Source organism: Notechis scutatus, chromosome 4 (assembly GCF_049901735.1).
Source record: "Notechis scutatus isolate UNSWTSFEM ecotype Mainland chromosome 4, rNotScu1.2, whole genome shotgun sequence".
Classification (NCBI taxonomy): Eukaryota; Metazoa; Chordata; class Lepidosauria; order Squamata; family Elapidae; genus Notechis; species Notechis scutatus.
The window spans coordinates 2,537,618-2,597,849 of NC_142012.1; the positions used below are offsets into that span (position 1 = coordinate 2,537,618).

General features: G+C 46.6%; 2 protein-coding genes across 3 annotated transcripts; both read left to right on the top strand.

Annotated features, from left to right (window-relative positions):
- The first annotated feature begins 9,447 nt into the window (after positions 1–9,447).
- Positions 9,448–26,482, top strand: MAVS (mitochondrial antiviral signaling protein). Its single transcript, XM_087962670.1, has 6 exons — positions 9,448–9,618; positions 12,176–12,350; positions 15,200–15,414; positions 18,786–19,290; positions 21,263–21,543; positions 23,603–26,482. The coding sequence occupies exons 1-6, from the start codon at positions 9,490–9,492 to the stop codon at positions 24,224–24,226; spliced, it is 1,929 nt and encodes a 642-aa protein (XP_087818796.1). The 5' UTR covers positions 9,448–9,489; the 3' UTR covers positions 24,227–26,482.
- Positions 26,483–32,902: 6,420 nt separating this feature from the next.
- On the top strand, positions 32,903–52,998 carry PANK2 (pantothenate kinase 2). 2 transcript variants are annotated; one of them, XM_087962684.1, is made up of 8 exons: positions 32,903–33,202; positions 33,315–33,393; positions 35,503–35,855; positions 42,273–42,526; positions 44,167–44,343; positions 47,688–47,811; positions 49,867–49,992; positions 52,484–52,998. In XM_087962684.1, exons 1-8 carry the CDS (start codon positions 33,137–33,139, stop codon positions 52,532–52,534), a joined length of 1,230 nt encoding a protein of 409 aa, XP_087818810.1. In that variant the 5' UTR covers positions 32,903–33,136; the 3' UTR covers positions 52,535–52,998. The 2 variants fall into 2 exon arrangements, with proteins under 2 accessions (XP_087818810.1, XP_087818809.1); XM_087962683.1 differs by having other exon boundaries at positions 33,166–33,393.
- The last annotated feature ends 7,234 nt before the right edge of the window (positions 52,999–60,232 follow it).

A 60,232-nucleotide genomic window follows, 5' to 3' on the forward strand; every position in this document is an offset into this window, starting at 1 on the left:
GGAGAGAGAGGGAGAGGGAGAGAGAGGAGAGGAGGGGGAGAAAGAGGGGTGAGGGGGTGAGTGAAAAGGGGAGAGAGGGGATAGAGAGGGAGAGGAGAGAAAGAGGGAGAGGGCATGAGAGAGAGGGAGGGAGAGAGAGAGAGGAGAGGAGTGGGAGAAAAGGGGAGAGAGAGGAAGAAAGAGGGGAGAGAGGAAGAGAGGGGAGGGAGAGAGGGGAGAGAGGAGAGAGGAGAGGGAGAGGGAGAAAGAGAGAGAGAGAGAGAGAGGAGAAAGAGGGAGAGAGGGGATGAGAGGAGGGAGGGGAGAGGAAGAGGGGGAGGGGAGAGAGGGAGGGGGATAGAGAGAGGAGAGAGAGAAGGAGAGAGAGAAAGAGGGAGAGGGCATGAGAGAGAGGGAGAGGAGAGAGGAGAGAGGGGGGAGAGAGATTTGTCTTATTGTGGAGGAAATAGCAGGAAATAGGAGCGTTGGATATGTTTGTTGCTCCTCTCTCCCTCCCTCTCCCCTTCTCTCTCTGTCCATCTTTCCTACCTGCCTCTCCCTTCTTTCTCCCTCTCTCTTTCCTCCCCCTCCCTCTCCCCCTTCTCTTTCTCTCTCCTCCTCCCTCCCTCTTCTCTCTCTCTCTCTCTCTGTCCCTCTTTCCTCCCCTTCCCTCTCCTCCTCCCCCCCTCGCTCCCTCTTTCTCCCCGGCCGGCCTTCTGGCCATGGGCAAAGTCCCGCGTTCCGGAACGGGCCGAGCGGAAATGAGGCAGCCAACGGGGGAGGGAGGGAGGGAGAACCTTCCCCTCGGAAAGGCCGCCTTCGCCGCCGCCGCCGCTTGCAGGAAGGAGCCGCCGGCCTCCCCCGACTTCGCCCAGGGCCCCCTCAAAGCCCAGGTAAAAGCGCCCAGGGAGCGCGGGGAAGGGTCGCGGAGGGAGACGCCACCCCCCACCTTCCTCCGCCGCTTGCCCAAAAGTTTGCAGGCGGTTACCTCAGAATAACGCCGCTTTCCTTCAGCTTCTCCCGCCCCCACCCACCCCGGGCCTCGTGTTCTCTCACGGCGGCGCCTGGAAAAGGCGCGGGTTGCCCTCCCGTGTCGGGCGGTACGTGTGAAGTGTGGAAGAGGGAGAGAAGAAAAGGGAGGTTAACGCGGGGGGAGGTTTCACACGATTGGACGCCCTTAAGGGGCCCCGCGACCCGCTGGGATTTTTTTTTAATGCAGGGGTCTCAACTTGGGCCGCTTTAAGGCTCGCGGACTTCAACTCCCAGAATTCCTCAGCCAGCAAAGCTGGCTGAGGAATTCTGGGAGTTGAGTCCGCGAGCCTAAAAGCGGCCCAAGTTGAGACCTGCTTAGAATAGAAGAGATGACCCTTCTGGTCTCTTCCAACTCTATCATTCATGCTGGCTGAGGAATTCTGGGAGTTGGAGTCCACGAATCTTAAAGCGGCCCAAGTTGGAGACCCCTGGCTTAGAATAGAAGAGATGACCCTTCTGGTCTCTTCCAACTCTATCATTCATGCTGGCTGAGGAATTCTGGGAGTTGGAGTCCGCGAGCCTTAAAGCGGCCCAAGTTGGAGACCCCTGGCTTAGAATAGAAGAGATGACCCTTCTGGTCTCTTCCAACTCTATCATTCATGCTGGCTGAGGAATTCTGGGAGTTGGAGTCCATGAGCCTTAAACCGGCCCAAGTTGGAGACCCCTGGCTTAGAATAGAAGAGATGACCCTTCTGGTCTCTTCCAACTCTATCATTCATGCTGGCTGAGGAATTCTGGGAGTTGGAGTCCATGAGCCTTAAAGCGGCCCAAGTTGGAGACCCCTGGCTTAGAATAGAAGAGATGACCCTTCTGGTCTCTTCCAACTCTATCATTCATGCTGGCTGAGGAATTCTGGGAGTTGGAGTCCACGAATCTTAAAGCGGTGGAGACCCCTGTTTTCAGGCATTGATCAATGCGGGTTCATTACACACGGCCCCACGGACTCTCAAACGCGTGGCTGGAGGCGTCACGTGTGCATACAGGAGCCAAAACAGACTTTAAAAAAAAAAAAAAACTGAACAACCCTGCAGAAATGCAGGATTCGGAGTCGATCCCTTTGCAAAGAGAGGAGCTTTTTTTTTTTTTTTTTGGCATGGGTGACCAACTTCTAACCATCATCTAGAAACCGACCCTGGTTTGCTGGCTTGGAGCTTCACTTCCAGGCTTGGAAAGTCCCCAATCTGAGTTTAAGGCTTCTGATCTTAAATGGAAAACGCTGGGTTTCCTTTATGACCACTTGCACTTAACCAAGATTGTGGCAGGGATCATCCTGGCTAGGGGTTTCTTTGGCCCCTTTGGCTGAAGGACCGAAGGGCAGGAAAGTCCCCGAGCTGAAGAGAAGTTGGCTTCTTTCTTTTCTTTCTTTCTTTCTTTCTTTTCTTTCTTTCTTTCTTTCTTTCTTTCTTTTCTTTCTTTCTTTCTTTCTTTCTTTCTTTCTTTCTTTCTTTCTTTCTTTCCTTCCTTCCTTCCTTCCTTCCTTCCTTCCTTCCTTCCTTCCTTCTTTCCTTCTTTCCTACCTACCTACCTACCTACCTACCTACCTACCTACCTACCTCTGTCTGTTTTTGTCTTTCTTCTTTCTTTCTTTCCTCCCTCCCTCTCTCTTTCCCTTTCTGTCTGCCTGTCTTTTCTTTCTCTTTCCTCCCTATCTCTCTCTTTCTGTCTCTTTCTTTGTGAAGGCCAAAAATAGCCGCCTCAGGTTCGTTCCTTGGCATGCATATTTTCCAATGAGACAAACCATGACAGGAAGATCATTTTATTACAATTTATCAGAATATTCAGACAAAAGGGATTCCTCTCATGCAAAGAGGGAACCAGGATCCTAAACTTACCCCCACTTTTTAAACTTAACATAACAAAGAACACTGAAAGAGGAAAGTTGATTGGACAGCACAAAAGTAACCTCCCCTTTGCACAGGAAATCAGTTATAGGTAGTCAAACATGTCACATATTTGCATCCCATAATACCGTAGCACACGTGTTCATTAAAATGAGGTCTGGTGTCTGAAGGGGCCTAAACTTTAAGGAAAAAGGTGGTTTGGAGTTCTCGAAAGAGAGTGCTAACAACCTTTTTCTTATCTGGAGCTGGCCTCCAGCCAGTTTTATCAATTTAGGGATATTCAAGGCTGATAAACTTGGACATCATTTTAAAAGAGGGAAAAGAAATCAGATTAAAATATAAAGTAACTATGCTTGTTAACAAATTGCAAAAACCCATGTCATTTGCCCTTCACTGTTTTTCTGTCTCTTTCTCATTTCCTTCCTTCCTTTCTTTCTCTTTTCCTTTCTTTCCTATGTAACTTTCTGTCTCTGTTTTTCTCTTCTTCCTTCCTTTCTCTTTTCTCTTTCCTTTCTTTCCTCCCTGTGTATCTTTCTGTCTGTTTTTCTCCTTCCTTTCTCGTTTCCTTTCTTTCCTATGTATCTCTTTCTGCTCTGTTTTTCTGTCTTTCTCTTTTTCTTTCTCTTTTCCTTTCTTCCCTCCCTATCTCTTTCTCTCATTCTCTCATCTCTTTTTCAATCTCCCCCCCATTTTGGGGCCTGCTGCAATTGAGACCCTCCGCCTGGATTACAGCAAGGCCCTTGGCCATGTTTGCTTACCTGCAAAAGAATTTGCTTTTGCCATTTTTCTCTCAAAAGGGAGGAGAATGTTGGGCCAATTCTCCTGGGTGATAACATGGCCAAGGAATTCCCTGTTGTTGTTTTTGTTCCTTTTGCAAATCTTCTCCTTTAGCTTCCTTTAATCCCACAGGAGGATTTTAGGAGAAATTTCCTTTCAGGATGAATTTTCAGATTGCAAAGTGTTGCTCTGTGTGTGTGTGTGTGTGTGCGTGTGTGTGTTGGGGGTGGCTTTCAGAATGAGTGGAAAGGTGCACCCCAAAGATTTGCCACCTCCCAATCACCAGATTGGGCGACAAACGCATCACTGAGAAATTTCAGAGAAATCCTTAAGCATCCCAAGGACAAGGTAGAAAAACGAAGATGAAGGTTGGGATTTTTCAGCTGGCAGATATTAAAAAGAAAATGACCCAAACATCTGATTGGATTTCCAGCAATTCTTAGAGAATTTTAATGCACAGAACTGGAGTAATATATGCACACACAAAAAAGAAAAAACCCACCCAGTTTTCTCTGATTATAATATTCGGAATACAGGTAGTCCTCAAACCACAACAGATCATTTACTGACTGAGAGTTATGACCGTTGGTCACACGTACAACTTTGTAGCATCCCCTTTGGTCATGTAGTCAAAATTCAGGTGCTTGGCAATCGACTCCTACGATGGTTGAGGTGTCCCTGCGAATCCCTTTTGCAACCTTCTGACAAGCAAAGTCAATGGGAAAACCAAATTCATTTAACAACAGTGTTGCTAACTTATCAACTGCAGTGATTTACGTAGTAACTAAGACAAGAAAGGTCGTAAATTGGAGGAAAATTGTTCTGACCCAAACCCTTTTCCAATAAAACAAGCACGAACCAAAGGGAACCTTTTAATGATTCTTACGAATCCCCAGTTAAAAGGCTGCTACAAACTAACTTTGATAAGCACGAGCCTCGCCAAAACTATGCAAGACTGCCAAGAATAACAGATAAGAAATATTTTACAACACAAAAGAGTCTTCAAATACAAACTCAGGATATTGGAATGTCCACGAGGCTGGAGGTTCAAAACGTCTTTGCCTTCTGCAAAGAAGGTCAGTTTCACAGCTGGCTTTTATCTTCTTGAAGGAGGGGCCATTACCTTGCAGCCTTACTCCCGAGTCACCCGTGCAGCTGCAGCTGCTCTTTCCTGCGAGCAATCCTGCACGCATGTGCACTTAGCACAGGCTCCTCGGGAACCTCCTCATCGCTGCTGCCAGCCCCCACAATCTCCCCACAAGGCAGCAGTCCACTCCCCGATGGTCCTGGCCCCTCATCTGAGTCCTCGCTCTCCTCAGCCATCCGCACCTGCTGCCGGCTAACCACAACAAAAATTCACATAGCAACTGTCTCACTTAGCAACATAAACTTTGAGCTCTTTTTTTAAAAATATTTTTTTATTTTATTTTATGCAAACAATCCGTCTTCAGTTTAAAAAGCATGTAGCCTGGATACAAATATATTAAAAAGCATGTAGCCTGGATACAAATATATTGAACGATAACAATTACAATTAGTAAATTTTCATTACTACAATATCAGTACTCTATTCTTACTTTATACTACTATGCACAATGAATCTTATTGTTATAGCAATCCCCTTCTTAGCCTATTTAATTCTTATTCACTTGTTTACTATTTTTCACTAGTCTTCTTTCATTGTCTAATTTCCATTTCTATTCTCCAGCCATTGATAAAATAATTCCCATATCATATAATATTCAGTTTGTTCTTTTTCTTTGATTGCAAGTGTTAACCTATCCATTTCTGCACATTCTAATATTTTCCTGATCACATTCTCGTCTTTCGGAATCTTTTAGCTTTTCCAATTTTGTGCAAATACAATTCTAGCTGCAGTTAATACATGATTAATTAAATATACCTTTTCTTTACTATTTATTTCAGGTATAATCCCCAAAAGATTGGGCTCCATTGTGGTTGTAAATTGAGAACCTGTACAGTACATTTTGGGTTCTTCTTTCAACCGGATTCTTAATTTTTGCATTTTTGTTGCTGTGTCTCAAATCCTGCAAGCTTTGACCTGCTCAGATTCTAAATAGTGCTTCACCAACGTTTTATAAAATGAGACCTTTGAACCTGGATGTTATGAGCTTTTGAAATGCAGTTCGCATCTCTCTGGGAGGTAGCTATAAACCAAAGTAAATAAACCAAGAGTCATAGAGACAGGGCAGATTTTTATCTTTGCCTTGTTACAAAAAAATCTTGCAACCTGAACGAGTTATTAACTTTCCACTGGGAGTAGGGTCTGATGATTTTCTACTTCGTAAAAATAGACATTTAATAACAGGGTGAAGGGAGAGTAATCTGCACTTAATCTTTCTGCCTGGTTGTCCCAAACATTCAGTATATCCATTTATTTATTGAGTTTACCTCTTACCATTATTATTGTTTATATAAACAACTCAAGGCAGCGAACATAACCAATATCCCTCCTTCTTCCTAACTTTCCCAACAATAATAACCTTGTAAGGTGGTTGAGAGAGAGTGATGGTTTTCAGAACTAAGAAAGGACTAGAACTCACCGTCTCCTGGTGATTGGCCCATAGCCACCTAGTGTCATGCCCCTGTTGGAATCAGATTCGGAGGGGGAGGACTGAACAGCTGACAGGGAGTGTGAGTGTGGCTCCGTTGGCTGTGGAGGAAACTGGGGAAGGGCAAAGTCCGGCTGGGCAGAGCAGGGAAGAGGTAAAACAAGGGAGAGGGAGTTCAGAGGAAGACCCAGGCCCACCCCCTCTTCATCCTAGGGCACTCAGGGAGGAATGGAGAAGGGAGCAATGTGGGTTGTGTGGCTTACGGGGAAGGAAAGGGCCCTGATTCCCTTCATTAGCTGCAGCTGGGAACAGGGTTTACAAAGGGAAGTTGCGCACAGCAAGTTGTTGGGAGAAAATCGTGAATTTATCTGGTATCGTGGAGGCTTTTCTGGGTTCCTGGCGTCTTCCCAACTGTGTGTTTTGCTGGCATTTCAAGTCTGCAATTCCTTCTCTTCCCTGTCCAGTTAATCACTGCAGCCTGGTTTGTGTGGATTTTTATTTACAGTTTGTGTGTACTTTGTTTTCGGACTGAATTTCCTCCACTTAAAGGCTGTTCCTGGGAGAGTTTTTCTCCAGCTGAAGGTAACCTGGACATTGGGGTAAAGTTGGAGATAATAAAGGGACTCTTCTTGCTTTTTTTGATTGTGTTGCCTTTGTGCCACGCCCCTTTGTGCCACGCCCCTTTGTGCCACGCCCCTTTGCCACGCCCCAGTAGGCTTTCATATCTGAGGTAGGACTAGAACTTATAACCTCTTAGCGATTGGCTCAGTCACCTAGCTGGCTTTCATGTTTAAGGCAGGACTAGAATTGTCTATCTCTTGGTGATTGGCCAAGGTCACCCAGCCACCGTTCATTCTTAAGTCAGAACTAGAACTCACTATCTCCCGGTTTGCAGCCTGGGGCCTTAACCACGAGTCCAGACTGGCTCTCTTTTATGAGCTCTTACAAATGTTTTTTTTTTTTTTTTGTATCAGATCTTCCTGCAAACCATTTACAAGTCCTGCCCTTTTGATAGAAGTAACTGGGCCATAATGGGATTTACTCTCCTCTTGAGACCCCTATTAAGCACCAACTAATTTGAAATTGGGAGCTGCTGGTCCATCTTGCTATTTGTCGACTCCTGCATAATCTGGAAATAAATCCTTGGTGTTTTATTTGGAAATGCTTACCTACATGGACAGAACCAAAACAATGGGAGATTGTCTCCAACCTTGGCGACTTTAAGACTTGTGGACTTCAACTCCCAGAATTCCTCAGCCAGTATAGGTGGCTGAGGAATTCTGGGAATTGAAGTCCACCAATTTTAAAATTGAAGATGTCTGTGGTTCTGGGCTGCCCATAAACCTGGTTGCACAAGGGGTTTCCAAACTCTGCGACTTTAAGGTTTGTGGACTTGGAACTCCCAGAATTTCTCAGCCAGACATGCTAGCGGGAAGTCCACAAGTCTTTATTTCTGGGCTGCTCGTCAATCTGATTGCACAGAGGTCTCCAGCCTTTGGCCACTTTTAAGAAGTGTGGACTTCAACTCCCACAATTCCTCAGCCAGCAATATAATCTCAAATAATTCCAATCACTGGGATTCCAGCGAAGAGATGAGAAGAGAGGGGCATTTTTTCAGACGGCCCTTTAGCCTTGGAGAAAATGGCCTCTTTGTTGGATGCGCCAGCCAGTTGCTATTTGTGAATTGGCAACACAAGTGTGTAAATAGCCGGCTTCCAAATGCCCTTTGAAGCAGCAATTGAAATGACCTTCAGACTTCTTTCCTAGGAATTCTGGAGTTCCTCATCGGGTTTCTTAAGAGCAGTTTCGCTTTCTCATTACACAGCGAGGATAGTAACATTATTTAATATAAACAATAATATAGTAATATAAATAGATATATAACCAGAGGCACAAAGTGCACCTAGTGTCAGTGTTCAAAAGCATGCCATATTTCAAATGCAGGTAGTCCTTGTCTAAACAAGAATTCATTTGTCAGGATTCCGGCAATTCAGTGGTGGCTTCTTAAGCTCCTGTGCTAAAAATTGTGTGCGCGCTTGCACTCGCAGGCTCACGTGCCAGCACCCAGAAGGCAATGCGCATGCTCCCCCCCATGCTCCCTGCACATGCACGCGCAATCCCCCCCACCGTCACCCCTTACCTGCACTGCACCTCCCTGCTGATTTTCGGCCTGTTTGAGGCCTTTTTCAGCCTCCCCAAGGCTTGAGGAAAGCTTCTGCAGGCTTTGCAGGCTGAAAAATGGGCCCGTTTCATCACTTCCGGTATTTCCGGAAATACAGGAAGTGACGAAACGTCCTGCAAAGCCTCTGGGAGGCTGAAAAAGGCCTCAAACAGGCTGAAAATCAGCTGTGAGGCATGTGCAGTGAGGTAAGTTTGCCTGCGGCTCCCGTGCCACCACAAATGGCTCTGTGTGCCATAGGTTTGCCATCACGGCCCTAATTAAATCATGAGCCTCGAACCAAGCTTCAAAAGAATCCATAAGATTTATTAGGAGCAATATGTCTGGCATTAACCCATATGAAATCAACTCTGAGACACACAATTTACTATCACCTATGACCCTATTTCCCCTTCCACCAGCCCCCTGGGTGTGTCATCAATCACATTCTCCAATGAAGGATTTTCGGGGGCAGAAGATACGGTAGCCTAGCTACAATCTTTGTAAGATAAGCATGGAATGTACTTCTAGTTCTAAACTGCTGTACTGTTTCTTTAGACTTTCCAACCCCCCTCCCCCCCTTGTTTATGGCAACTCAAAAGCAGGCATAGGAACGATTTACGAGTTGACATCATTTAGTTACCATTCCAAGTTACAGCCGCACTGAAAAAGTGACTTACGAACAGTTTTCACACTTACGACCGTTGCAGCGTCCTCCGTGGGTCACCCAATCAAAATTCAGATGCTTGGCAACTGACTCCTATTTATGATGGGGACGGTATTCTCAGGTTACGTGACCCTTTTGCGGCCTTCTGTATGAGCGAAGTCAATGGGGAAGCCAGATTCACTTAACAACTGTGTTAATAATTTAATAGAGGCAGGAATTTCACTTAACAAGAGCTGACACGACATGACTCTGGAACCCTGGGCCAGGGGCTGAGCGTCCGAATGTTGATCCTGTGACCTTGAAGATTTTAACAGTGGTCGTAAGTGTGAAAAATGGTCGTAAGCCACTTTTGTTCGTTGCCTTTATCAGTTTGAACGGCCACTGAATGAACTGTTGTAAGCCGAGGACTGCCTGTCGTGGAGATTAAGCTGTTCCTCTTCTTTTCCTAGTCACTAACTGGATATGTCTGACCGGGGGAAAGGACTGGCTGAAGAGGAGGTGAAGAGATATATCTATCGCAACCTAGCCATGTTCCATCGCGTCCAAGTGAACCAAATGATCCACTTGCAATGTCTCACCGAAACAGACCGGGTAATTACATGGATGTTCCCTTCCCCCCTGGACCCTTTGTGTAAAAATTGGGGCTGCTGGTAAACGTTTTTGAATTGATAGCATTAACACTTCGACTTATATACCGTTTCAGAGTGCTTTACAACCCTCTCTAAGCGGTTTGCAGAGTTGCATCTTGCCCCCCCAACAATCTGGGTCCTCATTTTACCCACCTCGGAAGGACGGAAGGCTGAGAACCTTGAGTTGGTCAGGATCGAACTGCTGGCAGTGAGCAGATTTAGCCTGAAATACTGCTTTCTAACCACTGTGCCATAAGGAAGAAGAATGAGAAAGGGAAATAAGAGAGGAAGGGAGGGAGGGAGGGAGGGAGGGAGGGAGGGAGGGAGGGAGGAAGGAAGGAAGGAAGGAAGGAAGGAAGGAAGGAAGGAAGGAAGGAAGGAAGGAAGGAAGGAAGGAAGGAAGGATAGCAATCGCACTTAGACTTATATATCGCTTCACAGCCCTCTCTAAGCAGTTTACAGAGTCAGCGTATTTCCCCTCAACAATCCAGGTCCTCATTTTACCCACCTTGGAAGGAGGAAAGAACGAGTCAACCTAGAGCCTGGTGACATTCGAACTGCTGGCAGTGGGCAGAATTAACCTACAATACTGCATTCTAACCACTGTATCAGAAGGAAGGAGAAGGAGAAAGGGAAATAAGAGAGGAAGGAAGGAAGGAAGGAAGGAAGGAAGGAAGGAAGGAAGGAAGGAAGGAAGGAATAGCAATAGCACTTAGACTTATATCCCACTTCACGGTGCTTTCCAGACCTCTCTAAGTGGTTTACAGAGTCAGCCTCTTTCCCCCAACAATCAGGATCCTCATTTAACCCACCTTGGAAGGATGGAAGGCTGTGTCAGAATGTTGAGCCAGTCAGGATCGAACTGCTGGCAGTGGCCAGACTTAACCTGCAATACTGCATTCTAATCACTGCATCACCAGGAAGGAGAATGAGAAAAGGAAATGAGGAAGGAAGGAAGGAAGGGAAGGGAAGGGAAGGGAAGGGAAGGGAAGGGAAGGAAGGAAGGAAGGAAGGAAGGAAGGAAGGAATAGCAATAGCAGACTTATATATCGCTTCACAGGGCTTTACAAGCCCTCTAAGTGGTTGCTGAGTGAATCTAGCTTCTCCATTGACCTTAATTATCAGATGGTCACAAAAGGGGATTATATGTCCCTGAGACATTGCAACTGTCATAAATGTGGGTCAGGTGTCAGGTTTCTGAATGCAAATCATGTGAGCAGGGGGGTGCTACAACAAAGGTCCTAAGTTACTTTTTTCAGTGCCGTTGTAACTTCAAATGGTTACTCAACAAACAGAAAGTCGGGGACTTTCTGTGTTTGCCGCAGCTCCTGCCCACCTAGCAGTTTGAAAGCCTGCAGCTGCAAGTAGATAAATAGGTACTACTTCGGTGGGGGAAGTTAACAGTGTTCCGTGAGCCTCGGTGTGGAGTCATCATAAACCCCCAGCAAAGAATATTCTTTCTGTGCCAACTCAGGAAGCTCAAACTGCCCAAGGAGCTGCTGATCCAGTTCTATAGAGGAATGATTGAGTCTGTCATCTGCACCTCTATCACTGTCTGGTTTTGCCCTGCAACCCAACAGGACAGACCCAGACTTCAGAGGATAATTAGGACTGCAGAAAAAACAATGGCTACCCACCTGCCTTCAATGGAGGACCTGTATATCCTGCACGAGTCAAGAAGAGGGCTGTGAAAATATCTACAGACCCCTCACATCCCGGACATAAACTGTTTCAACTCCTTCCCTCAAAACAACACTATGGAGCCCTGCACACCAGAACAACGAGACACAAGAACAGTTTTTTCCCCGAAAACCATCACTCTGCTAAACAAATAGTTCCCTCAACACTGTTCAACTATTTACAAAGTCTGCACTACTATCACTGTTAATCTTCTCATCACTCCTTATCACCCATCCCCTCCCACTTGTGACTGTAGGACTGTGACTTTGTCACTTGTATCCTTACGATTTATATTGACTGTTTCCTAGTACAATCGGATTGCTTATTTGTACCCTACGACTATTATTAAGTGTTGCACCTGATGATTCTTGACTCTTGACAAATGTCTCTTTTATGTACACTGAGAGCATTTGCACCAAGACAAATTCCTTGTGTGTCCAATCACACTTGGTCAATAAAGAATTCTATTCTATTCTATTTTTTATTCTATTCTATTTTTTATTCTAGTCTAGTCTAGTCTAGTCTAGTCTAGTCTAGTCTTTATTCTAATTCTATTTTATTCTTTATTCTATTCTATTCTATTCTATTCTATTCTATTCTATTCTATTCTATTCTATTCCTTATTTTATTCTGTTCTATTTTTATTTCTATTCTATTCTTTATTCTTTTCTATTCTTTATTCTATTCCTACTTGTATTCTATTCTATGCCATTCACATGACCAACGAAGCATCTTTGGACAAACACCATCTCCCTTGGCTAAAGGACAGAGATGGCGGGACGGGGGGGGGGGGAAGCGTTCCCTTTTTACAACTTTTTGTCCCCCCCCCCTTTTCGCAGCAAAAGATCAAAGCCAACTGCGCCAACGAAGGAAACAACGAGACCACGTTCCTTTTCTTCCAACACTTGTGCTGCAGGGAAGGCTGGGTGATGTACTTCATAAAAGCTCTCCGCGAACAGCAGATGGGCGACTTGGCTGACAAGCTGGAACGCATCTATCGCAGCAGACTCCTTCGTAAGATGCTTTTTCTCATCTCGCAGATTGTTTTGGGCTCTTTGGAGCAAACAGCTGCCTGTCAGGACTCCGGCAGTTCCCCCATTTAAATCATGAGTCTCAGGCCAAACTTCCAAAACTTCCAAAGGATTTATTGGGTGTTATCATGTCCGGCACTGCCTGGGTGTAGCTGACTCTGAGCACATCATTCATTGTCACCCCTGCACCCCTCTGGGTGTATCATAATTCATATTCTCCAATGGGACACGTCCATAGCCCAGAGTCATCAATTGTGCTCTCCAGTTAGAATTTTGCACGGCAGAAACTACGGTCACCTAGTTACTATCTCTGAAAACATTTATGGAATGCGCTTTCGGATTGCAAGCTGCCGCGATGCTCCCTTTCTGTTGGCAACTCTAAAAAGACCATAGAAATATTTTATGAGTTGACATTTGGCTTTGCAAGGTTGGCATCTTTGGGACCCCCCCAAAGCCCCCCCTTTCTTCCCCCCAAAAAAAGAAGGTCTGGGAGAACTTTGGAGGTCTCCAATAACTAAACCAAGGCCTTGGGTGAAGTCGAATTTTGTTTGTCCCTAAAGTATTTGTCTTCTCTGGTATCCGGAACTGCGATACAGGTAGTCCTCGACTTATGACCACAATTGGGAGCAGAATTTCAATGGGTAACTGAGGCAGTTGTTAAGTGAGTGGCATCCCATTTGACAATATTTATTTTTTGGCTGTGGTTGTTAAGAATAACAAAGTTGGAAGGGACCTTGGAGGTCTTCTAGTCCAACCCCCCCTACTCAAGAGGAGCCCCTCGGCCATTTCAGACAAGTGGTTGTCCAGTCTCTTCTTGAAAATCTCCAGTGATGGAGCAGCCACCACTTCTGGTGGCAAGGAGTTCCACTGGTTAATGAGTGTCAGTCAATTTCTCCTTAGTTTTAGATTGGTTCTCTCCTTGGAAAGATTTCTCTCTCGAAGAGATGTTTCTCTAACTGGCAGGAATAGCTAACACCCAAGAAGATAGGCTGAAGATCCAGATGGATCTTGACAGACTAGAACCCTGGGCCGTATCTCACAAAATGAAATTCAATGTAGAGAAAAGGAAAGTCCTCCACTTAGGCAAGAAAAACCAAAAGGACACATATACACTGGGTGAAACCAGGCTCAATAGCAGGAACTGGGAGAGGGATCTTGGAGTCTTAGTAGACAACCAGCTAAACATGAGCCAGCCGTGTGCAGCAGCAGCCAAAAAAGCCAATGCAATCCTAAATTGCATTAACAGAGGGATACAATCCAGATCAAGGGAGGTACTAATACCACTCTATGAAGTCTTAGTAAGGCCACACCTAGAGTATTGCATTCAGTTTAAAATCTGAAACTCCGTGTTGAATTTGTGCTCCATTTTGGCCTTGTATAACGAATTGCAAATTTATTCGTTGGCAGCATTTCAAGGGAGATAAAGGTGGGTGCTTATCAGACTTACCCTGAAGGATTTTGGCAGACTTACACGGGACTATTTACAAACTGTTGGAGACTCTTTACAGGCTGAGAATGACTAAAATTCCCAGCCGTTGAAATAAAGAAAAAAGGGGTTTGGAACAAACGTGTTTGTTAGTGTGTCCATAAGCCTTGGTCAAAACATTGTGGGCTCAAGGGATGGTTGTAAGTCGAGGACTGCCTGTATGTGGGGAAGATTTTGGGAGACCCATATAAGGGGTACCTAGGCAAGTGGTGGCTAACCTTTTTGGACTCCTGTGCCAAAAATTGTGCGTGCACTTGTGCTCGCGTGCCAGCACCCAGCAGGCAATGTGTGCGTCCCCCCCACCAATCACCTCTCCCCGCTCCCTTACCTGCATTGTGCCTCCCAGCTGATTTTGGGGCCATTTGAGGCCTTTTTCGGCCTGCCAGAGGCTTGAGGGAAGCCTGTGCAGCCTTTGCAGGCTGAAAAATCGGCCCGTTTCGTCACTTCCGGTATTTCCGGAAATACAGGAAGTGACGAAACGGGCCTATTTTTTGGCCTGCAAAGGCTTTCCTCAAGCCTCTGGGAGGCCGAAAAAGGCTTCAAACAGACCAGAAAATCAGTTGTGATGCGCGCGCATGCGCAGTGAAATAAGTTTGCCTGCGGCTCGCGTGCCGGCACAAATACCTCTGAGTGCCACAGGTTCGCCATCACGGACCCAGGCAATGGTCAGATAAGAGGCAGCATAGCCCTGAGTGGGATAATGGGTGGGGAAGGAGGTTCACGAGAGACTCTCTTGGGTTGTAAACGAGATGGAAGAATTGTACTTTCTGACTTGCAAACTTCTGCTAATGTGGTTTTACAATACAGGTCGTCCTCGACTTATGACCACAATCAAGGCCAATTTATTTCTGTTGCTAAGTGAGATTAGCAACTCTCCCGCTTAGCAACATGGAATTTGAACAGAAATGCTCCATTTCTTTCTTCCCACCCGTGGCTAAGCGAATCACTGCCGTTGTTCAGTGAGGAATGCGGTTGTTAAGAGGACCCGGCTTCCCCCGTGACTCTGCTTGTCTCAGGAGGTCGAGGAGGGCATGGCGTGGCCCCCGGGAAACACTGCGACCGTCTCGCTGTGAGGCGATTGCCAAGCAGCCGAATTCGGATCACGGGATTGTGGGGATGGTGCAACGGTCGTAAGTGCGAAAAACCATCCTAAGCTACTTTGAACGGTCACTAAGCAGACGGCTGTAAAGTCGAGTAAACTATCTGTAAAGTAGAATTAGGTCACCTGGTGGCGTTTCCTGTCTGGTCTGCCTGGTAGGGCTGACACTGCATCCTTTCTCTCTCTCTCTCCCTCTCTCTCCCCCCACATGTAATGCCCACCTGCGTGCAACAATGTCCTCCCCCAGCCCCCAGGACCCCTCCAGCGGCTTCAGCACCCCCAGCTGCCAGTCGGCCTTCGGCTCCGCCTCTCCAGCCTGACGTGAGTGAGCTGAGTCGCCCTGAAAACTTTGTTGAGGAAGCCCTTCCGTGGTCTCCCTCGCGATCGGCCGCTTCATCTGCCAATCTGCCCCCCCAGGATATGGGGGATTACCGGACTCCCGTTCAAGAAAACAGCCATCCGGTAGGTATCCATGTCTGTGTGTATGAAGGCATGCGTGTATGCACGCATGTGTGCAATTTATCTGCTGCTCGTCTTGCTTGAGGTGACTATGGGCCATTTTTTTTATTTTTTTAAATGCCAAGGGGAACACTAGCTCCTTCAGTCAGATTATATTATGTTATGTTATGTTATGTTGTGTTGTGTTGTGTTATGTTATGTTATGTTATGTTATGTTATATATTATTATATTATATTATTATATTATATTATATTATATTATTATATTATATTATATTATATTTATTATATTATATTATATTATATTATATTATATTATATTATATTATATTATATTTATTATATTATTATATTATATTATTATTATATATATTATATATTATGTTATATTATATTATTATATATTATTATATATTGTATTATATATTTTATATATTATATTATATAGTGTATAGTATATTGTATACTGTATATTATATTCTATATTGTATATTGTATATTGTATATTGTATTGTATCATATCTATTAATTATACTATATTATATATTATATTATATTATATTATATTATATTATATTATATTATATTATATTATATTATATTATATTATATTATACTAATTATATTATATTATATTATATTATATTATATTATATTATATTATATTATATTATATTATATTATATTATATTATATTATATTATATTATATTATATTTATTATATTATATTATATTATATTATAATTATTCTATTCTATTCTAATATATATCGTATATATTATATATCTGTGATGGAGAACCTATGGCATGGGTGCCAGAGGTGGCATGCAGAGCCATTTGTGCTGGCACACGAGCCCCAGGCAAACTTAACTGCACTGCGCATACGTGCGCCTCCCAGCTGATTTTCGGGCCGTTTGAGGCCTTTTTCAGCCTCCCAGAGGCCCGAGGGAAGCCTCAGCAGCCTTTGGAGGCCAAAAACTAGGCCTGTTTCATCACTTCCTGTGTTTCTGGAAATACCGGAAGTGATGAAAGGGGCCCATTTTTCAGCCTCCAAAGGCTGCAGAGGCTTCCCTCGACCTTCTGGGAGGCCGAAAAAGGCCTCAAATGGCCCGAAAATCAGCTGGGAGGTGCAGTGCAGGTAAGGGTGGGTGGGGGAATCGCACACCTGCGTAGGGGGTGTGGGATCTCCGCACATTGCACACGCGCAGTTTTTGGCACAGGAGCCCAAAAAGGTTAGCCACCACTGTTATATATCATATATTATATATTTAGTATATGTGATATATAGTGCATTATTATATATCATTATATATTTTATGTTATACATATTGTGTTATACATGTATTATATATCATACACTGCTCAAAAAAATAAAGGGAACACAAAAATAAGACATCCTAGATCTGAATGAATGAAATATTCTTATTAAATACTTTGTTCATTACATAGTTGAATGTGCTGACAACAAAATCACACAAAAATTATCAATGGAAATCAAATGTAGCAACCCATGGAGATCTGGAGTTGGAGTTACACTCAAAATTAAAGTGGAAAAAAACACTACAGGCTGATCCAACTTTGATGTAATGTCCTTAAAACAAGTCAAAATGAGGCTCAGTAGTGCGTGTGGCCTCCACGTGCCTGTATGACCTCCCTACAACGCCTGGACATGCTCCTGATGAGGTGGAGGATGGTCTCCTGAGGGATCTCCTCCCACATCTGGAGTAAAGCATCCCCCAACTCCTGGACAGTCTGTGGTGCAATGTGGCGTTGGTGGATGGAGCGAGACACGATGTCCCAGATGTGCTCAATTGGATTCAGGTCTGGGGAACGGGCAGGCCAGTCCATAGCATCCATGCCTTCGTCTTGCAGGAACTGCTGACACACTCCAGCCACATGAGGTCTAGCATTGTCTTGCATTAGGAGGAACCCAGGGCCAACCGCACCAGCATATGGTCTCACAAGGGGTCTGAGGATCTCATCTCGGTACCTAATGGCAGTCAGGCTACCTCTGGCGAGCACATGGAGGGCTGTGCGGCTCCCTAAAGAAATGCCACCCCACACCATTACTGACCCACTGCCAAACCGGTCATGCTGGAGGATGTTGCAGGCAGCAGAACGTTCTCCACGGCATCTCCAGACCCTGTCACGTCTGTCACATGTGCTCAGTGTGAACCTGCTTTCATCTGTGAAGAGCACAGGGCGCCAGTGGCGAATTTGCCAATCTTGGTGTTCTCTGGCATCGTTCTCTGCACAGTGTTGGGCTGTAAGCACAACCCCCACCTGTGGACGTCAGGCCCTCATACCACCCTCATGGAGTCTGTTTCGGACCATTTGAGCAGCCACATGCACATTTGTGGCCCGCTGGAGGTCATTTTGCAGGACTTTGGCAGTGCTCCTCCTGTCCCTCCTTGCACAAAGGCGGAGGTAGCGGTCCTGATGCTGGGTTGTTGCCCTCCTACGGCCCCCTCCACATCTCCTGATGTACTGGCCTGTCTCCTGGTAGTGCCTCCGTGCTCTGGACACTACGCGGACAGACACAGCAAACCTTCTTGCCACAGCTCGCGTTGATGTGCCATCCTGGATGAGTTGCACTACCTGAGCCACTTGTGTGAGTTGCAGACTCCGTCTCATGCTACCACTAGAGTGAAACCACCGCCAGCCTTCAAAAGTGACCAAACCATCAGCCAGAAAGCATAGGAACTGAGAAGTGGCCTGTGGTCACCACCTGCAGAACCACTCCTTTATTGGGGGTGTCTTGCTACCTGCCTATGCTTTCCACCTGTTGTCTATTCCATTTGCACAACAGCATGTGAAATGGATTGTCAATCAGTGTTGCTACCTAAGTGGACAGTTTGATTTCACAGAAGTGGGATTGACTTGGAGTTACATTGTGTTGTTTAAGTGTTCCCTTTATTTTTTGAGCAGTGTATATATACAGTATTACATCATTAAAAATATTATACTATTATTTTACATTATTATTTTATTTTGTATTGTTTTGATTCTGCCTTTATTATTTTTACAGGCGGCTTTCATGCCTAAGGCAGAACTAGAACTCACCGTCTCCTGGTGATTGGCCCAAAGTCACCCAGCCAGTTTCCATGCCTTAGGCGGGACTAGAACTCCCCGTCTCCTACTTTTGGGCCGGCTGCCATAACCAGTAGATCAAACTGGCTTTCATGGCCAGTTCTGTGCCTCAATCCTGCTAGCGTGAGAGACAGGAGTGCTATCATCCCCAGGCTGGTGGGTTTGCTCCTTTATAGTAGCAGCCCCCAAATCTCTGGGCAGCGTACAATATAATCAATATGTAAACAATGTATCACCTTAACTGAAAATCAGCAATAATTTCCTCCTTTTTTTTTTTTTGCAGACCCCAGACAATGGAGCCAATCCAGGTTTCCCCTCCATTTCTGACGCCAATTCAGCATCTAACATCAGAGTGGCTGTCAGAGGAGACGGAGCGATTGCATCTCCAGATCCGTATCCTGTCGAAGTGTCTGAATCAGTCCGGGGCCCCGTGGAAGAGAGACCGCTTCACTCCCTAAGAATTTCAAACTTGGCTGCAGGTAGCATGGAGCAGAACTGGGACGGACGCCAGCACCACCCAGTGACGGTGAAAAACGGGTGTTTTGGGAACCCGCGTCGCCCAGAGGATAGCGGAACTGGTTCAGCATTGCCCACCGGCGCTTGCGGTAATCAGCCAGAAGAGGATTATTACTCGAGCGATAGTGTCTCGTTCGCTTTGACCAATCCGAGAGAGGATTCGGCGACCGATCGGAGGATCCATGTTCTCCGAGGCGATCGAAAGCAGGAAAATCCGCCTGTTGTGCCCAGTCTACAAAGTCGCTTGGATGCCCCGAGGAAAAATCTCCCAGGTGAACAGCTGGGTGCAGACTCCAAAGAGGAAGTTCACATAAGCCTCCCGCACGAGAGTTGAGGGTGTCCTGTCTTGATTTGAACAACCAGGTTGCCCCAATGTTGTTGGCCTACATCAGTGGTCCCCAACTTTTCTGGCTTGGCGGCCTGCCGGGAGGCGGGGAGCAAGAGAGGATAGTTCCATGTGGGTGGCAGGTGGGCACGGGTGAACGCGCACAACTCCATTTGTGTGAGCGGTAGGCACACGCCATCGCTTGTACAGTCCGGTTGTGGCCCGCTGGCGGCTGATGGAGCTGGCTGTAGAGTTGGGCAGTAGTGAGAAGGTTGGGGGAGAACCCGAGCCCGTCCTGGAGATGGAAGAAGGCTCGGATGAGGGCTCTGCATCGGAGGCAGAGATGGGGCCAGGGCAGGCCTGGCAGTCATCTGCTGCCTTTGGGCTCAGACAGCAGTGAGGCGGGGGAGCTTCTGGATCCGGTTCCCAGCCTGCACATGCGCAGAGCTGCCAAAGGGAAGGCACAATTAAGAACTCAGGGTTGACGTGGGAGTCAGGCCACAGGTGGACGATGAATGGCCCCTCCCATCAGGATTAAAAGAGGAGTAAAAATGGAGGGTTTTTTTTTTTTTTGCAGGAAACAACTCGCTCATTCGTTCGTCTGTTCATTCCAGCCTTGTGCAGATTTGTCTGTATAACCCAGCCCTTCCCTGTCAGCACTGAGTGTGGAACTATTTACCGGGCAGCGTTCCAGGGTTGATAAAGGCATGAGCTCATTAGTCTACCTTCACATGACTGTTTGCCAAGCTGTTGGCTGACTGTGAATGAAATAAAGTCACATTCATGTAATAAAAGAGGTTTTTTTTTTTCCCCCCTGGGACTCAGAATTGATGTAGTGCTTTTTGGGGAGGCCTAGGACAGAACACCGGTTCCAAACGGGCCACGGCCTGGTAGTGTGCAACAGCCCATAGGTTGCGGACTCCTGCCCTACATGCTTGCAAGTTGTCACAGTCCTTGACTCACAACCGCAATTGAGACCAGTGTCGCGTCGAGCGACCGGTCCGTTGATTCAATTCTCCAGTCTGTTGCTGAATTCCTTTCAAGAAATAATTTAGCGGGGCCCTCGCGAGGGTGAGTGCCAAGGCACAAAGAAAAAGACACAAAACAAACAGTTTCTTTAGGTGAGGAAACACATCGCGCCTGGGGCAGATGGAATGGTCCCGGCGGCCCCGATTGCTTTGCGCTGTCCCCTTTATTGTGCTGATTCCAAAGACGGGGTGCGGGGTGATTGCAGGAAACAAAGAAGTTACAGAGTTAATCATTAAAACCAAGATACGTGACACAAGGAGCAAACTACATGACTGATAGTTTTCGGGTAGACATGTCTTAATACCAAATACACAGTTTCTAGCTGACACAGACTTTGTAGTTAATCCTGTCAGTTTCAGTGGAATTTGCCCTGAGTGGTGTACGTGCTGGGCAAGATTTGTTCTATGGCAAAATAGCTAAGGCAGAATAGCCACAGACCAGAATTTCAGTTCCTATGCCAGGCGCGGCTTAAGGAAATTGTGTCCAATTTTACAACTTTTAATTCCTCAATACATGCCAGGTCGCCAAGTGACCGTGAGGACGTTGCAACAGTTGTAAGGGTGGAAAACCCGTCCTAAGTCATTTTTTTCCAGTCTGTTGTTAAGTTTGAACATTCACTAAACGAAGAGTGGTTAAGTCGAGGATGATAACCTGTGGTTGTTGGTGCTAAATGTAGTGCTACAGTGAGTTCGATCCTAGGAAGAGGCTAATATTTGGAATATTAGCCTCTCCTGCTCGAGCAGCGGGTTGGACTAGATGACCGAGGTCCGTTCCAAGTCTGTTACTCGATGTTTGTTTAGTGTCACGCTGTTGAACGGCTCAGAAAACGCACGACTTGTAGTGGTGTCACTGGTGCGCAACTAAATTGTGCTGATCTTGTTTCTGTGCAGCTTCTCGGGGATCACCCGAAAACCAGACGCAGCTCTTCAGAGATCCTCCAGCAAACGGTGCCCAGTCGCCCCTTAAGCCTCTGCTTCCAGTCCCCGACCCCGAACGTCTTCTGCCTTCGGATTTGGACGGATCCTCTTCCGTCGAAAGAAAATTGCCCAAGCCTCGTAGGGATGTTTCAGCCGCTGGAGGCGATGCTCCCTCGCGTGACTTTAAGCTTCCCGTGGAAGAGAAAATGGAAGAAACCACCGGAACGGGTGACTTGGCAGGCGGGTCGCAGTGGGTAAGTTTGGGAGGAAGAAACGGGGGGTGGGGGAGGGATGATGGAAACTGAGGCTGCCTCAGGAACAGGAAGGGGGAAACGTGCAGGAAGGTCAATACGAGGATGTAGGAAGCGACGGGCAGCCTTCGCCTCTCAGCCGCTTGTTTAGTGACGGTTCCGAGTTAGAACCGCTCTGATAAAATGTGATTTACGACTGTGGCAACACCTTCATGGTCATGAAGTCAAAATTTGGGCCCTTGACAACCAGCATGTATTTGCAATGGTTGTGGTGTTCCCAGGTGATGTGGTCACTATTTGCAACCTTCCCAGGCAGCTTCCAACAACCAAAGTCAATGGTGGACGCTGAACCCACTTAACAATTGCATGATTCACTTAACAATTGCGATGATTCACCATAACATGTCAAGGCTCCAACAATCCACCCCCATTCAAATCATAAATCTCTAGTCGCATCTCAGAGTAAAAAAAAAATGATTTATTAGGAGTGACCATGTCGGCGTTCCCTGGTTGCAGCTGACACTAAGACACATCATTCATTTCCCCCTTGACCCTGGTCTTCCCCCCACCCCCTGGATGTATATTCTCCAATGGGACACATCCATAGCCAAGAGTCATCAATCAGGCTCTCCAGTAATAATCTTGCGCGCCGACAGCTTTGGCTGCCATGGCGATTATCTGAAGCATTTAAGGAATGTACTGCTTTCCCCACTCCCTTTCTGCTGGCAACTAAAAAGACCAAAGTATTTTTTTTAGTTGACATAACCATTGCAAAACAAGGTCCTAAAATTCATTGCTTCCTGATAGCTAGACCAAAGTCACCCAGCTGGCTTTCATGCCTAAGGCAGGACTAGAACTCACCATCTCCTGCTTTGTAGACCCTGACTTTAACCACTAGACCAAACTGGTTAATATTTGTGGTCCATCTGTTGAGCTGTTTAACATTCTCTTGGCCAATTCCAGTACAGTGGATGTTTATTCAGATAGCCGTATTTATTTACGGTCTTAGATTTCTCTCCCACTTTTACCTCTGGGAGCTAAATGAAAGAATCTCGTCCCTTGTTGCAAGAATCCTGTAAGGTGGATGAATTAGCCTGGGCAGTCCCAAAGGTGCTTTGTCAAAAGGCAGCCGGTCTTTCTTTTTTCTTGAAGAGGTTTCACTTCTCATCTGAGAAGCTTCTTCAGTTCTAAATAAATGGTGGAGGATGGAAGGATTTCTATTCCTTGCTGTCGTCTTTCCATTCTTCACCATTTAGTTAGAACAGGGGTGTCAAATTTCATTGAGGGCCACATCAGGGCAGTGGTTGACCTCGGGGGGACAAGGGGGCGTGGCCGACTGGGTGGGCGTGGCCAGCTTGATGCCACTCCCGAAGCTGCTGGCATGTTCCCACTTTGCGTTGGGTAGACTGGGCGGAAGCGATGTGGGTAGACTGGCTCGAAGCGACGGGGCCGGCCCTTTACATTTTCCAGGACAGCCCCACAGGCCGGATCCAACCGCATCGCGAGCCAGATTTGGTCCACAGGCCTTGAGTTTGACTCCCCCTGAGTTAGAACCAAAGAAGCTTCTTGGATGAGGAGCGAAATGTTTATAAGGGAAAACAAACCCCGTTTGCAGAGGTGGTATTCAGCCGGTTCGGACCACTGCTGGAGAACCGGGAGCAGAAATTTTGAGTAGTTGGGAGAACTGGCCAATCCCACCTCTGACTGGCCTTGCCAACCCCATCTTGGATTCTCTGCCTCTCCATTGAATCCCCAGCTGATCGGGCTGCTTCCTTTGGTTGGGGGGGGGGGGCGTCTTCTTTGGTTGCCCTGCATAGGACGGAGCTAGAAATCAGATCAGTGGGGTGGGGAGAAAATGGGGATTTTGCAGTATATCCTTCTCCTGACATGCCCACCAAGCCACACCCACAGAACTGGTAGTAAAAAAAATTTGAATACCACCACTGCCCGGTTGCCTTTTGAAAAAGCATCGTTGGGACAACCATGACCTGATGACGGAGAATCTCCACAGAGAATGATTAGCATGGGCGTTTATTTCACCTCTTTGTCATGTGTCCTTTAGGGGATGGAGCCTCGGTCTTCAGCTGTTGGGGACCGCAAGAGAGACGGCCGCATCTTTCACAGCAACTGTAGTGAGAACGATCTGCCTTCCAAACCGGGGATTCTGTCTTCAGATCTTGCCGCAGAGCCCAGCAAGCTCAGCTCAGGTGATGCTGGAGAGACCCCCAGTATGTATTCCGGGTCATCAGAAAGATTACGCATGAGCACGAGCGACAGCGACCCCATTTTGATGAGTGAAAACAGCTCAGCCGGCCATTCCATCCCGAGCATCACACGGGCGAGCGTTGCTGTTGGCGCTACTCTTCCACCCGAGGTTGGCACTGATGAAGAAGACACGTCCTTCAGGAGTCACCACCTGCTCATGGAGAAGAATCCAAGTATGGATCTCATGGAGGTTCCTAAGGACGGGGCCTTTTTGCGACGTTCCCCGAGGGCTTTCCCAGATTCAACATCTGACGGTCAACCATTGAACGAAGCCAAGGACCCCCAGGCGGGCCCTCCTCTCCCAAAGAAGAAAGTTGAGCCTGATGAAGCGGCCGCTTCAAGTGACTTTCGGATGGTTGTGGTGGCATTGGCTCTGGCGGTTCTGGCAAGTGCTGCTTTTGTGCTGTATAAGAAGAAATAAGCACCGGAGTGACCGATTGGTTGTTGACCGAACTGAAATTCACACCCAGCCACCGTCTCTTCCTACCGTTGCTTGATCCTCTACGGAAAGGAAGCACAAGGGAACTTGCTTTCTTTAGATCGCTTTCCGCCACCGATGCGTGATACTCCCGCAAGCGTTGAACTCTTATCCTCACAACATGCCTTGCTGATTTTCTCTGGTCTGCCTTTGGGTCACTAATGACGTCTTTGGATGCAGGTTTATTTTAGATCGGTCAGTTCAGTGGCCTATTCCCCCCCCTCCAAATAGCCAAGCAGATCAGATCTAGGACTTTTCTCAGAAATTACAGGAAAACAAAAATCTGGACATCAAAGCAAAATCCTGACCGATCGCTTCCACATAGTTGGCGAGGGAATTGCAGGATCTCGGCGGAGTTTCTTTTTCTAGAAAAAGGTCATATCGCAAAGAATACACCGGCTGGCGTGGAGGAGTGACCGGCTTCCTGATTTCAGTGGGTAGGTCTCTTTGAGGTGGCTTAGAAAAGAAAAATTTAGCAAGCAACATCTTCACTATGTCCTGAATACGACGTTCTTTGGGTACGCAATATGTTGTTGCTGTATCCTTAGAAACGAGCATCCGGTTCTTCAGCTCGGTTTTTTTCTGGAATTAACATCCGCTTAGGGGATTTAGGGGAAAGCAGTGGACTTCACTGAACTGTTTGGGAATCCTTGTTCTTCCTTTTCTGTTTCTTGGAAAGGAGAAGCATTAGAAGTTTGTTCTACGATTATTACAGGAACACCCTGTAACTCGGATGGCTGCTTGCTGGAATTATATCCATTGATGCCAGTGGAAACGGGAAATTCTTCATTCTGTTTTTTGCGGATGTTATTTTTTTCTTCTGCAGAAGAGGTTAAGGTGTCATCTTTGGAAAGTTGTTTGTTCCCGGCCATTAAATGACACCTAGTCCTCGATTTAAGGACTGTAATGAAAGATGATAGATTGAGATTAGTTTGCTTGCAGCGTTCCTGTGGTCGAACGGTCATAAGCAGGGGTGGGCTTCAAATAATTTAACAATCGGTTCTTTAACTGGTTGCTGAGCGGGCATGGCCTAGTCCACCTCCTGCACCACCCTGGGAGCAAAAATGAGCCACGGGGGAAAGGCCATTTTCGCTCTCCCCGGGCTCTGGAGGCCAGAAACGGGCTCGTTTCCGGCCTTCCGGAACTTTCGGGAGGCCTGTTTTTCGCCCTCCCCGGGTTCCAAAGGTTTTCCTCGCGCTTCCAGGAGGGCGTAAATGGCCTCCCCAGGCTCTGGAGGCTCTCTGGGCCCTTCTGGAACTTCCAAGAAGCCTGTTTTTCACCCTCCCCGAGCCTCTGCATGGGCCCTGCATTTACTTGCGATCCAAAACAGACCAAGGCAGGGGAGGGGCAGGGTGTGGTGGGTGGGTGGGGCCAGCCAGGGGTGGGGTTTGCTGAACTGGCCATAAAATTAACAACCGGTTCACCTGAACCGGTGTGAACCGGTAGCAGCCCACCCCCCTGGTCATAAGGCGAGGACTACCTGGTACCCAAGGTGACCAGATTCCACCCTGCTGAGAATTTGGGAAGACATGAAGGCTTCGTTGCTTGCCTTTGCTTAATGAGCAAGTTTTCCTAAAAACGAGAAGCAGGCTGGCTAGGAAATTCTGGGACTGAAAGGCACAGATTGCTAAGTGTAAGAAACACGGATTCAGTGTGTTATGTGTACCCATATATGCACTGTCTCCCCAGGAGCTCATCCGGGTGTGTCCATTCACACGACTTGTGTATATGTGTTGATTCAAACTGATCATGGTTCCTTTTTTTTTTTTTAAAGTAGCGTTTTCTTTCTACTTCTGACAGACAGTCAGCCCAAGTTCTACTTTTCTTACATTTATTTCTTTCCAACGTTCTGTAGCGTTGGGAAAATTAAAGCACCGAAACTTCCGAATCGAATAGCTTTCTTTCCGGTCATTAACCAGAAGAAAGAACGAAGGGGAAGCGGGGGGGGGATAGTTTTAAACTATCCAGGACATTCAAAAATAAATGAGGAGTGATGCATAGAAAATATGCTTAAAAAGCTTCATTCTTATTAGCTTAAAACTAAGCTAAACTCTAGAATTATAGATCCCCTGGCAAAATTGTAGATCCCTTGACAAAACTGAGAATTCCTATTAGTGTTCCTTCCCATTCTTTCCAGTATACCTGCTCACCAAACTGGTCTTTCATGTGCTGATTAAAAAAAAGTTATTGGTTGAAAAATGTGTCATTATTTCATTCATCCCAGTTTAATTTCCAGATTGTTTATTTTGTTACAACAAGCGGTTGTATTGATGAATTTTGGATGGGTGGGAGCAATGGAATCTCCAACGGTACAGATATATACGTGAATAGTAATTTTGTAGAGAATCCTCAGACTTCATTTTGCTATAGTCGAAAGGTGGGGAACTATGGCTCAGAAATTCTGGGAGTTGAAGTCCACAAGCCATAAACCCCATCTTTTGACTATTGTCACTTAAATTCACCCAAAGTATTGATTTAGAAACAGGCATTCATCGTGTACTTTCATTCTTAATTTTCTGTGAGATTTTGATGGATCCCCAAAGAAGTATTCCACTTGTATATTTTTTTCAAACCACATTTTTTCTCCCCCATCAACAAACTCACTGTGACTTGTTCCTTGAAATCTCAGCAACAAGTATTGTTCCCATTTCAGTAGGAAACTTAAAAAAATCACGGATGTTTGTTCGGTATGAGAAGTAAAATAAGCCGCCTTATTCATGAATTCATGGAACAATCATACTTGTTTCAACTCATTTACCAATTCACAATGCAATAATTTTACCCAGCATATCCACCCCAAATCATAACTCATAAACTACAGTGGTGAGTTATCTATGGCCAGTGGGTGGGATTCAAATAATGTAACAATTGGTTCCGAGGAGGCTGCTTTCCCTTTCTTCTCCCTGCTCCTCCTCCTCTTGCGCCGGCTGTTCCATTTCCTGTTTCTCCAGCGCCAGGCTGAGGTCCTTGGCCCACCCACCACTGCCCAGATGCCCTCATTTCCCCCAAGCATTTCTTTGCTAACCCGATTTCCAGCTCTGTTGCATTTTTCGCTGTCGTGCGCAGGGAAACAAAAGTTGGTGAGCCTAAAAAAAAAAAGTTCAATCAATTCAAACTTTGTGAGATCTTTTTTTGGGGGGGAATGGAGAGCGTGTGGGTGCCAGGTGCTGAAACGGACCAGTTTCTGTCCTGCAGCTGCCCAGGCCCACCAGAGGGAAGGCTGGTATCTACCGGCACTTAAACAGGGTGGCATTCCAGCTCTGACCAGAAAGGGGGAAGCTGGTATAGGCATTGCAGGCAGGACACCCTCTGGCTTCAGCACCCTCCCCAACCTTCTGGCCCTCGGCTGGCACTTTGACCCTGAGCTTTGCTGCCTTATGAACAGGCCCGGCCCTGCCGCCTGCTGTCAAGTAAGACAGTTTTCACCTGATGATGTGATTGAAAGTGCCACGTCCCCGTTTGGTTTCTATCGCTCCTCCCTTGCACTTTGTGTGTGGGGGTGTTTCCCTACCTGGAAGGAAGTTGAATGAAAACCAGACATATTCCAGAAAACAGATTTATCGTAACAGGTTCGTCAAACTCAACAAAAAAAAATATTAAATATCGGTTCTGCTGAACCGCTGTGAACCGGCTGAATCCCATCACCGTCTATGGCCATTATGCCAGTCAAAACAATCTTTCTTATGACAGCGTGTTGTATGAACTGAGCTGGAAAGAATCTAGATTTGGATCCATAACTATATTGATAGTCCAAGCGTTTCCAAGCTTTTCTCCACGTTTCTACAGCAGATGGACTGTATGGATGATTTTTTTTTAAAAAAAAAAACAAGTTTTATTGGTTTTTAAAGACAAACAAAAACAAACAAAACATAAAAACATCCAACTTTCTTCCATAAATGTACAAGCAGTGTGTCGGTTGGTTTACAAATTTTTTGTGCATCCATTTCATAGTCTCAATTACAGTTACATTGCATAATAACTCATATTATCAATCAAAAATTGAATACCCTAGTATCATTATTAATCAATCATTTGACTATAATTTTGTTCATTCATACTTTGCGAGATAACTATAATTAACTTAGCGTCTTTTATAACAATTCATATAATCCTCCCAAATCTATCTAGAAACATTTTATAGATATAATAATAATAAAAAGAAATACATTTTTATATATTCATTATTCTCTAAAATTCTAACAGTCTGGAGAGGCAGTCTAGTTCAACCCCTGCTCAAGTTGGAGACCCCATATAACAGTCCGGACAAAGTTTGGATCCAATGGGATTGTAAGAGAGTAAGCAGGTACACAATGGGGGATATGCATAGAAAGCAATTATGTTCATGCTGCAGCCCCGTGAGTATTCTACATAAAGGGCATGTTTCCTTAAATTGAAAAAAGGCTATTTAATTGATTCTAAATACGTTTTTCAACTGCAATCCAGTTGTAGAAAATCAGAGATGGAGTTTGTTGTGTAAGTTATCCGCTGCAATTTCCAAGATTAAGGAAGGCTTGTAAGAAACAAAACTTTCTAAACAAAAATAAAATAAAAATCCACACATACTCCCCAAATACACAAATATTATTAAATAATTAAAAAAGAAAAATTAGTGGCTTTCTTAATGTGGACAGAAATAAAGGGGAAACATTTCCTACATTTCCAGGTCAAATTGTCATTAGGGGAAAGGAATATAATTCATTAAAATTAGGAGGGGTGAATGAATGAACAGCTGATATGCGTACTCCTCGACTTACGACCACAACTGAGCCCAAAATTTCTGTTGCTAAGTGTTGTGGTTCACCGGCAGCAGGTGTGGACGGCTGAGGTCTCGGAGAGCGAGGACTTGGATGAGGGGCCTGCGTGGGATGCAGGGATGGGGCCAGGACCATCAGGGAGTGGAGTGCTGCCTTCGGAGATTGTGGAGGCTGGCAGCAATGAGGAAGAGGCCCCCGAGGAGCCTGTGCCCAGGCGCAGGCCTGCTCGCAGGAAAGTAAGGCTGCAAGGTGATGGCCCCTCCGTTAAGGGATAAAAGCCAGCTGAGAAACCGGAGTTCTTTGCAGGAAGCAAAGAAGTTTTTGCACTCAAGCCTGGTGGACGTTCGGAATATCTTGGTGTTTGGAGACTCTCTGGGTTTGAAATATTTCTTGGCAATTTAATCTAGTGTTCTTGGCAGCCATGCACCACCTTGGCAAGGCTCATTCTTATCAGAGACCATTAGTTTGAAACAGCCTTTTAACAGGGAGGGAACGGAATTCGTAAAGAAACATTAAAAGGTTGTGCTGTTAACTTTGTCTCGTGTTTGCTTCCTTGGAACCAGGTTTGGGTCAGAACAAGTTAACTTAGCGACCGAAGTTACAATGGCACTGAAAAAAAATGACTTATGACCACATTTCACACTTACGACCATTGCAACCGCCACGGTCATGTGATTTATATCTGGATGGTTCACAACTGACTCACCTTTATGATGGATGCAGTGTCCCATCATGTAATCCCCTTTTGCGACCTGACACGCAAAGTCAATGGGGAAGCCAGATTCACTTAACGACCGGGTGACTAATTTATCAACTGCAAAGGGTCACTTATCAAATGTGGCAAGAAAAGTCATAAAATGGGGCAAAATTCACTAAACAAAGTTTTCACTTAGCAACATAAATTTTGGGCTCAATTGTGGTCGTAAGCTGGGGACTACCTGTATCTTGCCAGATTTTTAGTTGGGTCACTATACTGGTGCAATTAAGGAAAACAGGTAAGGTAATTAACAGGTAAGGTAATGCACCTAGGTGATTAAACAATCATACTTGACATGTGAAAATCTTTCCTTACCTAGAGGCATCCTCAGCTTCTAACCATTCATTTAGCAACCGGTCGAAGTTAACAGCGGCACTGCAAAAAATGTTTTACAGTCCTTGCACTTATGAACATCACAGCATGTCTAGAAGGTCATGCGATCAAAATCTGGGAGCTTGGCAACCCACATGCACTGCAATTTGATTGTTAATTGAAGCAGTCGCTAAGCGAAACTGCAAGTATGCTTAAAATAGGACCGGGTTTCCTTTACTTTGCGGATATCGGGGCAAGATTGGTTGCAAAAGTCAAATTTTTCATCACCATCTGCAAACTGTCGCTATCTGAGCCAGTGGCTCAGTGAGGCCTGTCTGTATACTTTCCCCATATTTATTCAATTTATATGGGAGCTGGATTAGAAGATGATGAACATAATTTTAAAACTTCAGGAAGAAATATCAGTAATGCTGACGATATGTGTATGTATATGTATGTATATGTATATGTATGCTATGTATGCATGCACATGTGTACCATATAATACATACAATATACATGTATATTATATACATACACACATATACACACACATGTATGTGTCTTAGATGGGTATGTATGTGTTTGGGTAGATATACACATGTGTACACTTATCTGTGTATGTACATGTATGTGTATATATGTGTATATTTGTACATATATGTATGGTATTCAGCTTTGCTCGGGTATTTTCCCACGTCATTATAGTTGTGCTTTTAAAGTTGTAGCAACGTTTCGGCAGAATCTTATCTGCCATCATCAGGCTTCTGTACTGTGTTCGTCTGTGAGTCAGACTTTTACAATTGTTTCAGTTTTAAATTTGGGGCAGCCTATTGCTGTGCCAGAATGGTTTTTGCTTCATCCTGATTGGTTGGGAGTCTTGGTCTGTGTTTATTGGTCTTGGAGTTTGCTGTGTTCTGCTTGATTGGTGTTTCTAATATCTTCTGTCTGTTTTGTGGCTTTTTTTGGGTATTGATTGGCTGGCAACATTGTGTTTCCTGCATTGGAGGCTTTTAGTGCAGTTTGGCTCCGAGTAAATGGACGGCTATTATTTGTTAGGAAGGTAGGTTTCATCTGGGTGCCTGGTTGGGATGTGTTTGAGCTGGAGCTATCGGGGGAGTCTGTTTGTGCCCAGGTGCCTGGCTTGTGGTGTGCAGATTTTTTTGTTTGTGAGTGCAGGCTTCCAGATGATTGACAGTCTGGTGGAATCATCTCTTCTATTCATGCTTTCAGGTCTTTTTTCAATCTCTATGGCTTCTCTGATAATTCTGTGGCTGTGGTTTTCTATAGTGGCTAGGGTTTTGGTGCCATTGAAGTTGATGCCATGACCTGTGGCTTTCATGTGTTGGACTAATGAGGAAGTGTGTTCCAGCTTTTTTACTGCATTTTTGTGTTTATCTAGGCGGGTACTTATTCTTCTATTGGTCTGTCCGATGTATGTGTCAGGGCATGATGCACAGGGGACTTCATATATGCCTTGGTTTTCCAGGTCAATTTTATCTTTCGGGTTTCTTAGGATGGCTGCTATTTTTCTGTCTGTTTTGAAGGCAGTCTTGATATGATGCCTGTGTAGTATCTTACTAATTTTGTCTGTAGTACCTCTTATGTAGGGCAGGACAGCTGTTCCATAGTACATAGCACATAGTTCATCTTCCAGGTCTCCATTCTGTCTCAGTGTGTTTTTGTGGATCAAGCCGGTGATTTTGCTTTTGTGGAAGCTGTTGGTTGTCAGTACTTTAGTCAGGGTGCATAGTTCAGTCTTTATGTGTGTCTTGTCTGCCAGGCGTTTGGTTCTGGCGATTAGTGTTTTGGCCATGGAGTTTATCTGTGCTGGGTGGTGGTGGGATTGGGCCTTGAGGTAGTGGTTGGTGTGTGTTTTCTTCTGGTATATGGTGTGTCCTAGTGTGCCATCTGTTTTTTTTGTAGATTAGTACATATAGGAATGGTAGTTGTTTGTTTGTTTCCGTTTCCATGGTGAATTTGATTTTGGGGTGTGTGCTGTTTAGGTGTGTTAGGAAATTGTTTGGGTTTTCTTTTCCATGGGGCAAAACAATACATATACATATATCTACATATACATATATATGGTGTAAGTATGTATGTATATAGCATATGTATGTGTCATGTGGGTATGTATGTGTTTGGATAGATATACACTTATGTATGTGTATACATGTATGTGTATATGTGTGTGGGTATATTCATACACATATATACACTATATATGGTGTAGGTACTGTATAATATGTATGTGTATAGCATGTGCATGTGTGTGTTATGTATGTGTTTATGTAAATATACACTTTCTCTTGAGAGCAGGCAAGAAGATTTCATTTTTAATGAGGTCCAGTATGCTCACAGAAAAAAATGACAAAGTTATCACCATATATTTTGACAGGTTAAAATGCAAAGGATCTGCCAAGTCTAGTAATAAAAATCTAGGAGCAGAATGAAAAAGATGGGATTCGTATTAAATATAAAGAAGGCCAAACTAAATGGCACACACATAGAGGAGCTTATACTTGCACATCGATTAATATGCTTGCATTTATTTCTTACAGCAAATTCCCTCCCTGCTAGGTAGTCATGGAGACCCGGGCCTGGCCATCTTCTCCTTAAGTCCAGCCCCTAGCACCATTCCTTTCTTTTTCATTGGGCAGGCCGACTGTCCATCTCTCCTGCGGAACAGCAGGTTGGCTACGGCGATTCCGTTATTCGTCCCGCCCCTTCGGGCCTGACCCTCAGTACCACATTTTTGCGCGCGAGGCATTTTTTTTTTTTGGTTTGGCCTTTTGTTGCTCATCCAAGGCAGACGGATGCTCATTGGAAGGCTTCCCCTTTCATCCCAGCCCCGCACGCTTCGCTTCATTCTTATTGGCTGGATTATCTGTCGCCGCAAAAGGCGAATGCTTCCGATTGGACTTTTTTTTTTTTTTGAAGGCCCCGTACTCTGAGGGAGGAAAGGCAAAGGCGAGAAAAAGACTTTCGGCGCAGGCGCAGTGCCCGCTTTGGCTGCTGTCGCCGCGGCGTATGGAGCCGCAGCAGAATGGAAGTGGCAAGTGGCAAGCTGACGAGGAGCCGCCGCCGCCCCCCGCCGCCGCCCGCCATGGAGACGGGAAGCGAAGCCGGAGGATCCTCGGAGGAACGGCGGCGGCGGATATCGGCCTCAGGCGGCCGTCGGCGCGGAGGCGGGCCGAGCAGGGCGGAGGCCACGGCGAGCCGCGAGAAAGAGCGCGTTGGCCCCGCCCCCCGGCCGCGCCTCGATTCCCACCGCAAGAGCCGCCCCCGTGAGTGGCCGCTAGAGGGCGCGGGCGGGAGCGCTCGAGTGGGCGGGGCCCAAAGGGAAGGGGCGGAGCCGTCTTGCTTTTTTTTTTTTTTTTCTTTAAAGCTGCAGCTCAGTAATGGGGTTCAATGGAAAAATTCAGGGCGCCTTTAAGGGGATTCCCCCCGGCCTTTTGCAGCCTCAGGAGCAGAGCCTCAGGGTACAGAAGTCTTGGTGGGGTGATAGGGTTATTCGAACTCACAACAACCCTGCCAGGTAGACTCGCTCTCTTCCCATCCCGACTCCGATGAGTTGGATGCCAGAGTAAGAGCTCCTCCTTTTTATTTTGTGCCTTTATTTTCTTTAGCTGATGAGTGTTTGGGCCTTTTTTGCTTTTTTTTTGTTTTTGTTCTTTTCAAAGTGCAATATTGATCCCAGAAGGGAGTAGATATAGGGTATCCATGGATATGTGTGTATACAAGATTTGCCCAGATATATTTTCTTGGCCTGGCTAGTATACTTGTTTTTAGACTTTTTTTTTCCGGTTCATGGAGTATTAATTGGGAGTATCTCTCACTCTTTCTCTCCATCTCCATCCATCCATCCATTTCTATGTATTCATCATGTATCCATCTTCCATCCATCCATCATCTATGTCTTTCCCTGTATTTATCAATCCATTCTATCTTATCATCTATCTACTTACCTACCTATCATCTGTCTTTTTGTCATTTATCTACCTACCTACCTACCTACCTACCTACCTATCATTCTCTATCACCTACCTATCTACTTACCTGTCTATCATCTGTCTGTCTACTTATCTACCTATCTACCTGTTATAGCTATCCATCCATCCATCATCTACCTACCTACCTATCATGTTTGTCTGTCTGTGTCTACCTATCTATCTGCCTGTCATTATCTATCTATCTATCTATCTATCTATCTATCTATCTATCTATTATCTACCCACCTACCTACCTATCATCTGGCTGTCTATCTACTTGTCATATCTATCTACCTAGCTATCTGTCATCTATTATCTACTTACCTATCATCTGTCTATCATCTATCTTATCTATCATCTATCTTATCTATCTATCTTCTATCTTCTATTTATCATCTATCTATCATCTATCTATCTATATGTTATATATCATCATCTATCTTACCTATCTATCATCTATCTATCATCTATCTATCTTATCTATCATCTATCATCTATTTATCATCTATCTTATCTATCTATCATCTATCTATCTTATCTATCTATCATCTATCTATCTTATCTATCTATCATCTATCTATCTATCTATCTATCTATCTATCTATCTATCTATCTATCTATCTATCTATTATCTATCATCTATCTCTTATCTCTATCAAATTTATAAGCATTTCTATCTGATCACAATTCAGGCCCTTGGCAACTGACTCATATTATGATGGTGACAGTGTTTTGGGGTCACGTGATCCCCTTTTGCAACCTCCTGACGAGCATAGTCCATGGAGAAGCCAGGTCCACTAACACCCGTATCGCTAACCACTGCAGCAATTCACTCCACCCCAGTGGCCAGAAAGGTCACAAAATGGAGCGAGACTCCCTTAGCCGCTGCCTCGCTTCGCAACAGAAATTTGGTCGAGGACCTCCCCGTGCCATGTTTTAAATCCAGGGGTCAACTCATAAAAATATTTCTATGGTCTTTTTAGAGTTGCCAACGGAAAGAGGAAAGGGGGGGGGGAGAGGTTTGAAAGAGCAGTGCGGCAACTTGCAAACCGAAAGCACATTCCATAAATGTTTTCAAAGATAGTAACTAGGTGATGGAAGTTTCTGTCTTGCAAAATTCTAACTGGAGAGCCTGATTGATGACTCTGAGCAATGGATGTGTCCCATTGGAGAATAAATTATGATACATCCGGGGGGGTGCAGGGGGGAAACCAGGGTTAAGGCTGAGGTGACAGTGAATGATGTGCCTCAGAGTCGGCTGCACCCAGGCAACGCCGGACCTTTTAACTCTCCATAAATCCTTTTTAAGTTTTGGAAGTTTGGCTCGAGACTCATGATTTAAATGGGGGTCACTGCCGGAATCCTGACACCATGTATTTTATTTCCCTCCCTTTCCTTCTTTAGCTTTCCCTTGGTTCGGCTTGGACATTGGCGGGACTTTGGTGAAGCTGGTTTATTTCGAGCCCAAAGACATCACCACGGAGGAGGAGGAGGAGGAAGTGGAGAGCCTGAAAAGCATCCGCAAATACCTGACCTCCAACACGGCCTACGGCTCCACCGGCCTTCGCGACGTCCACTTGGAGCTCAGAGACCTCACGCTGTGTGGACGCAAAGGCAACCTGCACTTTATTCGCTTCCCCACGCACGACATGCCCGCTTTTATCCAGATGGGCAGCGAGAAACATTTCTCGAGCCTCCACACCACCTTGTGTGCCACTGGAGGCGGAGCGTATAAATTTGAGCAGGACTTTCGCACAGTAGGCAATTTTTTTTGGCTTCTTAACCCCCCCCCCAAAAAAGCGGCAAACGGGCCCCGGTTCGGCCCCTTTGGGAAAGAAACAAAGATACTGAAAAACGTGTGTGTGTGTGTGTTTAACGTCGGTGGTCCTCGACTTAACAACCTACAAGGGAGCCCCGGGATTTCTGCGGATGGGAAATTTTAATACGGATGAAAAATAATAATTGGTTAAGGGAGTTTTGTCCCTGTTTTATGACCTTTCCTTGCTAAGGGAATCACTGCTGTTGATAAGCTAGGTGTCAGGATTCCGGCAGTTGCCCCCAATTAAATCATGAGTCTCGAGCCAAACTTCCAAAACTTCAAAAGGATTTATTGGGAGTAAACATGTCTGGCACTGCCTGGGTGTAGCCGACTCTGAGGCACATCATTCATTGTCACCCTTGACCCTGGTTTTCCCCCCCGTACCTCCTGGGTGTGTCATAGTTCATATCCTCCAATGGGACACCTCCATAGCCCAGAGTCATCAATCAGGCTCTCCAGTTAGATATTTGTGCAGCGGAAACTTCAGTCCCCTGGTTACAATCTTTGAAAACATTTGTGGAATGCGCTTTCGGTTTTGCAAGCTGCCGCGGTGCTCCCTTTCTGTTGGCAACTCTAAAAAGTTCATAGAAATATTTTATGATTGGACATTCGGCTTTGCAAGGTTGGCGTCTTTGAGGACCCCCCCAAAGCTCCCCCTCTCTTCCCCCACCCCACCCCAAAAAAAAAAAGAAGGTCCGGAAGAACTTTGGAGGTCTCCAATAACTAAGCCAAGGCCTTGGTTGACACTAGGAACCTGGTTGTTAAAGTGAATCTGGGCTTTTCCCCCCCTTGTCCACCCTGGGACAAAGCAAAGGTCGTAAGTGCGAGTCAGTTGCCAAGCATCTGAATTTTGATCCTGTGACCAGGAGGGGAGGCTGCAGCGGTCGTAAGCGTGAAAAGCGCTCCTAAGTCCTGTTTTATTTTTCAGTGGCATCGTAACTTGGAGCGGTCACTAAATGAACTGTTGTAAGCTGAGGACCACCTGCACCAGTAGTCCTTGACCTAACAACCACAACAGAACCCCAAGATTTCTCTTGAGAAGCCAGGCATTTGTGACAGAGAGTTTTGCCCTCTTTTATGACCTTTCCTTGCCGCCATTCTTCAGTGAATCTTTCGTCACTGATAAAGGGTTGTTCAGTGAATTTGCTTGTCAAAAGGGGACCGAGCCAAGGCCGTCAGTACAAGTCACTCGCCGAGCGCCTGAATTTTCATCCCGTGACCGCGGGGAATAGTGCAAGGGTCGTAAGCGTGAAAAACGGTCCTTAGTTCCTGTCTTTTTAGTGCCACTGGAACTTCAGACGGTCGCTGGACGAACCGTTGTACATCAGATAATAGATAATCAGAGTTGGAAGGGACCTTGGAGGTCATCTAGTCCAACCCCCTGCCCAAGCGGGAGACCCTACACCATATCTGACAAATGGCAGTCCAGGCTCTTCTTGAAAGCCTTCAGGGATGAAGCTCCCACAACTTCTGTTCCACGGGTTGATTGTTCTAGTTGTCAGAAAGTTTCTCCTTATTTCCAGGTTGAATCTCTCCTGGTTCAGTTTCCATCCATTATTCCTTGTCTGGCCTTCGGGTGCCTTGGAAAATAGCTTGACCCCCTTTCTTCTCTCTGTGGCAGCCCCTCAAATATTGGAAGGCTGCTCTCCTGTCTCCCCTGGTCCTTCTCTTCCCTGGACTAGCCAAGCCCAGTTCCTGCAACCGTTCTTCATTATGTTTTGGTCTCCAGTCCCCTAAATCATCCTGGTTGCTCTTCTCTGCACTTTTTCTAGAGTCTCAACATCTTTTTTATAGTGTGGTGACCAAAACTGGATGCAGGACTCCAGGTGTGGCCTTACTAAGGCTTTACAGGGTAGTATTAGGAGCCTCTGTGGCGCAGTGGTTAGAGTGCAGTACTGCAAGCTACTTCTGCTGCAGCCAGCTGCCTGCAGTTTGGCAGTTCGAATCCCAGCAGGCTCAAGGTTGACTCGGCCTTCCCTCTTTCCGAGGTGGGTCAAATGAGGACCTAGATTGTTGGAGGCAAAGAGGCTGACTCTGTAAACTGCTGAGCGAGAGCTGCAAAGTACTATAAAGTCTAAGTGCTATTGCTATTAGTACCTCCCTTGATGTGGATTGTATCCCTTTGTGGATGCAACTTAGGATTGCGTTGGCTGTTTTGGCAGCTGCTGCACACGGCTGGCTCCTATTTAGCTGGTTGTCCACTAAGACTCCAAGATCCCTCTCCCAGTTCCTGCTATTGAGCCTGGTTTCACCCAGTCTATATGTCTCCTTTGGGTTTTTCTTGCCTAAGTGTAGGACTTGACTTTTCTCCACATTGAATTTCATTTTGTGAGATACGGCCCCGTGTTCTAGTCTGTCAAGATCCATCTGGATCTTGAGCCTATCTTCTTGGATGTTAGCTATTCCTGCCAGCTTAGTATCATCTGCAAATTTGGCAAGTTCTCCTTCTATTTCCTCACCTAAGTTGTAAATGAAGATATTGAAGAGTCCTGGGCCTAAGACGGAACGCCGAGGACTAGAGGAGCTATATTTCGCTGATAGCTTTTGTTGTGATCCCCTTAAACCCACGTAACCTTGTGATCCGGTTGAATCACCCTCCTTTCAGCAGATATATTGGGTTAGTTGTAAAACCTCAAGCTTACCCTCTTCAAGAAAATTGGAGACAATACTCTCGACTATCTTATTGCCCTGCTGGGCTGATGGCTTCACTCTACTTTGCACCTCTTTCTGGGGAGTAGGAGGGATGGAATAGCTGTTTCTGCCGTTATTTTTGGACTGGAGGTTTGGGATATCTGGCCATTATCTTGCAAATCTGTGCCCTTTCCTTAAGCCCAGTTAAACCCCCACCCCTAACACAGGGAGTCCTCAAATTTTAACCATTCCTTTAGTGAACATTCGCAGTTTGCAACGGCCCGTGGGGAAAAACGGCTTATGAGACAAAGTTTGTCACACTTAACGGCCGTTGAAGATCAAAAATCAGATCCTTGGCAACTGGTTCACACTTAACGACCGGCGCTGTGTCCCGAGGTCACGTAAATCCCATGTTGCAGCCTTCTGACCAGCCAGGTCAATGGGGAAGCCGGATTCACTTACTGACCTTATCGCTAACTTAATACACTGCTGGATTGAGTTAAGAACTGCGGCGAGAAAGGGGATAAAAAAGGTGGCAAAACTCATTTTAACAACTCTCCCAGTTAGCGAGGCTCAATTAGTTGAGGACTAACTGTAACCAGAGATTTTTGATTAATTCTGGTTGTCTCAGAGGAAGTTTAGTCCAGAGGTCTCCAAACTTGGCCACTTGAAGACTTGTGGACTTCAACTCCCAGAATCCCTCAGCCAGCAAAGCTGGCTGAGGGATTCTGGGAGTTGAAGTCCACAAGTCTTCAAGTGGCCAAGTTTGGAGACCTCTGGTTTAGTCCATAAAGAAGAAGCAAAATAAATGTATATTTCAAGCCATAGATTAACCTTCCAGTGTGGGCCCAATGTTACAGGTCCATTGTTTTTATTTCTAGTAAATGCTTTCTGACCTAACCCACAAGGTTGTTGTTGTGGGGAAAATAAGAGGAGGAAGGAGGGTTGGAGATGTTCTCCACCTCGAGTCACTTGAGTGGGATAGAAATCAAAATTTTTTTCCCCCAACAAAACCTCTCCATCTAATCTGCGCTGAGTTTGAATCAAGGAGCACTGAATCCTTTGAAGGTCGAGTGTTGGATCAGGAACCTTTATTTTCCCCAAACTTCCTCTTTGCCATTATTTTCCCCCTTCTTTTTTTTTTTAAAATAATGCCTCTTCAGGATTTGCCTGTGGAGATTCTCACCCATCCAGGTCATAGTTGTCCCAAAGGTGCTTTTTCAAGAGGCAACTGGGCTTTCTGGTTTTTCTTGGAAGACGTTTTGCTTCTCATCCGAGAAGCTTCTTCCGCTCTGACTGAATGGTGGAGGAAGGAAAGGATTTATATTCCTTGCAGACCGATGGTCATTTGCATCCTTTGAAGAGAGCCGTTGAGGCCACTTGTAGGTTTCTCTGTGTCCTCAGTTGTCCCAGAGGTCCTTTTTCCAGGAGGCAACTGGACTTTCTGGCTTTTCCTTGAAGACGTTTCACTTCTCATCCGAGAAGCTTCTTCCGCTCTGACTGAATGGTGGAGGAAGGGAAGGATTTATCCTCTTTGCAGGCCGCTGGTCATTTGCATCCTTTGAAGAGAGTCCTTGAGGCCGCTTGGAGGCTTCTCTGTGTCCTCGGGGTCACCGGAGTCGTGCAAAGGGGTGGGGAGCTTTCTTGGAACTGTTGAAAGGAAGTGTGTGTTGTGGAGATGTGCTTTCTGCGTGTTGTTTTCTGTCCTGTGTCCCTTCACTGTTGGACACAGCCGTAGGCTCTAGGGGACGAGTCTGTGTTGTATCTGGATCTCAAATGGAAGCGCCAACGGTTCCTGGAGTCTGCCATTTTTTTCTGGAAATCCGTTCTGTCTGGGACCTGTTGAGGGTTGAATCAGAATCAGGATCGAGCTGGCAGGGACCGTAGAGCAGTGATCCCCAACCTTTTTTACGCTGCGGCCCGGTACCGGCACCAGCTGGGCGCCGCGGACCCGGTACCGGCATCAGCTGGGCGCCGCCATCTTTTTGATGAAACGTGCTTCGGTGAGCTTTCTACCCGGAAAAGCTCACCGGAAGCACTTTTTTCAAACAAGATGGCGGCGCCAGCAAGCCAGCGGCCCGGTAGGACTTGTTCCGCGGACCGGTACCAGTCCGCGGACCGGTGGTTGGGGACCCCTGCCGTAGAGGTCTTCTAGTCCAGTCTCTAGAGCCTATACCATTGCAGACCAGTGGCTGTCCAGTCTCTTCTTAAAACCTCCAGTGATGGAATACCTACAATTGTCCTCACGGTGAGGAAGTTTCTCCTTTCGTTGTTTTTTCCCCTCCGTTATTTCTTGTCCTGCCTCGAATTGCTTTGGAGAATAAGTTGACCCCGCTCTTCTTTCTGGCAGCCCCTCAAATACTGGAAGACCGCTATCCTGTCCCTCCTGGTCTTTTTTCCCCCCTCTAGACTGGAGACCCAAACCCTTGCAACCATTCTTCATGTTTTTGAATACGTGCCGCTAGAGTGCACACACTGCACAGGGGTTCGAACGCAGCTCCTCTGTTTGATTTGGCTCTTCGGCTGACTTGGAAGGCACAGATTTAATGTGGTTGTGTGTATTCCCTTGCAGACTTTTTTCTCCCCCCCAGAACAAAAGCCTAGAATGGCAACGATACCCCCCCCCGAGGAAATGCTCTGTCAGATGGCAATAAGCAAAAAACATTTGTCCGCAGACCAGATCAGAATCAGCGGCCTCTCTAGTTCATCATGACCAAATGAAAAGAGATGAATGATAACAGTTTCCATCAGCTGAGATAATAGTGGGATCCTATTATCTAAGCTGGTAGAACTAGAGCATTTGTAGGATTGGAATCCGTCCGGTAGATCGAGGAGTGACATGATAGCAGTCTTCCGATCTCTCAGGGGCTGCCCCAAAGAAGAGGGAGTCCAGCTATTCTCCAAAGCCCCTGGAGGCAGCAGGACAAGAAGCAACGGGTGGAAACTCATCCGGGAGAGAAGCAACCTGGAACTCAGGAGGAATTTCCTGACAGTGAGAACAATCCTGACAGGGGAACAGCCTGCTCCCAGAAGTTGTGGGTGCTCCAACACTGGAAGTTTTTAAAGAAGAGATTGAACATCCCCCTGTCTGAAATGGTATGGGGCAGTGGTGGCTAACCTTTTGGGGCTCCTGTGGCAAAAATTGTGTGTGTGCTTGCATACCCGCGCTTGCGTCCCACCCAGAAGGCAATGAGCACGCGCCCCCCACACCCCCTACGCATGCGTGCGCAATCCCCCACCTCCACCTCCCCCTTACCTGCACTGCGCCTCACAGCTGATTTTCAGCCGGTTTGAGACCCTTTTCGGCCTCCCAAAGGCTCCAGGAAGGCTTCTGCAGGCTGAAAACTAGGCCCGTTTCGTCCCTTCCGGTATTTCCAGAAAAACAGGAAGTGATGAAATGGGCCTAGTTTTCAGCCTGAAACCAGAAGCCTTCCTCAAGCCTCTGGGAGGCCGAAAATCATCTGTGAGGCGCGCATGCCCAGTGAGGTAAGTTTGCCTGCAGCTCGTGTGCCGGCACAAATGGCTCTGCGTGGCACCTGTGGCACACGTGCGATAGGTTCGCCATCACAGGTATAGGATCTCCTGCTTGAGCCAGGGGGTTGGACTAGAAGACCTCCAAGGTCCCTTCTAACTCTGATATTCTGTTCTATCTGCTTATTAGAGAAAGATCCCCCCTCCCCCCGCTTTCTCCCTGGCTCTCTTCAAAGCTTCTCTCTCCAAACAGGTGGGGGACCTTCAGCTGTGTAAGATGGATGAGCTCGACTGCCTCATCAAGGGAGTTCTCTACATCGATTCGGTGGGGTTCAACGGACACTCGGAGTGCTACTATTTTGAGAACCCCACGGATCCCGAGAAATGCCAGAAGGTCCCGTTCAACTTGGAGAATCCCTACCCGCTCCTTCTGGTGAACATCGGCTCCGGGGTCAGCATCCTGGCCGTCTATTCCGAAGACAATTACAAGCGGGTGACAGGTACCAGGTGAGGCTCAGTCCGACGGGCTTTTTAGCTTGGATCGTCTAGGGGTGTCCCTGAAGGTTTTGATGCCGGGCGCAGAACCTTCCGTAGCTTAATGGAAGTGCACTGATTGGGTGCAGACGGGGATGGCTTGATAAATTGGTAGCCAGTTTGGCCTAGTGGTTAAGGCACCAGGCTTAAAGGCAGATGGCGGCCAGTTCTAGTGCCACCTTCAGGCATGAAAGCTGGCTGGGTAACTTTGGGCCAATCTCCAGGAGAGAATGAGTTCTAGTCCCGCCTTAGGCACGAATGATGGCTGGTACACCAGGAGACTTGTGAGTTCTAGTCCTGCCTTAGGCATGAAGGCCAGCTGGGTGACTTTGGGCCAATCACCAGGAGATCTTGAGTTCTAATCCCGCCTTAGGCATGAAAGCCAGCTGGGTGCCTTTGAGCCAATCACCAGGAGACGGTGAGTTCTAGTCCCGCCTTAGGCATGAAAGACAGCTGGGTGACTTTGGGCCAATCACCAGGAGATAGTGAGTTCTAGTCCCGCCTTAGGCATGAAAGCCAGCTGGGTGACTTTGGGCCAATCACCAGGAGACGGTGAGTTCTAGTCCCGCCTTAGGCATGAAAGCCAGCTGGGTGACTTTGGGCCAATCACCAGGAGACGGTGAGTTCTAGTCCAGCCTTAGGCATGAAAGACAGCTGGGTGCCTTTGGGCCAATCACCAGGAGACGGTGAGTTCTAGTCCCGCCTTAGGCATGAAAGACAGCTGGGTGACTTTGGGCCAATCACCAGGAGAAGGTGAGTTCTAGTCCCGCCTTAGGCATGAAAGACAGCTGGGTGACTTTGGGCCAATCACCAGGAGAAGGTGAGTTCTAGTCCGCCTTAGGCATGAAAGACAGCTGGGTGACTTTGGGCCAATCACCAGGAGACGGTGAGTTCTAGTCCCGCCTTAGACATGAAAGCCAGCTGGGTGACTTTGGGCCAATCACCAGGAGATAGTGAGTTCTAGTTCTGCCTTAGGCATGAAAGTCAACTGGGTGACTGGGCCAATCAGTAGTATGAGTTCTTGTTCCTCCTCAGGTGTGAAAGCCAGCTGGGTAACTTTAGGCCCATCACCAGGGGACTGTGAGTTCTAGTCCCACCTTACCCATGAAGGTCAGCTGGGTGACTTTGAGTCACTCTCTCTCTCTCAGCCCGACAGACCTCACAGGATTGTGTTGCGGGGGAAAATAGGAGGAGGAGGAGGAGGAAGCATTTGCGTGCGCTTGCTGCGTTGGCTTAATTGTTAAAAAATGTAATGAAGGTGGCATGTCAATCAAGAGTACCCATAGAAATAAGCCATCTCTTCCGTAATGGGAACTTGGCTTCCCAGAAAACGGGCATTAAAAAAAAATGGAAATGGTTAAAGAGTCTAGAATTATTTCCTGGCCTTGTTTCGAGATGAAATTGCAGGAACAGTTTGTTCCCATGGACATAACCCCATGCAGAGCTGACTCGGCAGATGCACGCCAGCTAGCAGGATATCCAAAATGAGCGAACGAGGACGAAGTGGGCTGAAGAGCGAGACGAGCAGCAGATAAATACGAGACATACATTTCCCCTCCTTCTGCTCTTCCCTGGACCCCCAGCCCTGCTTGACCCCGTGTCTTCTTTGCCAGCCTTGGAGGGGGCACGTTTTTCGGCCTCTGCTGCCTCCTGACCGGCTGCTCCACCTTCGAAGAGGCTCTCGAAATGGCATCCCACGGAGACAGCACCAAAGTGGACAAACTCGTGCGGGATATTTACGGAGGGGACTACGAGCGCTTTGGGCTGCCCGGTTGGACCATCGCATCCAGGTAAGAAACCCCCCGAGGTGCTTTCAGGGGAGCGTTGCACAAAACCGGACACACACCCTTGTCGGTGGTTAGGTCTAGGGTCCCCACAAGTCAGCGTTGGGTTGGCGGCTTAGTAAAACCCACACTGGGTGGCCGAGAGTCCCTGGGCCGCAGACCGGTACCAGTCTGGAGCTGGTTAGGAACCAGGCCGCACAGCTGGAAGTGTAGCGGTGGGTGAACAATTGAAGCTTCATCTACGCATGAATGGGACCTAGGTTGCACGCGAACACACACACACACACACACATACACACACACACACACACACAGCCCTGTGGAAAAATGGTCTTTGAAACTGATCCCTGGTGCCAAAAAATGGGGATTGCTGGCATAGAGACCCAAAGTTGGTTTTTTTCCCAAGGGGCACCTGGACTTTCTGGGTTTTTTCTCTTTGAAGACGTTTCATTTCTCCTCCGAGAAGCTTCTTCAGCTCTGACAGGATGGTGGGGGAAATGGAAGGATTTCTACTCCTTGCAGACACAGCTGGTCATTTGCATCCTTTTTGAGGGTCGTTGAGGCCGCTTCGAGGTTTATCTGTGTCCTCAGGGTCACCTGAGTAGTAGACATTTTTAGCTATGCCTTTTGGGATGAACCCCCTTCGGAATGTGGGGGAGGGAGGATGTGTGGATTTCCAGAAAAATGGCAAAGGAACCATTTGCGCTTCAGTGTGAGATGCAGACGCAACAGAGACTCCTCTCCCAACAGCTATTGTTCACCAGGGAAGGGACGCGAGGCAGAGGAAAAACATCCTGCAGAAAGCACAGCTCCACAACACCGTCCTTTCAGCAGGTCCAAGAAGGTGACCCCGAGGACACAGGCAAACCTCCAAGTGGCCTCAAAGACCCTCTAAAAGGATGCAAACGACCAGCTGTCTGCAGATGCAACACAGACTCGTCCCCAATATGGCCTACGTGTCAGGTGGTGCTCCATCCAAAATTCAAGAAAGAAATACTTAGACTCCTTAGATTAGAGAAAAGATATCTTTTACTGGAAATGAAGTGGTAGCAAGGATAGAATTCTGAATCTGAGGAATCAGGCGCGCAAATCACATGTACAAAGTGATGGAAATGTTCCCACCCCCAATAGTTCAAATGATTCTTCCAATTAAAAGTTGTGAATATCATCATGTGGGCATCTTCAGGTGGTGATGAGGCCTCTGTCCGTTGACCTTGGCATACTTTGATAAAGGTTTGCAGCTGCGCAGAGAAAAGAAAGCTAAGCGAGAAATAGAAACCTAAGCAGGAATTTATACTCCCCCCTCCTCATTTTATACAACACTAGATTGTAACACCTCCAGCTCGCTTCCCAGACGTTATCCCCCCTCCTCCCCCCCTTACTTACGACAGCCGAAAGATGCAAAGCTGAAGTAGAGGATCTTGAAGGCTGACACTACGGCTGTGTCCAACAGCTCCACAACATGGTGCTTTCAATAGTTCCAAGAAAGCTCCCCACCCATTTGCACTACTCGGGTGACCCTGAGGACACAGATAAACCTCCAAGTGGCCTCAACGACTCTCTTAAAAGGATACAAATGTCTGCAAGGAGTATAAATCCTTCCATTCCCCACCATCCAGTGAGAGCTGAGGAAGCTTCATGGATGAGAAGTAAAATGTCTTCAAAAGAAAAACCAAAAAGTCCAGTTGCCTCCTGGAAAAAGGACCTTTGGGATAACCGAGGACACAGACAAACCTCCAAGCGGCCTCAACGACTCTCTAAAAAGGATGCAAATGACCAGCTGTCTGCAAGGAATATAAATCCTTTCCTTCCTCCACCATTCAGTCAGAGCTGAAGAAGCTTCTTGGATGAGAAGCGAAAGGTCTTCAGAGAAAAGCCGGAAAGTCCAGTTGCCTCTTGAAAAAGCACCTCTGGGACAACTGAGGACCTGGATGGCTGAAAATCTCCACAGACATTTAACCGGATCTGTTGTTACTTCAAACGGTCACAAAATGAAAGGTTGTGAGTCCAAGGCCTAGCTGTATACAAAAATCTGTCTCGACTCTTGCTGACATTTCCTTTTTGCAGGCTTCAGCTCTGACCTTTTTCTGTTTCTCAAATTCAGGTTAGGAAGAGTCTTATATTTTTTTAAATATTTTTCCCCCCTGAATTTTTGAGTTTGTTGGTGGTGGTGCCATTTTACCCAGAAATCTTTGCAGCGAAGGTTTTAGATCAGGGGTCTCCAACCGTGGCCACTTTAAGACTTGTGGACTTCAACTCCCAGAATTCTCCAGTCCACGAGTCTTAAAGTGTCCAAGTTTGGAGTCCTCTGCTATATAATATTAACAAATCTAATTTATTACAATATATATTTTAATATATAATAAAGTATATTTGTACGGGGAAAAATAATGCATGCAGGGAAGAGCTAACTCTGCAATCCTCCCCAAGGAAAGCTGGCTGGAGAATTCTGAGAGTTGAAGTCCACAAGTGTCATGCCCCTGATGGAGACTCTCCGAGGGAGAGGAGGAACAGCGGACAGGGAGTGGAAGTGGGGCTCCGGAGGTTGTGGAGGAGGCTGGGGAAGGTCAGAGCCAGTTGGGCAGTCAGAGGAGGACCCAGGCCCATCCCCTCTCCATCCTTGGGCACGCAGGGAGGAGAGGATAAGGGAGAGACGTGAATGGCATGGTCTACGGGGGAGGAAAGGGTCCTGATCCCCTTCATGGGCTGCAGCTGTGAGAACTGGTTAAATGGACAGACATGTGTATGGGCCAGTGCTGGAAACAAAATGTGGACATATCTCTAGTCTTGTCCATTCCTCTCTGAGTTTGGCATCCTTCCCAGTGTGTGTTCCGATATCTGTGGACGTCTTCAAGTCCTTATCTTGCTGAGTTCCCTTAATTGCTTCAGTGTGGTTTGTGTTGTTTTTGCTCTTTATAATTTATAGGCATTTTTAGTTTAAACGGCATTTCTTCCTTTTCGTAACTGTTTGTGGGGGAGTTTTTTGTCTCAGTCAAGGATATTTGGAGCTTTGAAGCCAAAGTGAAGGGACAAAAGGGGCTTCACCTGTTTTCGTGACTGTGTTTATGTTGTATCCCACCCTGGGTCATCACAACAAGTCTTAAAAGTTGCCAAGGTTGGAGATCCCTGTTTTAGATTGATTTTGAGCGGAGGGAGGTGTAGTAGCACTGTTCTCGCACTGCTCTAGCCATCGTTGTGGCTGGATTCGCTTCTTCTGATGAACGAGTCTTTAAAAAACTTCGCCTGGAGTTCTCCTCTGCCTCTGACGGTCTGGCTCTCTGTGTGTGTTGGACATGGTGGGGCTCAATCCCTTAAAAACTGCCCTGTGTCCCCTTCTTCTTCCCTATCAGCTTTGGAAACATGATGAGCAAAGAGAAGCGAGATGCCGCCAGTAAGGAGGACCTGGCCCGGGCAGCCTTGATCACCATCACCAACAACATTGGCTCCATCGCACGGATGTGCGCGCTGAATGAGGTACAGAATAGTGGGAGCTCAGGGGTTGAACTGTGGGGTCCTTTGGTGCTCTCTGAGCTGGGTGGTTTTCTTGCAGACGTTTCATGACCCAACTAGGTAACATCATCGGGGCTAGAAGGGAGTGGGGTTTGTGGAGGAGGAGGAGGAGGAGGAAAATAATGACTGTGGGGTCCTTGGTGCTCTCTAAGCTGGGTGGTTTCTTGCAGGCGTTTCATGACCCAATTAGGTAACATCATCTGTGATAGAAGGAGGGGTTTGTAGAGAGAAAGGGCTAGGAGGAGGAAGGAGGAAGGAGTGAAGAAAGGAGTAGGGAAGGAGAAGGAGGTGGAAAGCAGGAGGAGGAGAAGGAGGTACTATGGGGTCCTTGGTGCTCTCTCAGCTGGGTGGTTTTCTTGCAGGCGTTTCTGACCCAACTGGGTAGATCATCAGGGCTAGAAGGTAAACAGGCTTTGTGGAGGAGGAGGAGGCCGACTGCGGGGTCTTTGGTGGTCTCTAAACTTGGTTGCATTCTTGCAGGCATTTCATGACTTAGGTAACATCATCAGGGCTAGAAGGAAGTGGTGTGGATTTTTAGTTACAGTTTGTATGTTTTGGGACTGAATTTCCTCCACTTAAAGGCTGTTCCTGGGAGAGTTTTCTCCAGCCAGAAGGTAAACAGGACATTGGGGGCAAAGTTGGAGGTATTAAAGGGACCCCTATTGATTATCTGACTGTGTTGCCTTTGTGCCACACCCCTTTGGGTCATCACAGGGACAGTTCTGGGGTGTGGGTGAAGGGAGTTGGGGAATCTGAGTGTGTGTGTGAGAGAGAGAGAGAGGGAGAGCGGGACAACACAACTCGCTGAACAGCTGGAAGTCCCCTGCGCCTGTTTTCCACGGCGGGGATGAAGCTGGGTGCTTCCAGCTTCTTTACAGTGCTGTCTTGTTGTGACCATGTCAAGCAGCATTGTACAGGGCTATGAAAGACCCCAAGCCCCTCTTCGGCAGCGTCCCGGGGTCAGCGAGCCTGTGGGCTAACTTGGATATCAAAGCCTATCTGAGCAGGAGGCTGGACTTGAAGACCTCTGGGGGAGCCCTTCCAACTCTTCTGTTGTTCTGAAAAGAAATAGCAACTTTCCTGATCGATTGTGTGCCATCAAACCCGCCTCGACTGTGAATAACCACCTGGGCGGATTTCCCTCCCCCCCAGGTTGGATCTGACCTCCTGCAGGTACTTCAGGTCCCCCACCTGCCCACCCATCACTGTTAGGGATACACCCTAGCAGAATTTGCACGGCAGTCAGGCAGGCAGGCAAATATGTGAGATAAACGTTTTTGTAGCTTACACTCAGTAAAACAGATACACTGTTAAATAGTTTATTCCAGTAAGATTTATAGCATAGTCAAACAGTCCATATATCATTCACTAGTTCAGTCCGTTCGGGGATTATTCAGTTGCAAAGTCCAGTGTCGAAAAAGAGGTCAGTAAACTTACAAATATCAGTCCAGTAATATATCTTCTCGCAGTAGAGATATAAAGAAGTCAAACCTCCTTTCTTCCTTCGACGTTCAAAAACTCAGCAGCAGGAAACACGCAGTTAGCAAACCATCAATCCAGCATAGTCAGCAATCCAGCAGGTTCTCTTGCTCCCTCTTATGGCGGTTTTACAACCGCACCCAAAATTACATGCTTTGCAGTTTAAAGTGACGCACACTTAAACTTACTATCATAGTTTATATATATTATTTTACCCAAACTACGTTAGGTAACCTTGTTATTCCTAGCAGTCACCATCATAATCAAACCCATCCGTCCTGTTGTTGCTCCTTGTCCCCCTTCTCTTTGACCTAAATCAGAGGTCCCCCAAAACTTGGCCACCTTGTTGGATTTTCAACTCCCAGAATTCTCCAGCCACCTATGAATTCTGGGAGTTGAAGATCCCAAGTCTTAAAGTGGCCAAGTTTTGGGGACCCCTGACCTAAAATGAAGAGCTCATCCCTGCTGTCTTAATTTATTTTTCATTAGCATCGGCTTCTAATGGATTTTTTTTCTCTCCTTCCCCCCCACCCCTCCCAGAACATCAACAAAGTGGTTTTTGTGGGGAACTTTTTGCGAATCAACACGATCTCCATGAAGTTTCTGGCCTACGCTTTGGACTACTGGTCCAAGGGACAACTGAAGGCCCTTTTCCTGGAACACGAGGTAAAAAGTCGCGCTGTGGGTCAGGCTTCGTTTTCTTCTCTTTTTCCCTTAAAAAAACAACAAAACCCACCCTGTTTCTTTCCTGTCTTAGTGTTCATGACGCGGGTTGGATAACGTAGTAATCTTAAAAATCACACCCTGGTTCTTGTAATAAGAGAGCCAGTTTGGACTAAGGGCGGTTTAGGCATCAGGCTAGAAACTGGGAGATGGTGAGTTCTAGTTGCGATTTAAGTGTGAAAGTTTGGCTGAGTTGACTTTGAGCCAATCCCCAGGAGATGGTGAGTTCTAGTCCCTTCTTCCTCCTCTTCTTCCTCTTCTTCTTCTTCCTCTTCTTCTTCCTCTTCTTCTTCTTCCTCTTCCTCTCCTCCTTCTCCTCCTCCTTCTCCTCCTCCTTCTTCTTCCTCCTCCTCCTCCTCCTCCTCCTCCTCCTCCTCCTCCTCCTCCTCCTCCTCCTCCTCCTCCTCCTCCTCCTCCTCCTCCTCCTCCTCCTCCTCCTCCTCCTCCTCTTCTTCTTCTTCTTCTTCTTCTTCTTCTTCTTCTTCTTCTTCTTCTTCTTCTTCTTCTTCTTCTTCTTCTTCTTCTTCTTCTTCTTCCTTCTTCTCCTCCTCCTCCTCCTCCTCTTCCTCTTCTCCTCCTCCTCCTCCTCCTTTTTTTAAATAAATTTTTATTGGTTTTTAAGACGAACATAGACAAACAAAACATAAAAACATCAAGCCATCTTCCATATATACACATACAGTGTGCCGGTTGGTTTACAAATAAAAATAGTAGGAAAAAAGAAACCAAATTGTGGCAATAATAATAATAAAATTTCTTCAGGTTCTTGTATACCTTAATCCAATCGATTGGCTAGATAGCAGTAAAAACTCAAAAATGGTAAAAAAAGGCCTAAACACACAAAAAAAGAAAAAAATTGTTAAATCCTGAAAAAGGCAGAAAAGTAAAAGGTAAAAAACTAATAAGGAGGAAAAAAAAGTTCTTCGGGTTCTTCAACACCTTAATCCAATTAAGAGGTCTCAGGTATAAAAGGATGCATAAAAATAAAGAAAGCCACAAAAAAAACAACCCAATATGTAAATAGAGAAAAAAAATACAGGGGAGGGAGAGAGAGAGAGAGAGAGAGAGAGAGAGAGAAGAAAAGACTACTCCCTTAAAAAGAAGGAAAGAAATCATTAATACTAAAGTTTTTCCTTTAAAATAAAATGCAAACATAAAAATTTAAACTAGTAAGGAGGGGGTTTGTTAAGGTAGGAAATAGCGCAGCTTTAAAAACATAAAAAGAGCACACTGCACCTTGTTTGATTGTCGAAGGCTTTTGTTAAAATTTATAACTCTCTTCTCCAGGGTCTTATCACCTTTTTTTTTCTATAAGCTTCAACTCCAGACTCCAGATGTTGATGGAAACCCAGAAGAGCACCTGCAATAATACTCTCCCATGCTCTTCCCTCTATCTTATCAAATAGCAATGTCCTTGAGAAGAAGTCTCAGTTCTTTCTCAGCTTTGTCTGGTCAAGAAAAAGAAATGGAATATTTCCAAGCCTCTAGTTGGCAGTGTTACAAAGTTTCTTTTGCTTTCACTTTCCCCCTCCTTTTCCAAACAAAATATAATAAAAAGGGAAAAAGATATTTAAAAAGATGACTAAAAGGGAGTCTCTAGCCTAGAATATTATAAAATCAAAAAGGAGAGAAAGGATAGGTGGAAAAAAAAAACCAGTCCAGTTTCAAAATATAAAATCATGTGTAGAAAATCCAGCAATGAGAAAAAATATATATATTACTTTGACATTCCTGTTTAAAATCGCCGCTTAATCACTTCTGTCAAAACTTTTACAGATTCTTTCTTTTCCTTAAGGTGTCCTTTCAAATCTTAAAATAAAGAAAAAGTTCTCACCAAACCGGCACTCTCTCTCTTTCCGTTCTCTTCCGTTTCAGAGCTGTCCCAACTTCAGCAGCTTTAATGGCTGCCTCTTTGCCGCTGGCAAAAAGAGCTTCTCCTGGATCTACCAGGGACTTTGCGGTATCCCTGGGATCGACAGGATGCGCTCTTTACAATCACCGTCTCTTCGGGACGGTTTAGATCCGATTGGACCGTCCAGGAGCAAAGATATCGGCAGCGATCTCAGACCTCCAAGATCGCATGCCGTATCGTCGCGACGCCAGCTCCGGCCTCTTTTCTTCTTCTTCTTCTTCTTCTTCTTCTTCTTCTTCTTCTTCTTCTTCTTCTTCTTCTTCTTCTTCTTCTTCTTCCTCTTCCTCTTCCTCTTCCTCTTCCTCTTCCTCTTCCTCTTCCTCTTCCTCTTAATCTCCTCCTCCTCCTCCTCTCTCTCTCTGTCTCTCTCTCTCCCCCTCCCTCTCTCTCTCTCTCGTGAGCATAGCTGGCTGGAGAATTCTGGGAGTTGAAGTCCGCAAATCTTAAAGTTGCGAAGTTTGGGGACCCCTGGTTTAGATGCATTTAATCATTCAGGGTTTTTTTGTTTCGTTTCGAAAACAGGGATATTTCGGAGCCGTGGGGGCTCTCCTGGAGCTGTTGGAGTCGTCCTGAATCCATGAAAAGGGTCAGGATCTTTTTTTTATTTACCCAAGAGGGAACCTCTGTGTTCATTCGATTCCGTTTGTGTAGAAACCACGGCCTCTTCCCAGCTGAAAACAAAGGGATCGTGAACGACGTCCGCCGTCTTTGCCGAGAGGGACAAAATGGAGGTCTTTTTGTTCTCGGAGGTAACTGTGAATGTAGGTTTGTTGCTCAGAATGCTTCTCTGGATACACAAACTGTGTGGGTTGCACAACCGTTAAGGTGCGTGTTTGCTCCCGCTTGCGTCGAGCCCCGTTTCTTTGGGGGGGGGACTTCGAGGTGGCTGCAAGCGAAGGTCCCCTCACCTGAGTTTGTGCTTGGGGTGCTTCCTGTTTTGTGCGGACTCTCGAAGGGCCGGCTGCCTTTTCACAGGGGCATCAAGGCGCGCCGAATATGAAAACCCGCCTACCCTATTAAAATCTGTTTTCTTAAAAGAGCGGTCCTCGTCCCTCGATTGCGACTACGGAGGTTGGTCCGTAAATATAAGAAGCCAGGGCGAAGGATTGCGACGCGAGAGAGGAGAGGCCGGGCAGGGGTGGGATTCAGAAATCACAGCAACCGGTTTGTGGTCCGGTTTCTGGGTGGGCAGGGCCATGATGGACGTGGCCTTCTGGGGCGGGGGGGGCATTTTTTCACCCTCCCCAGAGTCCGGAGGCTTCCCTCGGGCCTCTGGGAGGGCGAAAACGGCCTCCCCCTGTTCTGACCCAAACCTGGTTCCAAGGAAACAAACACGAAACAAAGGTAACAGCAAATCCTTTTAATGCTTCTTTACGAATTCCTATTCCTTCCCGGTTAAAAGGCTGTTTCAAACTAATTGTCTGTGATAAGAAGGAGCCTTGCCAAGGTGGTGCAAGGCTGCCAAGAACACGAGATAAAGTTACCAAGAAATAGTTCAAAGAGTCTCCAAACACAAACTAAGATACACCGAATGTCCACAAGGCTTGAGTGCAAAAACGTCTTTGCTTCCTGCAAAGAACTCCGGTTTCTCAGCTGGCTTTTATCTCCTCAGGGAGAAGCCATTGCCTTGCAGCCTTACTCCTCAGTCACCCATGCTGCTGCCGCTGCTCCTTCCTTTGAGCAGCCCTGCATGCACGCGCACGGGGCACAGGCTCCTCGGGGGCCTCTTCATCGCTGTTGCCAGCCTCCACCATCTCTCTGAAAGCGATCATTTAGATTGAGAGAAACACGAAGAAATGGTTTTGCCCTTGCTGTCTCCTGCAAGGGGCTTCTATCTTGTCTACCCTGAAATATCAATTTCGTGACAATTGCCTTTTTCTCCGATTCACGGAGACCATTTACATATCACCTACGGAGCAGAGGTGGGACAGATTCGATGTCGGTGTGGATTGGAGCAAATACCACATTCCACCCAGGCACACAACCTGTGAGGCCTCTTCGTAGTTTCCCTGGACAAGTAAATCTTGTTTAAAAGTAGGCTAAAAGTAAGATACAAATATATTGAACTAGCTCTGTACCTGTGCTTCGCTATGAAACCATGTGGTGAGGCTTAGTTTTTGGGGAGGAAAATAAGGAGGAAAAAAAAATCTGCCTCTGCCTACCAGCATCTATAGGTATTCATCTGGATAGCGTCCTGTCAGTGGGTGAGAGACTTGAGGGCTCTTTGGAAACTGAAACAGTATTTGCTGTGTGAGCAAGAAGGAGACAGCAAGGAGCCTGGGCATGGCTTAGCTCATCTGTTCTGTCCTAAAGCTGCTTGGTGCTGCTGTGAAACTAAAACTCCTCTGCTTGTGTTTTGCCTTTGGAAGTGATTTCTTTTCAGGTGGGGAGGAGGAGTAGGTCTCCTTAGCATCAGAGCGTGTTAACAATAATAATAATAATATAGGAAATGCTCTAAAGGCTCTGATGGGCATTTGGAAAAATCCTTTCTTAGTGAGCCCCTAGAAGCCAAGAGGAACCTATGGGCCAAATTTTGAGTTTGTAGGCTTTACGGTTCTGGAGATTTTGTGATGATACTTGAAGGGGGGGGGGGGGGGGGGGGGGGGGGGGGGGGGCCCCCCCGGGGGGGGGGGCGCCGGGGGGGGGGGGGGGGGGGGGGGGGGGGGGGGGGGGGGGGGGGGGGGGGGGGGGGGGCCCCGGGGGGGGGGGGGGGGGGGGGGGGGGGGGGGGGGGGGGGCGAGTATCTTCGCCTCGGTTTTACCCCCGGGTGGGGGCCATATATATAGATTCACAACCCAGTTCCATACAGGTAGGTCCTCGATCACAATTGAGCCCCAAATGTCCTGCCGCTTAAGCGAGATCATGTTTTGTCCCATTTTACGACCTTTCTTGACGCAGACTTTGATGTGAGTCGTTGCAGTCGTTCCAAGTTCATAACCCTGTCGTTCAGCGAATCTGGCTCCCTTTCCCCTCCCGAGTTGGCTGCCCGGCTGAATGTGGATTCCGAATTTTGAATATGTGACCTTGGGGATGTACACCGGCTACAAGTGTGAAAAATGGTCACGAGTCCCTTTTTTAAAGCGATCTTGCAACTTTGAACGGTCACTAAATGAACTGTTGTTGTAAGTGGAGGACGACCTGTACTTGTTGGAGCTCAACTCTTTCCATCCTTGGCCTATAGGGGGCAGGCTGGTCCTTTCCAAACAGCCTCGAATGACGCCGTTCTTGGTGCTTTTTTCAAGTTCAAATATTTTTCAAATATACAAATATTGGTCAAGTTCAAATACTAATAGAAAGATAATTGATATAAGTAGAGGGAGAACCTCCAACTTAGGACCACAAATGAGCCCAGTCATCTCTGTTGCTAAGCGAGAGATGATAAAGTGTTGCTCCATTTTACGACCTTCTTTGGCACCATTAAGTGAATCTCTGCAGTTGACACGGTTGTTGTGAATCTGGCTTCCCCCGTTGACTTTCCTCCTCAGACGGTCGCAAAAGGGGATCATGTGACCCCTGGGACGCACTGCGACCCATCATAAATACGAGTCGGTATCTGAGCATCTCAGTTTTGACCACGTGATCTTGAGGATGCTGCAATGGGCATAAGTGTGAAAAATGGTTGCTCTTTTTCAGTGCCGTTGTAATTTTGAATGGTCACTAATAAACAAACAAAAAAAAAAGAGGTTGTAAGTTGAGGATTTCCTCTATTACAAAATCGGTTGCCCCAAAGGCGGATTTTAAGTCTGGGGAACCGTTCCAGCTTTTTACAGGAGACTCCTTAGAATAGTGGTTGCCAACCGGTTGGCCGGGGACCACTGGTGCTCCGTGAGAAAATTGTGGTGGTCCACAAAGAAATGTCCCCCCCCCCCCAAAGCAATTCATCCAGGCTGTGCGGGAACCCAAGGCTTGCGTCGCTTGCATTGCACGAGGGAGTGAAGGGGGGGGGGGAAGGGCACAGGGGGGGGGTACTTGTCCAAATCCCCCCACACGCCTGGCCTGGCCACCGGGCTGCTTCTTTCCGCCTCTTCTGCTTTTGGCTGCACGCAAGGAAAAGCAGCAAACATCTTTCTTTCTCTTCCCCAAACTCCGCCAGAAATGAGTCCTGGCCTCCTGCTCCAAGAGGCTGCGCCACTGCGACAAGTCTCACAAAGGCTCGTTTCTGGCGGAGTTTGAGGGAGAGAAAGAAAGACTTCTGCTGCTTCTGCTGTTTTCCTTGCAGGAAGCCAAAAGTCTCTCTCTCTCTCTCTCTCTCTCTCCCACCAATGTCAGCAAGCCACCGTCAGTCAAAATTCTCACATCTCACAAAGGCTCATTTCTGGCGGAGTTTGAGGGAGAGAAAGAAAGACTTCTGCTGCTGCTGCTGCTTTCCTTGCAAGAAGCCAAAAGTCTCTCCCTCCCTCTCTCTCTCCCTCTGAGAACGGAGCTGGAGACGGTATCCTGCAATCCCAAATAAAGAACGATCGATCAGTAGGAAAACGGGGTGGGGGATTTTCTGCAGACTTTTGGGGGGATTTTCCCAGGGTCTCTGGTCCGCGGGATGTAAAAATGATGAGTTTGGTGGTTGGTCCCTGAGGTCCAAAAGGTTGGCGACCCCTGGAATAGAGATCTTGCTCGGCCTTGAAGCCAACCGTTTCTTCACTTTGTGAAGAGTACAGAATAGTCCTTGACTTACAACAGTTGCTTTTAGTGACCGCTCAAAGGGACCACGGCACTGGGAAGGGGAAAAAAAAAAGCGATCTGTGACCGTTTTTCCACGATCACAATCGTTGCAGCCTCCCCGTGGCCCCGCGATCAGAATTCAAGACTCTTGGCAACTGGCAAGTACTTACGACGGTTGCATGTCCTCAAGGGCAACCAACTTTGGCGACCTTCAGACAAGCAAAATCCAAGCCAGATTCGCTTAATAACTTGGGCAATTCTTACTGGAGGTTGTTAAGAAGAGACTGGACCATCGCTTGTCTTAGACGGTACTATAGGGCCCTCCTTCCTGAGCAGGGGGCTGGACTAGAAGACCTCCAAGGTCCCTTCCAGCTCTGTTCTACTCTAAAATACTCACTTAGTAACTGCAGTGATTCTCTTTAACAATTGTGGCAAAAAGAGGTAGCCGAATTGGGCAAAACTCACTTAGCAACTGTCTTCCCTAGCAGTGCAAGGTTGGGGCTGGATTGTTGTACATTGAGGACTACCTGATATTCCAGGAACTGCCCTGGGGCTGCCTATGGGAGGAGTGCAAGAAACCCACTTGTACTTGCCCGGTCGACAGCTCTGTGCAAGGTACGTGCAAATAGTGAGCTCGCCAAGTGTTCCTGCAATGGGAGATGCTAAGCATGGCCTCTCTCTTCCCCCCCAGATTTGAAAGAGTTCCAGGTGCTTCCAACGGCCGCCCTAGTTTGCACGTCATCCTGCTTTCTGCAAGTGGTTGCAAATGCACTTGGAACACTTCAGCCAGTCTAGAGTAGTGGTTGTCAAGCGGTGGGCCGTGGCCCACTGGTGGTCTGCGAGAAAATTTTGGTGGTCCGCAGAGAAATGTCAAACCCCCCCCAGAGCAAACCCCCTCAAAGCAATCCAGGCTGCGCGGGAACACAAGGCTGCACCACCCACATGGCCCGCGGAACCCTCCCCGCCTACTCACTCCTTACCTGGCAAACTTGCCTGCTAAGTTGCTGTTTTTCCTCCCCACCCCCACAACCATCAGCTGTTCTGCTGTGCCGGAAGATTTAGACTAGCTAGAAAGCAGGAAATCGTTGGAGAACTTTCCTTAGGACCGAAGCTTCTATTATTCAGTGCAGACTCAGGTAGCCGATGGCAGAAAGATAGAACTCTAAGTGAATCTGTGACTCTGGGAGCAACTCAATCTGCCTGCCTGCTGTGCCTGATTTTGGGGTATAAGTTGCTCTTTCTTTTATAAAAATAAATAAATCAATATTTACACACGTGGTGTGTTGTGAGTTAATTTTGTGAGTTTGCTTGCTAGCAAATTTTATGTGACAGACTCAGGCAGCTGATGGCAGAAAGGTAGATTTCTGAGTGAATCTGTGATTCTGGGAGCAACTCAATCTGCCTGCCTGCTTTGCCTGATTTTGGCTAAAAGTTGCTCTTTATTTTATTAAAAAAATCAATATTTACATAAATTTATGTTTACATACAAGCCATGTCCAGGCAGTCAAATGACTACCAAGCCACACCCACAAATTAGGCCACGCCCACAGAACCGGTTGTTAAGAAATTTGAATCCCACCCCTTCCTGTGTGTTTGTGTATGTGTTGTGTTGGGGAGAAAGGTTAGATCAGCTCTCTCTCTTTTTTCTCTCCCCCTTTTTCTCTCTTTCTCTCCTTTTCTCTCTTTCTCTCTTTTCTCTTCTCTTTCTCTCCCTTTCTCTCTTCTCCCTCTCTTTCTCCCTTTCTCTTTCTCTCTCTCTCTCCCCTTTTTCTCTCTCTCTCTCTCCCTTTTTCTCTTTCTCTCCCTTTTCTTTCCCTCTCCCCCTCTCTCTCTCTCTCTTTCTCTCTCCCCTTTCTCCCTTTCTCTCCCTTTTTCTCTCTTGCTTTCTCTCCCTTTCTCTCTTTCCCTCTCCCCCTCTCTCTCTCTCTCTCTCTCTCATTCACTCTCACTCTCACCAATGTCAGCAAGCCACCATCGGTCAAAATTCATATTACTGGTCCTCATTAGTGGGATTTAAAAGTATGAGTTTGGTGGTCCCTGAGGTCCAAAAGGTTGGTGACCCCGAGGCTACAGGAAAGGAGGACCAGGGTGCGACAGGATAGCAGCCTTCCAATATTTTAGGGGCTGCCCCAGAGAGGAGGAAGTGGGGGGTCAAGCTATTCTCCAAAGCCTTTGAATTCAGGACAAGAAGCAACGGATGGAAACCAACCAAGAAGAGAACCAACTTAGAACTGAGGAGGAATTTTCCTGACAGGGAGGACAATGAACCAGTGGAACAGCTTGCCACTGGAAGTTGTGGGTTTTTAAGCTTTTTAAGAAGAGATCAGGCAGCCCTTTGTCTGAAATGGTATAGGATCTCCTGCTTGAGCAGGGGGCTGGACTAGAAGACCTCCAAGGTCCCTTCCAGCTCTATTCTTCATACAAGGAATGGACCGATAGGGAAAACCCAGCCGGGGAGGGAAATGGAAGAAAACCAGACGTTTCAATTTAGATGCTGCATTTTGCAGGGTTCACACAAGGTGCTTAAGCCGGTTAAAGAATTAAATCTGTTTTCTCTGTTGAGAATATATAGGCAGTCCTCGCACTTACAGCATTAGTTTAGTGACCGAAGTTCACTCAACGGCACTGAAAATAGGGACTTAGGACCACCTCTCATACTTGATGACCGTTGCAAGCATCCCAGGGGTGGGATTCAAAATTTTTTAACCACCGTTCCTGTGGGCGTGGCTTAATTTGTGGGTGTGGTTTGGTGGTCATGTGACCGGCTAGGTGTGGCTTGGTGGTCATATGACTGGGTGGGCGGGGCCAGGTGACTGGAAAACCAAATACAAGAGGCCCCTTAATGGCCAGTTGCTTACACACAGACACGCACACGCACACACCGTTCTAACCCAGCTGGAGCAGGGGGGGTCATGCGATTTACATTCCAGATACTTGTGGCGAATGACTCATAGTTACGACAGTTGCAACATTCTCATTGTGACTTATGACCAGCAAAGTCCATGGGAAGGGGAAAGCCTGATCCACTTAACGACCGTGTTACTCACTTAGCAACTGCGGCGATTCGCTTTACACGAACGTGGCGAGAAAAGTCACAAAACGGCCCCAAACTCACTTTTAACACGGTTTTCTCACTTAGCCACACAAATGTTGGGCTCTATTCCTGGCCGTGAGTCAAGGACTACCTGTATTACTGCTACGCTTGCGTGTAGAATTCCCCTCCTTTCCTCCCCCCTTACAACGACGTTTTACTACACTGGGAAACGTTTTTGTCGGAAGTCTCCATGGAGCAGAACCTCCTCCTCCTCCTCCTCCTTCCCACAACCGGAGGAAGATGATGATCCCCAGCGGATGATCCCAAGCGCCTTTGCTGTACAGATCCTTCAACTCCGTGATGTCCAAAATTTGCTTTTATTTACATTTCAAGTCAAATCACATGCGAATGACCCGCCCCTCCCCCGTTTGGGTGTTGTTTTTTTTTTAAGAAGAGAGGGATTAGCAAAAAAGATGCATTAGAATTTTAAAATAGCAATTAAACATACAAAAATAGAGCTTACAAAATAAAACCCCAGCGACTTTTGTTTTTCTTTGTCCTTTTCTTTAAAAAAAAAA

Bases quoted from the DNA above. Each gene is read 5' to 3' on its own strand.
- MAVS (XM_087962670.1), top strand. From the start codon at position 9,490: ATGTCTGACCGGGGGAAAGGACTGGCTGAAGAGGAGGTGAAGAGATAT. The intron at 9,619-12,175 runs GTAATTACATGG...CCCTTTTCGCAG, and splicing joins GTCTCACCGAAACAGACCGG to CAAAAGATCAAAGCCAACTG. The intron at 12,351-15,199 runs GTAAGATGCTTT...GTCCTCCCCCAG, and splicing joins CTATCGCAGCAGACTCCTTC to CCCCCAGGACCCCTCCAGCG.
- PANK2 (XM_087962683.1), top strand. From the start codon at position 33,213: ATGGAGACGGGAAGCGAAGCCGGAGGATCCTCGGAGGAACGGCGGCGG. The intron at 42,527-44,166 runs GTGAGGCTCAGT...CTTCTTTGCCAG, and splicing joins AAGCGGGTGACAGGTACCAG to CCTTGGAGGGGGCACGTTTT. The intron at 44,344-47,687 runs GTAAGAAACCCC...CTTCCCTATCAG, and splicing joins GGTTGGACCATCGCATCCAG to CTTTGGAAACATGATGAGCA.